The following is a 72089-nucleotide window of genomic DNA, read 5'->3' on the forward strand; positions in this document are numbered from 1 at the left end:
GAAAATTGATTTGCGGAACGGATTAACTGGATTTCCATTATTTTCAATGGGGAAGTTTGTTCTAGATACGAGAAATTCGCTGTGCAAGCTCAGTGCTGGAACGAATTAAACTCGTATCTCGAGGTTCCACTGTATATCTATACTAATAAAAGGCAAAGCCCTCACTGATTCACTCACTCACTCATCACGAATTCTTTAACTTCCCGTGTAGGTAGAAGACTGAAATTTGACAGGCTTATTCCTTACAGTTTACTTACAAAATTTAGGCAGGTTTCATTTCGAAATTCTACACATAACGGTCAAAATGGTCGATAACGGTCGACAATGTCCGCCATGTTGAACTTTCTAATTTATGGCCCCATCTTCACGAAATTTGGTAGGCGGCTTCCCTGCGCTAACCGAAACCAATGTACGTACTTATTTCGATGGTATGACATCACTGTCGGCCGCCATATTGAATATTCCAACGTCACAAATTTTCCAACTTCCCGTGTAGGTCGAAAGCTGACCCCATCTTTACGAAATTTGGTAGGTGGCTTCCCTGCGCTAACCAAAATCGATGTATGTACTTATTTCGGTGGTGTGATGCCACTGTCGGCCGCCATATTGAACTTTCCAACGTCACTAATTCTCTAACTTCCCGTGTAGGTAAAAGGCTGAAATTTGGCAGGCTCATTCATTACAGCTTCCTTACAAAAGTTAAGCAGGTTTCATTTCGAAATTCTACGCGTAACGATCATAACCGTCAACAACGTCCGCCATGTTGAACTTTCTTATTCATGGCCCCATCTTCACGAAATTTGGTAGGCGGCTTCCCTGCGCTAACCGAAACCGATGTACTTACTTATTTTGATGGTATTACTCCACTGTCAGCCGCCATATTGAACTTTCCAACTTCACTAATTCTACAACTTCCCGTGTAGGTAAAAGGCTGAATTCGGTGGTATGACACCACTGTCGGCCGCCATATTGAACTTTCCAACGGTCTTTGTTACTTATGGGCCCATCTTCAAGAAATTTGGTACGCGGGTTCCCAACGCTAACTGAATCCTACTTACGTACATATATACGTCCACAGCCTGCAGCTCGGTCACCGTGTGAGGTGGCGTTGGGTCCCCCATCCCAGCGCCTCCCACATTGTTGGCTGCCTGCCTATATAAGGCCGTCCGTCGCTCCGGTCTCTACATTCCCTTCCTTGCTTTTCCACGAGATTCACGTCTCCCTGCTGATAACTACAGCCTTCTTATTTAATCCATGGCTTCTCCGCTGTTTTATTGTTTATTACGATTATAGTTATTGTGTAGGTATTTTAGACTTACTCTACATTGTTCAGGTACCCTTTTCCTTTATCGTTCCAGCCATACCCCCATTAACATGTATATCGAGGTGATCACCATCGATCAAAGAACTGTCACTTACTGAGTGGTTTCCATGCCCGGAGGTGGCACCTGCCTTTTCCATTCTCTGTGTTACATATTGCACGGCCATATCAGGCTCACTCTTGATATCCGGAGGAACATTGTGTCTTATGTATTGAATGACTGGCACAGGTTCAAGGTGTGGACTGATGACGGTACAGGAGATAATTATACTACACAGGAGCACTAGAAGAGTGAAATGCTGAAGCCCTTCACCTATGGATCTGCATGTGAGTTGATGGCTGCCGTTGAATTGTTCGGTTGTCGCTTTCAAGTGTACTGAAATGGCCAAATATTTTACACCTTTCGACAACCGCCAATGCCTCTTAAATATCTTAGACTCACAGGTGACGATTTCAGTAGTGGACACTTTGATGTTTATGAATGTTTAAACTCTCAAAAGCTGGATGTGAAGTTATCGATGAAACCGGTTGTATGCTTACAACGCTTGACAGATGCCGAATGTCTCTTCAACACAACAAGTCCTACAAATACAGTCGTCATTGAAACAAACCATGAAACTCAAACCGATTATGACAGCAGCAATCCAAGCTGTGAGATTTGAGACAAGATTACTGTTCACATGGCCAACTGTACGTTACATGCTCAAGAGTAAGCTCAGCGCACAGCTTGGTCATATTACAACCGGAGGGCCGAACTCACAATGTGGTACACAAAGAGATCCTTAACAAATAATTATTGGTATATTTTCCCTCAGTTTAAAAAGGTTTAATTTTCTTCTTAATAAAAATTTTAATGCAGTAGTTCACCGCTGCGAAGCGCGGGTATTTTGCTAGTATATATATTTATATATAGCCTACGTAAGCACACCTAACCTACCTCTCTTCAACTCCTAATGAAAAGTCATTTTAAAAGTTAGTATTTGTCTTTTTTCTTATAGATGTCTAGTGTATTTTAACAACAAACAACTGAATTTTATTTTTTACACTTGGGCTATTTGTAGTTCCTGGTACTTTACATAAAGTTTTGCGGGTCAGGCGAGTTATTGTGCTGATTGGAGACCACAAGCTCTGGTGCCATCTTCCACATCTGACTGTGGAGAGTTGTCAGTGAAGATGGACCGGCGCACGACTCTTCATAGCCACCTCCCTGATGGTGCGCTGAGCCATGAACGGCATCAAAGCAATAGCCACCCCCCATAAAGTCACAATTACAGTGGTACCTTGAGATACGAGTGCCCCAACGTACAGGTTTTTTGAGATACGAGCCGTCACTAAGTCGATTTTTTGCCTTGAGTTACGAACCATAGTTCAAAATAAGAGAAATCAAAGAGCTCGTCACCGCACATTCTGAGGAACTGTTGACGGAACTACAGACGCAGCAACATACGGAGGTTCTGCAGGAGATCGGTATCGCGGAGGAGGTTATCTCTTAAAGTGAGATAAAGGAAGTGTTTGCAACGTGGGAAAAAGTTTTGAACTTTAAAGAAAAGAAACGTCCTGAAAAAGTTACAGCTGATCGTGCAGCGGCGCTATTTAATGAGACTTGTGAACTCATTTCAGAAACATTCTAAAGGGGAGGACTAAACAAAGCTAATTGGACAGGTTTCTATTGAAAGTGACGAAAGCGTGGCAAAAAACGAGTGAAGAAGAAAACTAAGTTAAGCAAAGGTGAAGTGAAAGGAAATAAAAGTTACAATACGCTAATCGGCTTCGCCAACATCTGTTTATTACTTTAGATTCTCTTTTATGTATTAGATTTTATTTTGTTTGTACACAATATTTGTTCATTATAAATACAATTTTCTTATGTTGAAAACGTTTTAACAAAAAATTGGGGTGGCTTTTTGGGGGCTGGCATGAATTAATCTCATTTCAATTAAATCAATTTTCCAATTTGAAATTTGAGATACGAGCATTTTGACTTACGAGCTCGGTCACAGAACGAATTAAACTCGTATCTCAAGGTATCACTGTACCCATGAACACCTGATTGTGCGTCGCACCACATCGAAGTCGTGATCTCTTCAAACAGGTTCGGCTCCTACCCGTGAATGCCCAACCGCGCCACACATCACACAGCATAACCACCTCCCTAGTGCGACACGCCAGGCACCACACTGAAGCCATGATACCCCTTGTGAAGTCCCAGTCGCTTCAGAGCAGAAAGGCTCTGAACGGTCCTCATTTCGCACCTCCTCACCCTTCTCTGCACGTCCCACATTTTGCTGTTGTGCGGTGGGAGCACAACACTTGAAAGTGGTCCGGACCTTTCATTGTACAGGAACTCATTGGTTTTGAAAACAAAACGTCTAGCATTGGGAAAGCTTCTTTTGGAAACGAGTTAAGGAGGTTGCGTTCAAGGGTTCTTTAAACTCCCTTGTGAACTCATCGGGTCTTTTATTGCTCCTCGTAGTTCGTTTGAGTAAAATTTTAAAACTTCATAAAAATGTCGTTTTTTATCCCCCTCTGATTTAACGCATAACAGGACCTCCAGTGCCATTGTGCACTCCACCGCCGCTCCTCCTCCTCCTCCAAGACTGGCCGTGACCCCAAAGGCTATCATTTCTCCAGGTATGGCTTCAGATATTTGCCATTTCTGTTAAACTTCACGACAAGCTGGCGGTGGCCACCAACTAAAGCCGTTCAGGTCCACAGCATTGGGCCTCCTGAGCTGTGTGGGGGGCTTCTCGGCCCACCATCTCTCCTTGCGGGGTGTGGGTTTTTGAAGTTCTCACAGTCACATTTCAGATTTGTTTGGGAGAGGCATGAAGTTTATTTGCTGATTGGTCCACACAACGCAAAGGCTCTAATTTTGCGAAAACAGAACGAATACGTTAAAAGGTGAACACTCTGGCCACGACTTATTTTTGAAAAATGTGAAGTTATCGTAAAGAACGGGATGTGTGTTGCACTTGTGGGTGGGAGCCAAGTCGCGTGGCGTGCAGGACAGAGGGTGTTACTTAAGGCCAAGTCACATTAGAGGACTTCCTCCAGCGATTTTCATCATCTTCACTCACATAATCTTAATGAATCGGAGACAGTCTCGGAGACAGTCAGGTAGGCAGATATTCCCAGCAACTCCCCATGCAACAAACAGTCATGGAGTGATTTTTAACCCTTTTTTTTCCCCGGGGGTGTTGTGCGTTTGTGTACGTGAGTGTGGACAACTGACGAGTGCCCTGGACAAACAGGCATGTAGTGCAATGACAAGGAGTGCAGGTGTTTCGGACTAAAACAGAAGAGAAGTTCGTCTGTCTGATGTCTCGTGTTTTACATACAACAGCAGCCACACCACATGGGCTTCAGAAGAGGTCATCCACCTGACGCCAAGCCATGTCTGGGCCCGGCCAGTAGTTGGATGGGAGGCCATCTAGGAAAAGATTGGGTTGCTGCTGCCCCCAGGAAGTGGTCTGAATGTGGGAACCCCCCCCCAGTGCAGTGACAGGGACACTGTGCTGTAAAACTGAGATCTCGCACCCCTTCACCACCTAACAGCTAATGGGTGGTGAGTGTACTGGAGCAAAAATGGCTGACGGCGCATCATGTGGAGGGTGCTGCACATTGGTGGTGTCTGAAGTGGCTCCCCACTCACTAAAGTGCTTTGTGTGGTGAGAAAAACTCCATTTAAATGTAAAGAATTATTAAAAGATGAAGGTGTCAGAACCGCATACACCAGGCAGCATATTGTTGGCTGTCAGGAAAAGTGGTGGAAAGATGGCACGCAGTTGTAGAATTTGACATGCCCAATGATTTTTTTTTTCAGTCACGTACAATGATGTGGTGGCAAGATCAGCAGCAGCTATCGGCAAGTATGGCCTAGCCATCGACTAGAAGCTGCGTAATGTGACAGTGGTGCTACAGACTTTAGGTTTGGATCCGCACCAACATTGATGCTGCTTCAGCGTGTGTTGCGAGTATAAATACTGTTCTGTTAGCACGAGAGTATTTCTTTGAAGGTGTGGTTCAGAAACACTGGCATAATCATCTGTCCCAAACACAATGATAATTTAGGAAAAATAGCATTAAATCACTCAAAGTGCACCGACACGAGCGAGCTTGGAGATTGAGCATTACACGCCACTGGGCCACCTCAGGATTATTTAGCGTCACTCTGTGAAGTGACGTCCTCCTTGTTGAAGTATCTCCGCTATGCTCAAGTCCGAGGCGTGCTTGCTGTATTCCTTTCTGAGGTTTCTTTTAACTTTTAATCTTTAGTTGTGTTCATCTCCCAGAATGCTTTGCAGTGCTAGCCAATGAACAAGCAGCTACTGGGCTGACTAACCAATGGGGTGTTGATACTTTAGTCACTCTGGTCCTCCCTCAGCACATTCCACTTTAGTTTTCTGGAACAGGCTGTTTAACAGTATTTTAAAATCAATGTATTTAGGACATCGTGTGCACACTACTGGATGACTTGTCAAAAAATAAATAAATTAGGGTTTTAATACTAATTAAAATATTCAAATATATTTGAAAGTTGTTTAACTTTTTAATGGCTGAATATTTTTTTGTTTTTTGAAAAGCACACAATGCACTGGTTTCACACATAAATCAACCCGTTGCTATGGGAGATCTGCATAGGGGCGGCTTAATGGCCAGCAGGAATGCATGGTGCGCCGGCTACGTCTCTGTCTTCGCACAACAGGTGGGCAACGGTGGCAGTCGCAGTGTGACACAATCTGGTTTGTACCTCCCGTCATCACAAGTGGTGGTCCTCCTAGACGAACGCTGCTGTAAGCGTATCATCTACGTGTTCAGCACGATCAGCTAGGGACCAATAGGCTGAATCTGGTACCGCACTTTCATTTTCGATATACGTCTCCAGATCACTTGCATCAGACTCAGAAAAGTCAGAGTGCGATTTAGCGATAATTTATGCAAAACGTCCATGGAGCATTTTGCTTTGCACGTATGCTTTAGTATCTCCAGATGTTTGCTCTTCATTTCTCAGGCACGCGCAGGGAGTCGAGGTCAAATCAACAAAGCTACATAACTTTTCTTCAAGCAAAGACGAGTTCTGTCGCAATTACCAGCTGATTACCAGCCTCTACCCCTGAATCTCGACAAAAGTCTACGTCAGCCTTAAGAGTTAAAGGTCCTTTCTGCTACTAGGTAGACAGTTGTACTTGCCAGGCTGTGCATCGACGCAACCTCCACTTGAAAACACGACTCATCACAAAAATGAGATTTTTTGTGTGTATGGAAAGTGACCTGACCGATAAGAAAAATTGGAATTGGGACACTTCACACATTCGTACAAAAATGGCTTAAAACCCGGTAAACTGCCCCTGTGCCAGTGCAAAACGCGCCAAGTCCGTTATCGTCGCAGTTTATACAAGTCGTGCCACGGCGAGTCGACTCGCGCTTCACAAAAGGAGTTACTCAATGTAAATCGTTTTTGCAGATTCCCTCATTTTTATTTGGAAAACACTTTCATCAACAGCAACTTAAAAATTCTGCTACTTTAAACTAAAGTAATACAAAGCTACATTTTTAAACAAAATTCAAAAGAAGTGTAGGCCACGGCCTGTGGAAGATGCAGCAGATCCTGTGTGAGTGGAGCGGGGCGCCACAAGATTAAACCAACAGGGAATTCTTATCCCCCTTTACAAAAATATAAAAACGCACGTAATCTTAATGCTCGATTCTGAAAAAAAACAAGAAAAGTGTCAAGCCAGCAGCCTCCCAAGGACACCTGGTAGATGAGGTGGCTTTCACGACACGGAAGATGATGCTCTTTAAAAATTGTCGATTTTAAAGCTGGTTCAAGAGTGACAAGAAAGAGGCCCAGGAGTAAAGTGGTACGTCTAGGGCACTCGGCAAGTTGGCACAGCTGGTAAGCAGAAAACGGAGCAGTGCTACAAACTTGATTAAAAACGAGCAAAACGCCGACTGGCAAACTGCCGTGCAGAAGACGCGTAACCAGAGCGGAGAGTGAGAGGTGGAGGTTAATGAGGACCGATGGCAGCGCTCACTGTGTGGATTCCACGAGACGAGTAACGACGTTTTTGATGTCTGCGGCTGTTCAGCGTTCGTCACCAATGAGCTTTGCGGTTTATGTTGCCCATAAAACAGATTAACATTTTCTTCTGCCGTTGCCAAAGTACAAGGGGTCAGTAACACTGGAGTGTGAATTGCTGTAATGGCTCGTACTTGTTATGAAAGAAAAGGCTGAAGCAATTAAAAGCATAAAGAGGCAAAATAAATTTATTATATGGAACTTGGGTATTAAATTTTGGCCTTACACAATCATTCTAATATCATCAAAAAATAGATTCATTTATACAATAAAAATGCACTGCACTGTACGTTAAACCAGAGGCAGGCCATAGTGCACGTGAGGAGTTTCATTTTGAATTAGCTTACTTTTTTTATTTTACTACATGAATAGTAAAGATTTGAGTAAATTGCACGGGTTAAATGCCAAGGTGCTGTACAGGAAACAGGAGTTCATAGACAAGAACGAGCAGCAGGTGGCACTCAACACGGCGAGCTCTTCTTGTAGAAGAGCAGATACGGTGTGGACGTCGAGTTGGAGATGGGGGAGCACGAACTTAAAAACTCCCCCTCCTCAACAAGTCTCACCTCAGAGTCGTCAAACAGCAGCCATTTGCCCTCGTAATCCGTAAGACTGCAGTGAGATGGCCGCTCGGCGCAGTCGGCAGGACTGCTGCTTGTGTGTGCCGTGACGTTTTCTTTATTAGACTCTGCTGCGTCGTCCACAAGTCCATTAGTAACGTTCTGTCCCACGTGTTCAGCTTCGGTCGTTACTCCCATTTGCTTCTCGGGGTTGACCACTTTGGTGCCACCCATTTCGAAGCTGGAGATGCTTCTCTGGCCACCCAGCAGTCCAATGCTATCAGACGACTTCTTAGCATTGCCTTTGTTCGAGGGGTTGTGGGAGTTGCTGTTCATGCTGAACGAGACCTCTCCATCATCGTAGTCCTGAGGGTCAAATGATCTCGCCTCCCTCTCGTCCAGCGGCTCCAGCCTGACGGAGCCTTCGGTATCCTTGTTAAGGTTCTGTAGGTCCATCATTTTGACGTACGTTGTGTAGTGACCGCTGCTGATGGTGACTCCGCTGTGCATCACAACAGCAAACAGTTCATAGGGCTGTTTCGACGGCTTTGTGCACCACTCGTCCAGGGACAGGAGCAGCGGGGTCTGCAATGGAGTGTTCACTTTGGACAGGCCAGCGTAAGGATCAAACCTGCAGGAGACAGAAGGCAGAGTGAGCGTCAAGTTTACATGAAGAACTGGGCGTCAGCATAGCGGAAAAGTCACCAAGTGGAATCGAGCCTTAATGGGGTTACAGCACCAAAACCTGTTTAAATGACCGTGGTCTCCATCTCCCCTCTACGTGAAACCCTAAATGACACAAACTCTCTGCCACTCCACAGTGAAGAGCGTCTTACAATGATCTACGGCAGGCACGTCAAACTCGCTACCATTGGTGGGCCGCTTCGACCGCCATACGCGAGTAACAAATAAGTTACTGTAGCTTTCTTTCCAATACTCAAAACTTTAAAAAATGTAACCCTTGAAGTTTAAAGAAAAGCAATTTATTTCCATGCAATCTCCGTACAACAGTGTACATTTAGAGTGTTAGCCGCTTAGCTAATTCTTATATAGGAGTCTTACAGTCTGAGATCTATTTCTTCTATCCTGACACTTGGCATCTCTTGTTAGTAACCAGTTCGTCAATATCAGGCTTGAAATCTTGTGCAGCTGCCACTTTTATGACGGATGAAAGGTGCTCGACAGTAAGTCTTGAGCAATGTGGGGTTTTGGTAGCTTTCATTAACGAAAACAATTGCTCACAAAGGTAAGTGCTTCCGAACATAGACCGTACTCTCGATGCCAACTTACGGATCTGCACATACGAGGGTGGCAGGTAAGCATACAAGCCTGGCACACCAACTTCATTGTATTTTGCCTTCAGAATAGAATCTGACTGCAGTTCAGTTAACTCCATTTGGATAATCTCAGGCGCATTCTCAGCGTTGTAAGAGTATGGTGACGTAAACAGCGCAAAGTCCTGTTCGTGTGGACTGAAATCATCAAAACGCTCACTGAATTCATTGCTCAGTAATTCAAATTGGGAAACACATCCTCCAAAAATCTAATTTTACTTTACTAAGTTTACTTCAAAGTTTATATTGTAAAATAAGCCGATCTGCACTAATTTTACAAACTCAAAATCAGAAAAAATTGTTAATAAACAACTCACCAACTTCTCACGTCCACTTCAGATCTTCAGCTGTAGTCTGCACTGACTGCTCGTTACAATACTAGCACAAAATTACATAAAAATAGCGCAAAAAAAAACATGAAAATATCCATCCATCCTCTTCCGCTTATCAGAGGTCGGGTCGAGGGGGCAGCAGCTTGAGCAGAGAGGCCCAGACTTCCCTCTCCCCGGCCACTTCTTCTAGCTCTTCCGGAGGAATCCCAGGCCAGCCGGGGGACAGTCCCTCCAGCGTGTCCTGGGTCTTCCCCTGGGCCTCCTCACCAGGGAGGCGTCCAGGAGGCATCCTGATCAGATGCCCGAGCCACCTCATCTGACTCCTCTCGATGCGGAGGAGCAGCGGCTCTACTCTGAGCATCTCACCCTATCTTTAAGGGAAAGCCCAGACACCCTGCAGAGGAAACTCATTTCAGCCACTTGTATTCGCGATCTCGTTCTTTCGGTCACTACCCATAGCTCATGACCATAGATGAGGGTAGGAGCGTAGATCGACTGGTAAATTGAGAGCTTCACCTTATAGCTCAGCTCCTTTTTCACCACAACAGACCGATGCAGAGCCCGCATCTCTGTGGACGCCACACCGTTCCGCCTGTTGATCTCACGCTCCATTACGTGAAAATACGAGAGATGTTACTACTCGTGAGGGTCAGTTCTGCCCAGTGGCCAGTTTCAGCAGCCCAGCCAGTAGTGTAGTGTAGCCTGTCAGGCTGCTGCAGCCTAGTACTTGAGTTGCAACATCACGGCTCATTAACTTTGGTCAAGGCTTGTCGGTGGTAGTGTCATGCTAGAGTATCAAGGAGCCGACACCGCAGATGACATTTCCGGTATCATAATATGGGAAAACGTGCTTTTGTCAGAAGGTGGAAGTAAGAAAAGTCAATAAGTAACGCCAAAGATGCAGAACGATTCAATCACAAACGATAGTAATCATTTTGTACAAGTTTAGTGCCAACTAGGATCCGTCATGCAGGCCACACAGATTTCTGTTGCAGGCCACGTGTTTGACATGCCTGATATACGGAATTAAAAATTCTAATCATTTTATTGGCTGCAACCCAATGACAGTAAATGATACAAGGCTCGTAAGCTAAAAGACGTGCGGTTTGTGGACGTACTCTGAAGTGTTGGCAGCAAAGCACTTGAGATGAATGGTTACGACTTCGGGCGTCTTGTCAAACAGAAGACTTCGTTCGGCTTCTGTGTAGTGGTGGCAGGTCTCACAAAAATACTTGTCTTCCCCAACGATCCTTTCCACAGATGCAAATTGTGAAATGGCCCACTTGAGGGTCTTTAATTCCATCTTGGGATCAGGAGAAACTAAGATAAAACGAGAGAGACCCCATCAACCAACGAAGACCAATAAAACGGCAATACTGCATAAAATGGGGCCACGTTCAACTACCCACTTTCAGAAATATCCTGGACTGTGTGCGACTCGTTCTCCTGCACTGGGACGCTGATGTCTTGGAAGTCCTCTCTGCGTTCAGTGTAGCACTCGCACTCCAAGCACCGCGTCCGGAGGACCAGCTGGCCTTGAAATAACCTCTGCAGCAGATTAAAATGGAGCTCCTCTACAAAAGAGACAAGAAAACAAACCATCAATTCATTGTCTGACCTCGGGGAAGATCTGCCAACTTCTAGGGTCCGGTATGAAGCTGCAAGTTTAGTCCACCTCAGAGACATGGTGTTTAGCATTCCTGGAGGCATCTGGACAGGGTGCCCGTCATTCGTTAGCAGCCTCATTTATAAATGTACAGGCTTGGGATCCTGGCCTTGAACGATCCGAGTGCCTCCAACTAGTGATTTGTAATTGTAACAAGAACAGACCATTCAGCCCAAAAACTTGATCATCTTATTTACTGAGATAATATCAAGACAAGTTTTAAAGACCCCCTAAAGCCCTGCTGTGCACCTACCTGGTCTCTTATTCCCAGTGGCTATGGATCTCTGTGTAAAAAAAAAAATACTAATATTTGTGCAAAACTTACCCTCAAGTTTCCAATGATGTCTGCACGTTCCTGATGAACTCACTTTAAAGTCACCGACTCGATCCACTGGACTAATTCCCTTCACCATGTTAAACTCTTCACTCAGGTCTCCTCTTAATCTCCTGTAAAAGCTCAGCTCTTTTAATCTTTCCTCATAACTCACCCTCTGTAGCCCCCGAATCAGCCTAGTTGCTCCTCTCTCTGGACCTCCTCTAGTGCTGCTCTGTCCCTTTTTGTAGCCTGTAAACCAAAACTGCACACAGGACTCCAGATGAGGCCTCACCAGTGTGTTATAAAACTTGAGCAGAACCTCCTGTGACTTGTACTCCACATGTCAAGGCGCTATATAACCTGACAGTCTGTTAGCCTTCATAATGACGTCTGAACACTGGAAGTTGATAGCTTAGAGTCCACTGTGACTCCTAACTCTTCTCATAAACGTTTGATTTTTAGATCTCCCATTGTGTGTTCAAACCACATTTTTACTTCCTCCATGTAATTTACCGACATTTCATTGTTCATAAATCTGCCCACTCCTGTCTGCTGTCCAAGTTCCTCTGTAACAGCTCATCATATTCTCAGTTATCTGCACTTCCACCTGCTTTACTATCGTCATCAAACTTCATGAGCTCATTGATTATACTCTTGTGCAGAACACTTATGTGCATTAAAAACAACAGCGGTGAGCCCCGATTCTCATGCAGTTCCTCTCACCCTAACCCCTTTGGTTTCCTGTTGATTTCCCACTTACTTTAGTCTGATTCCCAACATTTCAGGTGGGACCTTAACAAAAGCATTTTTAAAATCAAGATACATAATCTCATATGAACCATTCTGGTCATGGCCACTTGTTGCTTCCTCATCGATGTTCAGTGTATTGGTGAAACATGGTCCCCCACGACTTAACACTGCTCCCGTTTTAGACACGTGCTGCTTGAGCTTTCCTCTAATTTCTCGCACGTTAAGCCTACTGGCCTGCAATTACTTGGATCACCATTTTATAGAGCGGGTTAACATTTCTGTTGTGTGACGTCTGTGGGCCATCTCATCAGCGTCACGTACAGCACAAAGCGGGTCTCCTGCTAAAACAACTACCTCCTTCTTCTATAGGTCAAAAAAAATTAAAAATCATACAAGGAATGTCTCAATAAGCTTTACCAGGCCCCATTTTTTGACAGACACTCAGCCTCCACTCTAAAGGAGACAAGGGGGGAAAAAAAAAAACCTCCCGATAAAGCATTGTGGGGGGAAAAAAAAAAGAAATCTTGGGAAAGGCAGACAGCAGCCCCAAAATCAAGTCTCATATCAAGGGGGACAGAATGGCTATTTTCATTATCAACGATCTGCTTAACAGGAACAGGAGCGGCTGCCTGATTAGGTTTGTTCCCCCATGCCACTCTTCTCCTGAACTGTGCCAGCTGCAGGGTATTATTGAATCACCTTGGCACAACAGATAGGTTTTTACAAAGATTTTTCAAAATGTGTCAAAAATGACTACTGTTGGGGCGGAGTGGTGGCTCTGAGGCGAAGGATCTGCACTGGTATCCTGAAGGTTGCCGGTTCAAATCCAAGTCACTGCCAAGAGAGATTCTACTCTGCCCTTAACCTTCAATTGTTCCAGGGGCGCTGTACAATGGCTGACCCTGCGCTCTGACCCCAAGGGGTATGCAAAAAAACCAAGTAATTTCCTAGAATAAAAAAAAAATAAAATAAATAAAAATGGTTATGACCAAATAGAATAGGAGTATCCATCAAAGGCTCAGCCTTCACAAGTAAAAGATGGACCACAAACTTTGTGAAACAGTCGCCAGTCAGTTCATTTCTCAAGGCAAGATTGAAAAAAATTTACAGCTTTCACCATCTACTGAACATTAAATTGTGAAAGGGATTCAGGGAGCCTTGAGAAATCTCGTGTGTGAGGGGCAAAGTCAGAACCCACTGCTGAAGGTGGGTGACCTTTGAGTCCTCAGGCAGCACTACATGACAGTGTGCTGCATGGAGCCATTTGGCCTCGTGAGCACTTTAGAAAACCGTTGGCACTTGACACGGTCCGCTCCTGCATCCAGAAATGCAACCTCAAACTCTTACACAAGGAGGAAGCCATACTTCTGTTCTATGCAGAAATACCAGCTTTGCCAACAAAGAGTGCGTGTGCTCGACTTGACACGTCTGCTACTGAGAACGTGTGGCGCACCATGAAGAGGAGAATCAGACAACGCCAGCCAAGGACTGCTGAGCAGCTCAAGTCTTGTGTCGAGCAAGAATGGGCAAAATTAACAACTGGTATCCTCAGTTCCCAAATGATTAAGAAGTGCGCTTGGGAAGGCAACATAAGCCAGCGGTAGACAAGCCACTGTCCCAACTGTGACTGAAGGTGTTAACAGGCATCAAAATTCAAATCATGTTTACAGTCGCATCAGTGAAAACATTGAAAATCCTTTTCTTTGTACTTCTGTCACTTAAATAAAATGGTTCAAGTACAGTAAGTTTTTTTTTATTTTTTTATTGCATTTTGGAAAATGTGTCTGTAATTTTAAACACTTGAACAAACTGATACTGAGTCGAAGTGGCCTCACAATATTTACCATTGTTCTTATTACTCTGCAATGACTCATACTGTGGCATGGTGGTAGCACTACTGTCCCACAATATGGAGGTCAGGGTTGTTGTCCCGGAAGTTTCCTTGTACAGCGTCTACATGATCTCCCATTTACACATGCAGATCAAATTGGCAAGTATAAGATTCAAGACTTTTTTGTGAGGAGAATGGACATTATCTGGGTTAAAAGCAATGTAAAGATGATAAAGTATTTTCACTTTTATATAAAAAAAAAATATTTTGAAAGGGCCTTAAAGTGTTGTCTGTATAGTAAAATCCCAAGGACTTGATGATTCTGGACTGCAGTGAGGCCTCAATGCCCACAAATGCACCTGAACACACCACGTCTCTCACATAATGACACATTACAGTTAAACCCGAATGAGACTCGGGTGCGATTTCCAATATAAAGCCTGAAGAACTCTCAGGATGGTGTTCTGTTGCCATCTAGTGGATGAAACAACAAAATGTCGAAAAGCACAAGTGTGACTGTCTGTCTGGTTGCTGTGCCTCAGTCATTCCAAAAGATGGCACATCACAAATATTTTTAGTAATAAAATGCATTTGTCATTTCAGTTGAGGGTCACTGCTCTTAACTACAGCACCGCACAGCACAGCACTCTGTAAACGTTAATGCGGAGGTCTGCGTTGATTTCTAATATTTTGACCTCACCTTGAGCACTGTAGCACAGCAAGTCATCACTCGTCCATGCATTTTGCAACTCTAACTCCTCGATATTCAAACAAAACACAATGGTGTGTAAATGAGAAGGTGTATAGTCCGTTTGAAACTGAACCATTAACGATAGTGATGACAATAGCGATGTCTGATGACAAATTCACACAGATAGTGAAACTTGACACATACAATGGCACTGTATGACCAAACTGCCGTGATATGCCAGGTGAATTCGACAACCTTGTGGCAAAACTATTAAGATCAAGTAAAAGAACAACAAGGCGTTAGCCAGCGCCCCCCGTCAATGTCGGTGTCAGGGTAAATGTGAAGGTTGCCTAGCATTGTGCTGTTGTAGCCTACATCCATCGTGTGGACTGAGCACTGACATTCTACCCTACCACGCTCAAGCGTAAGAAAAAAATAAAATCAAACTGCACACAGAAACGCTTGTACTGCGATGATGACAATGCTAGGCTGTGTGTTGGCGACGGTTTCCAAACATGTCACACGAAGGACGTGTACGAATTGTGCATCAGTACAGCAGTGGAAACTCAAACCTTTCTCCCTGATGGCATTTCAGTTTTTATGCATTTCTGTTACATAACATCTTTTCTTGTTAAAATAAATTCAACATTTTTGTAGGTTTTTCCAGGAGAAAACAAAACTAAGGAGGTTGAAGAATTCAAAATAGAACCAAGTTTAATATAAAGGGCCGCTGTTAATTGTACAGAAATAAGGATTTTAAAACACAGTATAAGGTATGCAGATGATGCAGAGCTAATCTCTGATTGGATGTCTTCCTGGCATCACAGAATGGACCGACAGTAACTTCCTTAAACTAAAAAAGTAAAAACAAACTCTAATCTCAAGTCTTAATTTTCCGTTTCTACCACACTTGTAACCTTAATTTTTCGTTCATGATTTGTAAAGTATATTTCAGCTACAGTAAATACTCTTCAGCATTAAAATGTGCAATAAATATTAATTCATACATGTTGTTGATATGGCTGCAGGATTTCAAGCATACATCACGTAGGTTGCTTTTGCTAATTACAATTTTAAGTCTGGGTATTGGGAGTTTGTGCAGCCGACACAGCATGACAAGCTGCAAAGTCGGGCACCGCGTCCTAAATGTCAGCTGTACATCTTGGAAAGGAGAATGCGAGGTGCATTTCCTGCATTTCTCAAAATACTTGCAAGAGGCAATGAGAAACAAAAAAGAAACTGCATTCCCAAAATGCCTTGATGTTGCTCACCTTCACTTGCAGGTTTTTTTTCTTCCAATTTAGCAGCTGCTTCATGTAAAGAGCTCAGTTTCTTGCCATTTTCTGTGGCTGCCATTTCTGGCGAAGCCTCTTTCTGCGCGACTTCCTTCTCTTGTGGTTTATTCCCATTAGTCGTTAACTTTCCCACACTACGGAACCTGGAGAAAATAGTGGGCTGCTTGCTGGAGGACATTAGCCATCCCAATTTAGGCCGTTTGGTTTTCTTGCCAGGCTTCGCTGATGCATTTTCACCATTTCCGTCAGATTCACTTTCATTCCCCTCCATATTGTCATTGAGGGATTTCCTTTTTGATCTCGTGAAGTGCTTATTGTCTACTGGCAACTTTTGCATTTTAAGAGATTTTGATTTCTTTTTAGGATTTCCAATATCTGAATCGTTTTTTCGCTTTCCGTTCCCTTTTCCTTTGGCAGGGGATTCCCCACCACAGCTATTGCCATTTTCTTGTACATCATCTTCCTCAGTTTTGATGCTTTTTGGTAACACGCTGCATTCGCCTGCTTCATTAACTACACCGGATGCCACTGGAGAGTCACAGTTATCTGTAGATTTTTCAGTAACCTTGTATTCGGCTTTTAAAGCATCACAGGCTTCCTGGATATATCCCAGCATGCACTGAAGCACCTCTTGTGCATCATGTTGCAGATATCCTTCATACATTGGATTGAGCTGCCTAAAAATAATAAAAGATTTAAATATAATTGAAAATTCAACATGGAAGAAACATTAGAAGGGTAACAATTAGACCACATGTATAGTAAAAGACGCTTCAAATTTGTCTCATCTTTAGGATCATTTCTTTTTATCATATTCTGTAATTTGATGGACACAAAGATATTAGCAAGTACCCTTTTAGCAGCTTCCATTTCAGTTACACCAGTAATACTGGGAGGGAATATATGTGGCATCCTTTCTTTTGAACAATTTTCCCTTGAAAATGTTGCTTTATTGTATTTTATTGTGATATGGCAGCCTTGATTATTCCAGTATTAAAAAAAAAAAACCCGAGGTTGTGGGCTCAAATCCAGCTATTTACACTGCCATGGACTGTGTAACTGTGAGCAAGTCCAAATGGGAAAAGAGAAAATGAAACAAATTGTATCTCAAATATTATAAGACGCCTTGGACAAAGGCATCAGCCAAAGGATAAGGAATAGAAATTACAAAACACCACCATCAAAAGTGAAGGACTTAACAGATTAGATTTACCGAAGTGTGTGCACCAGTCTCCTGGGTGGAATTGCAAGTTCTCCATCAGTATATTTTTCTGGATTAACCAAGAAACTGGATTGAAGTTGATCTAAAGATACCAACAGGTTATGAAAATTGACAAGCAACTCGAGACTTGCTGGGGTGTCCTCTGATACAGTTTCCTATTGGATGAGATAGGGTGGGGGTATAAAAAATAAAAATTTAAGTATTGGTTCATGAATAGAAACACAAAAAACAAACTAGTTTAAATATTTATGTTCTGGGCGTTTTCAATGTATTTACTTACCTTTTCTTTATCCTCATCTTTTTGCCGCTCTCTTTTCCTTGTACACAGTTTATGTAAGTGAGCAATCCCCGCTTTGAACCCAGGACAGTAGTATAAAACCTAGGAGAACAACATAACAGATTATTGATCAAATGTTTAACGCATTATCAAGAGTGAATACTGATAAAAACTATTTTTTCTGCTGAGCAGCTTTTTCCCCCTTTTTAAAGGGAAAACCAAAGACAAAACGTTAATTCTATAATATCCACTCATTGAGCAAATTCAAAGGTACACTGTGCTAATACTGGGTAGGGACCCCCTTGTGCTCTCAGAACAGCTTCCTCTCTTCGTGGCATGGGTTCTACAAGATGCTGGAATCACTCCTTTAAGATTGTGGCCCATGTTGACAGGATTAAATCATTTTCGGTAGGTATGTCAGTTGCATATTCATGCTGTAAATCTCCTGTTCTACTGGATTCAGACCTGTGTCTAGAAAGGCCACGTTTGTGAAACCAGTTTGAGGCAACTGTTGCTTTATGAAATGGTGCACTATCATGCTGGAAGTAGCCATTAGAAGATGGCCAAAATTGAGGCCAAGGAAGAATACACATGGTCGGCAGCAATACACAAACGGGTTGTGACACTGAAGTAGTGATTAATTGGTATTAATGGACACACCATTCCTCCACCATCATCAGCCTGGACTGTTGACTCAAGGCAGATTGGGTCCATGGATTCATACTGTTGGTGTTAAATTCTTACCCTACCATGTGTGTGCCTCAAAAAGCCGAGTTTCATCAGATCAGGCTGCATTGTTTCAGTCTCTAGCTGTCCACTTTGGTGAGCCTGTGCCCACTGCAGCCTCAGCTTTCCATTCCTGTGTGACAGGAGCCGACAGACCCAAAGTGGTCTTCTGCTATTGTGGCCCATCCACCTCGATCTATAATGTGTTGTGATTATTTGAGTTACTGTTGCCACTTTGTCAGATCAAAACCAGCCTGGTTGTTCTCCTCTGTCCACTCTCATTGGCAAAGTGTTTCCCATCTGTGAAACTGCTGCTTACTGGACTTTGTGTATTTTGCACCATTTGAGGCTGTTGTGTGTAAAAAATCCCAGGAGTTCAGCAGTCACAGAAATTCTCAAACCAGCCTGTGTGACACCAACAGTCATGCCACAGTCAAAAGCACTGTGATCACATATTTTCCCCATTCTGGTCTTTGATGTTAACATTAATTGAAGCTCCTGGCCTGTATCTGCACGATTTTAGGCACGGAATTGCTGCCGCATGATTAGCTGTTTAGATAACTGCATGCTAAGCAGGCGTAAGTAACAGTTTGCTCAGTAAGCATAAATACTCATGAAAACACAAAAGGGAAATACGGGAACCCAAATGGGCACTGGGTCAACTTCCTCAAGGCCTACTTTATAAGCCTTTAAAATCAATTCAAAAAGAAATTCAATACTAAAATGTATGTTTGTTTGCATTAAAGATAAATGGCATTAGTTACCCAAAGGCTGTGGGGAACTTAACAGCAGAGCACTGCACATCACATATTGTACACTAGGACCTACATACCTGTAAAATACTATTAAGATAGCAAGTATTTCCAAGGTTATTTAGTCCAACAAAAGGAACAAGATTTTCTCTCTTTTCGTAAGTATGAGGAGATGCTGGGGGAGGCGGTGCAGGCACAACCTGGTCAGAGCTGCAGAGAGGAAAATCAAATGGGGAAAAATGGTAAGAGATCGGCATAAAATATCATTCCTTTTACATTTACCAACATTCATTAGGAATTCCAAGGTAATCATTCCAAAATTAGGGGAGCACTGGGTTTCCGGACTTAGCATGGCCACCTCACAGCAACAAATACGTGAGCTCAGCTCTCAGCGCAGTCATCTCCTGGTGCAGTTTTACAGGAGCTGTATGCATGGCTTTTCAACTGTTAACAAGTTTCTACTTCCATCACAAAAACATGCATGTTAAGCAGCAAATGCACACTGGCACTTGGTATGAGCAAGCAAAGGTGCATTTATATTATGTAAGTGATGGAACTCATTTCAGTATTTCTTAACATGCTGCTGGTACAGGCTCCAGCCAGCAGCAAACCTAGAATTGAAAAACACAGCTTGGGGTACACAAAAAAAAAAAAAGGGTTGTTCAAGTTGTCTTGTAAGCTTTGTGGTTAGAGTACCAAAATATTTTTAGACTATTGTTAATGTGAACGTAATACTACATTGTAAAAGTTTATATTGTATTCTGTGCTCAGTCTGTACTCAACATTTGAGGTTTGAATTCTGTTACTTTCAGTTGTCAGTCTGGGCATTTACATGCACACACAACCTGATTAAGGCAGAAACCTTTTTTTGAAAAATCTACATTTACAGGCACAAGTTAATTCTCTGGTGTTTTCCTTTGTCAAAATGCACCAATGTCCTTGTGTGCTTTAAATGTCAAATTACTGCTTTATTTATAGCTTTCTGTTACCACGCTGCATGTATCGCCTTCTTTTCTGCTTAGCTCTGCAACGGAGCCCCTGCACAGGACACGGGATGTGCGTTTCTAGCCTTACACCCTGTGCCACGGAGATGATGACAATGCAGATAGTTTTTACTTCAATAAGAGGAGTATTGCTTTAGGTTACTAGATACTTTAAAAAGTAAGCTAAGAAATGCACATTACTGTTCAAGATCATGCTGCCGAGTTTAGCACTGTACATTCAACTCCTTAACATAAACAGCCATTTCTGCAATATATGGACAGATTATTTCAGCCAGGAGAGGGAATAATACAATTGCCTCAGCATTTTCCTTTGGAAATGTTGTGAATGATTTTACTCCTGGCAGCTGAAAGCACATGTGAAGCAACTAATTGCATGGGATAACACGAGTGCAGCCGACATGAGCAGAGACTGCAAAACCCTTAACTGTAACCTGGTAAAGGGTTTACATGGCCGCATAATCTGGTTATTTGTTGACCAGGTTTCCCAGGAGCCAATAACCCATTTCTAGAATTGGATACAAGTTTACATGGCATTTTAGAAATCAGGTTTCCATGAATAACCGATTTATTGAAGTACAGTGATCCCTCGCTATATCGAGCTTCGACTTATGCAGCTTCACTCCATTGCGGATTTTAAAATGTAAGCATATCTAAATATATATCACAGATTTGTCGCTGGTTCGCGGATAATGGGTCTTTTAATTTAGGTTACATGCTTCCTCAGTTTGATTGCCCAGTTGATTTCATACAAGGGACGCTATTGGCGGAGGGCTTAGAAGCTACCCAATCAGAGCATGTATTACATATTAAATAAAACTCCTCAATGATATACAATATGCTTCCCGCGCGGTGCTTCGCACACTTCAAAGCTCTAACAGCCCATATTGATTTTTGATGGGTTGCTTTTCTCTGTCTCTCTCACTCTCTCTGACATTCTCTCTGCCTGACGGAGGGGGTGTGAGCAGAGGGGCTGTTTGTTTAGAAGATACGGACGCTCCTCTAAAAAATGCCGCTTTATCGCGGTGCTTCAGCATACTTAAAAGCCCAACAGCACGTATTGATTTTTTGATTGTTTGCTTTTCTCTCTCTTTGACATTCTCTGCTCCTGATGCGCGCACTCCTTTGAAGAGAAGTTTGCATTCTTGTAATTGTGAGAAAGAACTGTCATCTCTGTCTTGTCATGGAGCACAGTTTAAACTTCTGACTAAAGGGTGTTATTTCATGTCTAGAGGGCTCTAATAGTGTTAACAGTGTGGGAGAGTTTATAAGGGCTTAAAATATATACAAATAACCACACAAACATATGGTTTCTACTTCGCAGATTTTCATCTATCGTGGGGAGTTCTGGAATGCAACCCCCGCGATCGAGGAGGGATTACTGTACATGTAAACACACTGCTTGTCATTGTTGGTGGAAAAAACACACAGAAAGCAGTTATTTTGGACCAGAAGTAATCAGACCTCATAGTTTCATATGAGATAGGAGAAAATATTAGTAAAGAAAGGAGAAGAGTAATAAATTAAGGTGGTTACTTTAAATCTAAATGCAGTTACTAACCTTTCAGCAAGAACGGATTCTGAAGGTTTGTGTTCCTCCTCTTGAGAGTCTGAGAGATCAAGAGTCCTTTTAGTTTCTTTTTTCTGAAAAAACTTCAGGGACAATCTGTTCTTGACAGGCTTGGCCTTTGTGGCTCCATTGGCGTCACTCTGCATAAGGCCAGGCATTCTGCACTTTTTTTCTGTTCAGTTTCTGCTTCACAGAGTTGCAAGCATCTTACACAGCCTAATTTAAAACAGGACATTAAAATAAATTAAGACTCATTTCAACAATGTATTAACCAATATCTGTGTTTGAGAGACAAATAACATGAAAAAGTAAAAATGTTTTAAATGAACAGTCTACTTGAAGTAAACAATTTCCAGTTCTTCAATCAAATATCTAATACTAGATAAAGCGCACCTTACTGAACACATGCCTTATTAAAACAGCTAATAGCTAATGAACGAAGTGATCCAACAGTTTGGAAAACGTCAGTGCTCCCTAATTAAAGCAACCCAACTGAAGGGATATTTTGACTTCCCTCAGTTTGGAAAGGACTACAAAGTCATTTCTATGGTTATGGGACTCCACCAAACCAGTGAGAGTCCTCATCTCCACAGGAAACACTTCAGGTAAGGTTCACTACTGTTTCAATTGGCAGGCCTACCAAAACTACTGCATGGGCACTGTGGAAGACCTTTATCCAGAAAATCTCCAAGGATCACAAAAAAGTATCCAAAGATCTGCAACTTGTCTTTCATTAGGAAAGGTCAGAACTCTCAAATCAGATCAGCACAGAGCAAATGTGCTTCAATATAAAGTATCAAGAACAAGTTGCTGTTAGCCAAGAATGCAAAGCTCGTCTCTTCATTTGCCAGGACAAATCTGCATAATCCCCCAAGCCATTAGGGCAGGGGTTCTCAAAGTCGGTCCTGGGGACTCACTGTGGCTTCAGGTTTTTGTTCCAACCAGATTTATAATCAGTGACAACTGAACTCAATTAATTAGCTGGTATTTTTTTTCCTCTTCTCTTATTCTACATTAACAAAGCAAAGAGGCATGATTTTTACATTTAGAAATATTTCTGCTTTTGCTATAGATTTAAATGCTTAACTCCTTTTTGTTGCTTTCATTATATTTCACCCTCTCTCTGTGCAGTTTGCTTCCTTCATTGTATCTTATTAATGACAATTAAAAACAAGCAGAGCAGACACCCAGGTAAATGACACTGAATCATGAAAGGCTGCAACTACTTTAGCGTCAGACTAACTAATTAGTAAATAATGTATTAAACAATTAGAACACCTGAAAAAGTAGAATAAAAAATCAAGATGGATATATTGCTAAAAAGAAAAAAAATACATTATTCCTATATAACTGTCTCTCTCTCTCTCTATATATATATATATATATATCTATATCTATCTATCTATATCTATATCTATATATCTATATATCTATATATCTATATATATATATATATATATATATAAACCAAACTTAGTTTTCTCATTTTTATAGTGTTCTCAAAACACAATCTGGGAAATAACAGTTCACTTAATTAGCCCAGGATTCCAATTAAAAACAGAAACTGGTTGGAACAAAAACCAGCAGCCACAGGGGGTCCCCAGGACCGACGTTGAGAACCCCTGCATTAAGGAGAATTTGCAGATATAAAAAAAGTCAAAAATATGTACTGTAGTTAGGAGCCAATGGACTTCATACACGATCAAGTTAGAGAACATAGCAAAGAGTGATGAAAACGTGTCCACTGAATGTCAATCAGTCAATCATTCTCCATCCCGCTATATCCTAACACAGGGTCACGGGGGTCTGCTGGAGCCAATCCCAGCCAGCACAAGGCAGGAACAAACCCATGGGCAGGGCACCAGCCCACCACAGGGTGCACACACACACTCCCCAAGTACACACTGGGGACAATTTAGGACTGCAAATGCACCTAACCTGCATGTCTTTGGACTGTGGGAGGAAATGATCACTGCTGTTCTCTGCCTTAATTTATGTCCAATTCTAGCAGATCTTCTTTTAAGAATGGAGGTTTGACTTAAAGTGTAATCACTTTGAAACCGGTCTTGCACAACTTACTGGAAATGAAACCACACTTTACCAAATATAGTAATGGCATTTCTTCCACTGTTTATAATACTGATCATTTTTCTAACCATATCGTAAAGAAATAACAGAAATTCAACACGAATAAAGCAACTTTCTAAACTACTGGCCTAGAGATATGAGCAACATTTTACAACTGTAGTGACTTTTATAGCTTTCTCCATTATATTAACACCAATACATGCTGCACATTATCTATTTTCCAGTCACTGTTAATTCAGATTAATCCCATTTACAAGACTCGCTTTTTCATGCATTTTCTTTTTAAAAAAAAGTGACATGCTCACAGTTGCACAGACAGTCAAAATTTAGAACCTTCATTCAAATGGGAATGGATGATGCACCTAATTTTAGAGAGTACAATGCACGCTAAGGTTTTTGGATAAACAGATCAATATTCATCTCAGGGAGGAATGTAGCTTTTTTTGGAAGCACAATAGATAAACAAACATAATAAAACAACTGCAAGTGTTATTATTCAAAAGTTATTGTCTGTTTTTAACTGCATTTTATTACTCTTTACTATTGTTTTATATCAGTATGCTGCTGCTGGATTATGTGAATTTCCCCTTGGGATTAATAAAGTATCTATCTATCTATCTATCTATCTAGGCCTATTGCTTTAGGTATGAATTAGCCTCTACAGCATTTCTTGACACACTTCTACAAATAAATCCGATGGCTTTTTTTATTTCATAAAAATTTAAATATTTTTCCTACATATCTAAGTCAGCCGTAATAGTACCTGGATTAGACTACTGCACCATATGAAAGCTGCTCCATGGCGGATATATACTTTTTACAGTCTTTGGAAATAATAAAATAAATATAATATAAATAATAATATAATAATACAATACAGTATGCAAGCAAGAACTTATCTGTACTCTGTATGTGTGACAATAGTACTCCTCCTCACAGACAGTCCCTTGTTTAATAAGAAACCATACATTTTGTACTTACATTACTTATTTTACACTTAAGACTTCATTTATAACAAACAAAATGTATTTTATACAGTGCGTCTCTATAGTGAACGCAACCACAAGTCACTCAAAGTGGAAATAGTACTACTGTTTATTTTTTTAACAAAAGCACAAAGTTTAGGGGACTTGCTCAGGATCACACTGCAAGTCAGAGACACGGACCAAACCTTGGGGCAGAGCCTCGAACACAAAACACAACTGCAAAAGAAATGCAATAAAGGCAGTTTTAGGACAAACTAAAAAGTAACCCATTGCTCAGATTGAGCAATAATGAGGATGGCGTCAATTGGTTGTCAGACACCGACACTGAAACTGATGTGTGATGCAGCACTGTACAACCAAACTTCTCTGATATGCCAGGTAAATTCTGTCACATGAAGCTCCACTGTGGTGCAAAAGTAGCTGGGTGACAAAAAGGCAACATTATTGCAATCAGGTGGAAGAGCAAGCAAGATGTTAGCCCCTTAAACACTGCTCACAATGCAGCAATTGTCAATGTTTATGTCACGGGAAACGTGCAAGTCTTTTGGCCTTGTGCTATGGTAGCCAGCAATAACACAAAGGGTGCATCGATTGTGCAGGTCTGGCAGTGACACTCATGTGCAAGCAACACAAGAAAAAGAGTGTAATGAATGATAGCAAAATTAAAGGCCATCTTCACTCTAGCCAACTTATACAACATAGTACTGCAAGTTCTGAGTCTAACACTTACTTGGCATTGAAAGTTTCACTTTTGTCTTTTTATACTATTTTGTATTATGTTTTATGCTATTGCATGGAGCAACTGAAATTTCTTTGGGGAGCAGTAAAGTACTACCAACCTGTCAGCAAAAATGTTGGTCACTTCCTAAAAAGCACAATCATAATTTCATTTTGAAGATTCACTGGGCGGTAGCAGAGAATGAATAATGCTGAATAGACAGGCAAGCTTGGCTGTAACGCATGTAACATTAAATCTAGTTAAAAACATTCAGAAAAGAACTGTTGGATTTCTTCACATTAATGACTGGAAAACAGTTTATATCACATGTAAAACTGTGGAGATAAGTACATAGGAAATATTACAATTAGAAGAAATGTACATTCAATTCTGTTTTAGTTAGCAGCTCTTGCAATTCTGGACATGTGCCACTATAGAGAAGCATCAGGAACATAGCTGTAACTTTAAAAGAAAAGAAAAAAAAGGGATTATTCAAGTAATACTTGGACATCCTTTGAATAAATTTGCAAATTAAAACTACAATGGACTAAAAATTGTGCGGTGAAAAAGTGACTGGTGGAATAATAAAAGAGCTGTGTTAAACTATATGTGACAGGCTCCAAATATATCTAATTAATCTATCTCCTACTTGTCAAAGCAGTTGATGGTTAGGTCATTAAAATACCATGGATGGCAAAATGTTGGCCTCATTGTTTTTTTTCTGTCCTCCCTGGCCATCTGACCTTACTTTTATTCTATGTTAGTGTTCCCTAATTCTACTTTTTTTTTATATATAATTTATTTTGTCTTTTTTTCTCTTTCTTCATAATGTAAAGCACTTTGAGCTCCATCATTTGTATGAAAATGTGCTCTACAAATAAATGTTGTTGTAAGAAGTTGCATATAAACACTAAGTGGTAGCTCTAACTGGGATCATTCAGAGAAATGTCAATATTCCTTTTACTTACAATGTCAACACAAATACACAAAGAAGAAAAAACACATCCTCATAAGACACAAAAGTAAAGCAATACAAAATTGCCAGAAGCATTTACAAAGGAACTCTTCAGGTTAAACAATTTACAAATATTAATTGTAAATTTATATTCTGCTTTACTATTTTTCATGTACAGAATTAAAAGAAAACCTGACTTAGTCTTTAAAAACTCAAACATGGAATATTTGACAATATGGCTTTGTGAATATGGTATCTATCCATTATTAATATATTTAAAAAAAAAACCACACACACACCACACAACATACTGTGACTCACTCACATAATTGAAAGACAGGAATGAAAACAGAGTGCCAGTCCAGTGCTGAACACACACACACACACACACACAATTAAAAATATCTTCTAGCATATGAAAATTGTGCAGGTAAAATTTGAGTTAGCGATTCTTCAGATTAGGTGGATCAGCATGTTAAACTGGCCCTTGCATGTGTTTACTCTATGATGGGCCAGTATCCTGTCCAGGGAATGTCCCTGCCTTGTGCCCGATATAAAGCGGGTTTAAAGAAATGGTTGGATGTTTACTATAAAAATATCGCAATTCAAAGCAAGTCAAATCCAAACAAAAGCCCTTATTCAGGGGAAATTTTAAGTTTAATTTTTGAAAATGATGAAATATCTATTAAAGTTTGTCCAAAATACTTTCTACGTTAAACTCAACATTTGCACTCCTATAAATATATTAAGAAATACATAAAGGACTACATATATTTCTTATATGTTTAGATGCCAAATTTACTGTCTTTTAAGTTAATGCCATCCACAAAAACATGACAGGTGACAAACGAAGAAGCAACCAAACTAACCTCATTCAATTACTGTTGATCTGATAGACAGACTTTATTAATCCTCAAAGGGAAAATTTAAATACTCTAGCAGCAGCATACTCCAGTGAAAATAAAAAATAAAAAAAAATAGCAGCTCAGACATAAATTACATTTGACTATTGGATTATATGATGCTCTTAATACCTCTTATTTTTTTATCTTTACAAATGAACAGAATTTTTTTGGTGCAGCAACATTGAATTCGTTTCTCTCCTAGACATCTGACCAAGCACGAAAGTGAACAAAACGAAAAGGTATGACAACACAATGAGAACAATGAAAATTCCATTAGCACACAAACGCAGCACAATCATCTCACCTGCAAAACCTGCTCAGACGGCCGCAGCACTTTACAATGAGGCAAATACTCCACTGCCGCAGAGACTGTTGGATGCCACTCTCGATTTTAATACGACCAAGCCCGGCTTTCAGGTAGATAGCATGGCCACCCCTTTAGCGGCATAAAGCCACGCCCACACGTTCCTCGCAAAAATTGTGCAAATTAGCATATAGGAACGCCCACTTTTCGAAGACCAACACTTCTGTAAAACGCCGTCACAAACTCTTAGTCTCTTGACGCAGACTCTACACGATCCAAGTGCGGTGGATCATGTGGCTCAGTATAAATTAGGAGACGTAAACTTCCAAATGTATATTCTGAAAGAACGTGAAGACATGGCATTTCGTTACTGTTTTAAAAGTAACCAAATAGTGTACCTTGAAAAATTCATCCATTTTCTTACCCCTTTTACCCTAGGAAGGGTCGCCTATCCAAACAAGCATAAGGCGCAAGGCAGGAACAGCAGCTGAACAGGGCGCTAGTCCATCTTCATCACATACCAAGTTGAAATCGCCATTCTACCTGAACTCGGGTCGCTGGACTATGGGAGGAAACCCACGTGAATACAAGTAGCGCATGCAAGCTGGACGCAGGGTGCACCCAAACCATGAACACCGGTCTCCTTGCTGCAGGGCAGCAGCGCTACTACTGCGCCACTCTGCAGTCCACAACCTGAGCATGGCAGTATGCAGGTTAAATAGTTCCCAGGTTAATTCACATTTTGATCCCGATTACAGGGCTGTCTTTTTCCTTTCTCTTTATGACCCCTCCATACATCACTGAAGATGACTGTGCTCCAGTTGAAACAAAAATAATTCGTCCATCTTGAATAAACTTTTCTGACAAGCACTGATAAACTATCACGCAGCTACATTAACTAACTTTACATAGTACCTTTCAGAGTAATGTATAAGAGAGAAGCGTAAACGAATCTCAGTAGTGCGCAACAGTGTTTCTTTAATAAGGAAAGTGCAAAAGTTAATTTTCTGACTCGACATATTCAGGTTTCTATCCGAACTAAAGCAAACGCGACAGCATTTAATTACCGATTTACTGGTTAATACAGGCATATACCATAAAGCGCCACATTCAATTCTTTCTGGTGCTGCCAGTTATTATATGTACTTTTCAAACCCCGTCTCTTTACTCAACACCATTGACACTTTATTAAATCAATATGTGCATACATGTAGCGAAGCCCACAACAAACACCTCGAACAGCGGACATACTGAGCGGGCAAGTCAGCAATCGGAAGACCCGCCTCCGGCCACTGGGAACTCGAGCGGGGAGTCCCTGGAATTAACCTACAAAGCTGCTAAAAGCCTATAGGTTACACATGTATCCGGTACCACAACGAAATAAACAGCACAGCAATAAATCGCAGCAACTTCTCGTTGTTTCAGTTTGTTTAATGCGGTCATACCAACAATATAACTCCTGCTAGTGATTCCTCCCATCACAATAAAAGCACGCAGCATTACCGGCCCGTCAAATTCACATGCAACTTCTCAATAAAACATTACTCACACCTCGTACACAAAATTCCACTCACCATTTTTATGCGGTAATCCATTGCATTCCTGTTCGTTTGTAAAGTTAAACACTCCGGCTTCCACCAAACAATAATATCACAAGCCTTTCCTCTCCTTAGTAACTGGTAGACTTGGCGCTTTTTCCACCGACAGGACCCCTTTGCTTAGGTAGGTTTGCGCAATGCCTGTAGAGAAATTACAAAAAGAAACTAAAATATAATGAATAATTTGTATGTAACAAACAGATAAATGACGATACTGTGTTTCTTTTTCCGAGTTTTAATAATTAATTTAGTTAAGGCATTTTCAGGACACCCATTACTTATGCTTACGATGCAGGAAGTGTGGTGTTTAGAAAAGAGCGCGTAGATAGACGTGCGTTATATTAGGAGCAGTAAAACGAGTGGCCGAAAGCCGGTAATTACGTATTACAATGATAACAATTTTCAAGTAAACTAGTTTGTGTAATGTATAGAAAATAGGCATAGTTTTATGTTAATACGTTTTTAACTGAAGGGTTTTATCGCCAATTTCATTCTCTAATATGTTCATGCTGCGGCACGTCTTTCTTCAGTTTAATTTTTTTCTTCTTATAATTAGAATTTTAGCCCTATAAAATATTACATCATAATTGTAATAGTATAATTTTTGTTATTTGTAGCTAATGTCCGAAGAAAGCAATCCGGCACCCTGTTGACAGGTAAGGATTTGGGTTGAACAGTTCGTACATAGCCCTCTCTATACGGCAAGTGTCAGCCAGTGCGAGCGAGCGAGCGAGCAGGCTAATGAAATCATTCGGTGCAAGTATCATTAGTCTCGTGCGTTTTTATGTTTTACAAGTTAAAATGCCCTGTCCTCGTGAATCACTCATTACAGTAAAAGGGTGAAAATATTAAAAAGATGTCGTACTACGGCCATTTGCCAAAGCAGATATGTTTATTGCAAGGTCTGGAAGTTGTCCCTTATTACTGTGGAAGTAACGTGTGCTTTATAACAAGTCAGGTAGCAGTAATGTGTAATAATTCATTTATTCTTTTATCCATGCAAGCTGATTAGTGCTATTTTGAAGCCAATGTGTGTAGGCTTCCTGCCTTGCGCCCTGTGCTGGTTGGGATTGGCTCCAGCAGACCCCCATGACCCTGTGTTAGGCAATATCGGGTTGGAGAATGAATGACTGACTGACTGGCTGACTATGCAGGTTGTACCTTCCACAACTCTAAATGAAATTATGCAAGTTATTAGTACTAGGGTGTTGTACCATGTTAGCCATTATGAATGTAGTGAGAAGTCAAGCAAACTAAAAAAGACTACAGTCTGCAAGCTTTTGCGGCAACTCGGGCCCCTTTGTTGCCTTGAAAGCTTGCATATTGTAATCTTTTTAGTTAGCAAATAAAATGTGTTATTTTGCTTGACTTCACAGTATGTTATTAATAGATATGTATATGTCGATCTCCCACCCATCCACTATCAGACCCATTTAATTACATCCAAGCTCACAGGGGACCAAATATAAAACACATTTCTGAAATAAATAAAATCAGACATCTTTCTCCTTCACAGGTTCAGCCTGGTTCATTTTCCACAGTTATCAAGAATTATGCCCTTGCACATACAGCTCCTATAGCAAAAGTCTGGACCAACCCACACATTTTCATGTTTTTTATAGAAATTGATACCTTTTTTTTTTATCAGTATACCATTAAATTGTTTAAAAATACAGCCAAGACATTACTAGTGCTTCTAATGGCTATTGCTGCTTGAACTTTCTGGTTCTGTTATGCACATAGGACCGCAAAGTCCCATTTTCAGAAGCCATTCTTTCAGTGTCCTACTGGTGAACTCTCTCAGCATGTTCTTAATTAGTCATGCTTTACATTAGCATCACTGAAACCTGTTATTTGTTTAGCTTTTTTCATAATTTATTTTCAAAAACTTGTACAATAGCATTCTTCTAATCAAGCAAAGGATAACATACTGCTACAGCCATTTTTTTCAAATGAAATATAATAAAAGCAAATGAAAAATAGAAACAAAAATAAAATGAGATTCAACGCCAACTCAACAGAAACCTGTTATTCTGTTCACTTGGGTAGCAAGGTACTGGCTTCCATCTCATGGAATCACCTTCAGTTTTCAAAAACCAGGAATGCCAGTACCTTGTAATTCAAGTTAACAGGTTTCCGTGGTGGCAAAGCAGATACAAAGGCTTCTCTAATAACCAATTAGCATTTATACATGATTAATTCACGATAGGCTAAGAGAGTTAACCATTAGGACACTGAAGGAATGGCTGCTAAAAATGATAGAAGAATAAAGGAAGAATCAGTAATTTCAAGCAGTAGTAGCCATTGGAAACGCCAGGAATGTCTTGGCTGTATTTTTTCATCCGTTTATTGGTATTTTGACAAAAGAGGTGTCAATTTCTGTCAAAACTATGAACATTTCTGGGTGTGTCCAGACTTTTGCACATACAATTAATGTTTCCACTTTTATAGGTTGGCTTAGCATTGTACGTTCCTGTTTTCCAGTATGTCTAATAGGTTTGCAAAATCTCGCAGTGATAAGCGTTGCTACTTCGTGGCTTCAATATGCTGGTTTTAAAACCCAGGCTGGATGCTTTCTCAATAGTATTTTCATGTTCTCCTTGAGTCTGCCTTGAGTTTTTCTCCAAGTACTCCCACTTCTCAAAGATGCATGCTAGATAATTTGGTGACTTGAAGTTGGCCTGGTAAGTAGTTATGAGCATGTGCTTGGATGAGCTCCACAGGGGCGTCCCATTCAAGGCTGGAGCCGATGCTGCAACTATAGGGTACCGCCACCTTCACCAAGAACTAAATTAGGTGGATTTGGAAATGTAGGTAGGCAGTGGATTGCATTAAAGAAAGTAGGGTAACTCAGAAATTAATTAAATTGCTTCCATTTTAAGAAATTTGTGTGCTCATGCAATCATTTGGAGAGCATTGGGTTTTACAAATATCTACTGTGAAATGGTATCAATTGTCGTAATCAATAAGCTATGCCTGGACTAGCATCCCATTCAGGTTTGGTACTTGTGTTGTGCCCGGTGCTGCCACAGTGGGCTTTAGCTTCTTGTGACATGGAATTTACATGTAGCATGACCAGAGATTCCAAATTAGAAATTCAAATATTTAATATATCCATCCATTCATCCATTATCCAACCCGCTATATCCTAACTACAGGGTCACAGGGGTCTGCTGGAGCCAATCCCAGCCAACACAAGGCACAAGGCAGTATACAAACCCCAGGCAGGGCGCCAGCCCACCACAGGACACACACACACACCAAGCACACACTATTTAGGATCGCCAGTCCACCTAACCTGCATGTCTTTAGACTGTGGGAGGAAACCCACGCAGACACGGGGAGAACCTGCAAACTCCACGCAGGGAGGACCCGGAAAGCAAACCCAGGTCTCCTTACTGCGAGCGCTACCCACTGCGCCACCATGCCGCCAATATTTAATTTAAAAATCCTTTAATAATTCAGGCGTCTTCTGTGTATATTGTGCTATGTGTTATGTTAGAAGTATGCATTTTTTAATCAGTTTAAACATACAGTATTCATACTTGATGTGAGTGGCATTAGCAAAACAACTAAAATTGTACAAGTACTCCATCTTATTCAAATCCACCTCAACCATGTGCATCAGCAGAGGAGGCTAATGTTGTGCATTTTCATTAGTCTGCTGTACTAGGGTGTTGTACCGTGTTAGCCATTGTGAATGTAGTGAGAAGTCAAGCAAAATGACTAACTAAAAAGATTGCAATATGCCAGCTTTCGAGGCAAATCAAGCCCCTTCTTCGTGATTCCATCTCGCCTGAAGAAGGGGCCTGAGTTTCCTCGAAAGCTGGCATATTGTCGTCTTTTTAGTTAGTCATTTTGCTTGACTTCTCACTACATTAGTCTGCTTTAATACATCTCTACTGCGCTTCATTTCAGCTTATGAGAGAGTTAGAAAAAATGTCAATATTATTTATTCATGGTAGCCAACTTATGTCCGTGCATAATCAATTTTTGTTAATACTGCGTGTTTGTATTGTCGGAGTTATCATTTATTGTAAGTTCAATGCCGGTTAAAAAGAACACGTGTCAGTTGTATTAACCCTTCATATTCTTTTTGTTTTTTGTGCACATTCAGTCTATTGATGGAAACAGTTTTTCCCACCCGAATGGCTGATAATTCATTCTATTCTGACAGTTCAGCATTCAATAAACACACTTGGGGCTGCTAATCTGCTGCACACATTCTTCCTCTTTTGTTTTCCTCCATCATTCAGAGAGGTCTCATTGTCTGGCTCGGTCCAATCCTGTAATGGATGATTAAAGCTGCACACGGTAAGATAAAAATCAGTAAAGCGAGACTTGATGGCATTTTAACTTGATGAAAAGATGTGATGTTTAAATTTGCATTACTTTGGATTTATGAAAGTAGTAAACCTGTGAAAAGAGATCTTTACTTCACCATTGTGCAATTAAGAACGTGTACTGGCAGTCAGGGCAGCATACTGATCTTGCTTGTTCTCCTACTCTCTGCATTGCTTTGTGGGCTTGGCAGTGTAGCTGTATAATCATTTTTCAAGTGCCCGATCTTTACATTGATTGTCTTGCCTGTCCTGTCTTGGTTCTTCTGTACATCACTAAAATACTTCCCCGATAAGGCTGTAACTCCGTAACAGGACAAACTGGGTATGAGTCATGGCTAGTGTACGTAACGTGGGAGGTGCTGTTCATTGAACAGACATGACTGGCGTAGTTGTAGATGACCATTACAATAGTGGTGTTCCTACGTCTATGCCCAGGACGTTCTGTCATGTGTCATCTCTGTATCATACCATTAAAGTAAAATACTTAATAGCAATCGCAAAGTTAATTTCATATGATTTCATTTAGTGAAGCTTCTACAAATAACATACTGTGTTACAACTCATCTCCTGCAGGGCCGTAGTGGCTGCAGGTTTTCATTCTAACCCTTTTCTTAATTGATGACCAGCTTTTGCTGCTAATTAATTTCTTTTCCTTTCATTTTAATGGACTTGTTTTTTAAGATTTGTGTCCCCTGAATTTCTTCGTTGTTCCTCTGAATTGCTTCATTTCTTTCCTTAAATGGCACCCAAGCAAAAATGAAACGTGAAGAGAGTGAGCCAACTGAAAACCAGCTAAGTCAGGGCCTCCAACTCCAACCAGTTACTTAATTGTGCGCCGATTCTTGTTGTTAATTAAGCCCCTCGTTCTTTAATTCCATGGCTTGTCGCCGCTTTCATTGTGCAATGGCAGACATTTCCGATATTGCCAATTTTCTCTTTTCTAAGAGCTCTGTGAAAATGGTTTATGGACCTGAGCAGATCAACATTCCTGAGACCTTTGTCTTTCTTTATTTTCAGATATTGTGTCATGGTCACAGTTTGCTGGTCATGTTTTGGCTCATTTTATATCTCATTATTGTTTGGCTGCTAATTAAGGAAAAAGAAACAATTGAGCGGTCTGAGTCTTCAAGGGCCGGTCAAATAAAATGAATTCAAAGGAAGTGAATTAGCAGCACAAACAGGTCACTAATTAAGAAAAGGGTTAGAATGAAAACCTGCAGCCACTGCGGCCCTCCAGGACCAGAGTTTGAGACCACAGGTATATAGTATATCTACAAACATACAATATACAAACCACATTTGAAGTTTTGAGGTAGTCCGTGAAAATCCAATTTCAACAGAAACACACTTAGCTATATCATTAAATTATTGTGCAAGGTTCCTAAGATCAAGATGTTCATTTATGCACGCATAGGCATAAGTAAGCCTGGAAGCAGCACACATTACGCTCAAGTCATTGATGCCTGCCTACAGAGTAGTCAGTGGGTCAGCACCTGAGTATATGGAGATGCTGGTGAGGTGCTCTACGTCTTCATATCCACTCATGTCTGCCAGTGAACAATGTCTGGTGATGCCGCCTCTGCGTGGTATCAAGTCTCGGTCCTGACTCTCTTCCTGTGTAGTTTAGTTGGTGGTGTGAGCTGCCCACTGCTGACACCCTCATTGTATTTAAGAAGCAACTGAAAACCCATCTGTTCTATGAATATCCATTGTGAAATGATCAGACTCAACACACTTAAAAAAAAAAAAAAAGGTTTGAGGCAGCCACCAGTATAATTTCAATGGGCTGCAATGGGTTTTGAAAATCAAGGCAGATGTGTCCTTGATGGAGTCCTAAACAAGACAGAGGGTTCTGGGGGGCAAAAAGGCGGCTTTAAATGCCAAAAGAGGAAGTGATGTAGTGGACCCAGAGGTGACGTGTTTCTGGGGCTGGAACCAGAAGTGACACACTTCTGGGTGCAAGAACCGGAAGTGACATGTTTCCGGGTTAGGGTTGTTTGGGGAAAACTGGAAGTGACACACTTCTGGGTGCCGTAACCGGAAGTGACGTCTTCAGGGTTGAATCAGACAGGTTTTCCCAGTTTTGGTCTCCAGAGACAACAGAAGAAGGTTTAGCGCACCCCGCCACCCCCTGGCCTGGTGTGGAATTACCTTCACTTGGTCCATACAACGTCCTCCTACTCACATGTGCGTGACACTGTCTGATTGGGGGGAAAAAACGTTGCTCTGTCATCTTTCTTACTGCTGGTTGATTTGTTGTTACATTAACTTTAATTGCTTTATTGATTGTTAATCTATGATTAATAGATCTATGAAGTGTATTAGTTATTGCACGTTTTCACCTGTGGCAATCAGCTTTTGTTACCCATCCTACTACAGTTGCTGAACAAACAGGCCCTAGCCGAATGTTACTCCATTATGCTTGCCTCTTTTGTAAGTTGCTTTGAATAAAAGCGTCTGCCAGGCAAATAAATGTAAATGTTCTGAAATCTAGAAGTCCTGGCAGTGGATCTGTTAGTGCCGGGTGTTTGTTGTTTTTGGAATCACATCAGAGTTGTCATTTCAAAACCTTAAAATCAATCTCTTGTACCAGAATTGCCAGAATTGCACAAAAAAGCGTGTCAAATGCCCTCTTCCCTTCATCATTCTGTAAGAGGCATATCAAATCTTGGAGGAAGAAAATCTGGCATCATTTTAATTCCTAAGGTAAGCAGATTTTTTTTTTAAACTGTGATGAAAGGATTTGAAATGGTTTGTCCTTCAATTTCATTAAATTCATTTTTATTGGTCCAAGAGGGAAATTTGGTTTGTCAGCAGGTTCTACATTACAGAATAACATTAAAAACACGTTATGAAGAAGCCAGCCATCAAACAGAAACTTAATGCGTATAATGTAGAAGTGAGCATGATACTTAATGGTGAAACATTAGATCAAATTTATTACACATAAACGTTAACCGTCATTTCAATGGGACTAATGATTGATACAGAAGCTAACTGTTCACCCCATGGTTTATACCTGTGGACGTTCATTAAAGTTGAATTTATTTAGAAGGTTAATATCAGCTGGGATGAAAGAGTATTTGGACTACTTTGCTTTATATCCTTGAAAGCCATGACCTGATGGCAATAACTGGATTTGAGAATGTCGTGGGTTAGTCCAGACTGCCTGACAGAATGCACTTCACTGTCTGTAATGCCTGCCTATTAAACAGGTCTGTCAGATGGGACCGTTGAGGCCTTGTTATTTGTTTTTCCTCCATTTTGCAATTCGATTTTTTTCTGGTTTTGTTGCCGACATTAAGTTTTACAAACCAGGCCAGCAGAGTGGTGGCTTTGAGGCTAGGGATCTGCACTGACAATTGAAAGGTTGCCGGTTCAAATCTCGTAAATGCCAAAAGTGACTATGCTTCATTGGGCAAGGCCCCTAACCTGCAATTGGCCCATCCTGGATATGACGTTAATCTGCATCTAGCCCTGCAGGGTGTTGGTGGGAGAATTGGCACTCCAGCCACCATAAAAAAAAAACTCCCACTGTTCCAGTCCATCTGAACTAGTGTGGCGCTGAGGTGTCGCCCGTCGCATGGCTGCACTCTGGTCCTAATCTGGGATCCTGAGTTGATTTGTCATGTGGTGGGGGCAGCAATGCGCCGTATCAGTGCCTGCTCCTAACCAGCAGAACATAAGCAAAGACCGCCTCAATATAAAATTTATAAAAGATTGACATAAAGGTGGAACTAACACTAAAAAGACTCGGCTTCCTTAGACAGTTTTGACGCTGCTATCCCATTTTGCAGATGGTTTCAGTATTTTCATTAAAGGTCTGTCTATCGCCAGATATTTATAACTGTCAACAGTATCCAGTGTTTGATGATTGTTTTGTCTCAATAAGTAGAGATTCTTCTAAAATCAGTTATTGCTTCCTTAGTTTGTTGTTAACCTTTAGGTGTCAAAAAGACTCCTCACACAAAATCATCTGCCACTGGACCAGGACCGGCGTCATTCTTATTTAGTAGCTTACAGTCGCAGAGTCTTTTGCAAATTTTCAGATGAACCTGTTTTTAAATTTAGTGTGACAACCATTACTGTAGAAAACATACAAAAGAGGGGAAACAACAGACTTCTGAGGGGACCCCCTGAATAAGGGCAGCATGTCAGAAAGGCAAATCTTTGGGACTTGAGTGTTAAAAAGTCAGTCGGCCACTTTAACATCACCCAGCACCACCTTCTTGCGAAGAGGCTTATAAAGGATTTTAATTTAAAATGTAGTTTGGTAAAGGCTTATAAGAAGTCTACAAATAGGAGCAATGGACTCCATCCGGGTGGTTAAATAACAGATGAAGCAAAGTGACAATGGCGTCCTCTGTGTACCTCTGTTAGACTGGTGGGCAAATTGAAATGGGTTTAATAAACCCTGCATTGTTTTCTCTGTCAACCTCAACTTTTGTTTTGCAAGTTTCGCAAAATGATTTCGCAACCAGCGACGTCAGAGCTTCTGGTCTGATCTTAGTCATTTAAGGTTTCAGGGTTTTTGTTTTTAGCTTCTGTAATTATTGTAGCCTCTGTCCATAGCTTTGGAACCTTCTCATGTTCTAATGACGACCTAAAAATAAAATGGAGCTGAGCTGCTCAGCACAGGATTTCAAGAACGTTTCACTATGGTGGTCTAGTCCAGAACTTTAATTTGTTTTTAATTTTCCAAAAAGTTTCTCTACATCCTTTTAAACAAAAAATCATTGAAATGTTCAGTAATTTCAAACTTTTTAAATCTCAAGTAGTGTTCATTAAACCCATTAGCAGTTAAGATCTGAAACCCTTGCTTGATTATTATTATTTTTGACTGATGATGGCCAGCTTTGTGCATAAATAAATGAATAGTACTTATGTGCCTACGGGTATCAAGTCAACAATATTAAAGCAGGTTGCTGTTATATGAATTAAAATGAAAGTAAAGAAATAAAAAATGTTCTTATTACAATCAGACTTATTGCTTAGAAGAGAAATATTAGTTACTGGTATCTGGACTCAAAGGACTTGAATACAACATTGTTTTCAGGCCACAACAAGAAATCATTACAGATGCAAGTCTTTCACTTAACAGTGTCTATAGGGAAGAAAAACTGAGAGACAGAAGACTCGGGTACAAAACCTACACATTTTGAGGAAACCCCCTTCTTCAGGGTTTACACTGAGCCAAACAAAATTTGTTAAAACAGGTTGCCCAAAAAGAATAGTAAAACGACCATCTTGTATGTAAACATCTACGCGTGGAAGTGTGTGTGTGTGTCTCTGTCTGTCCGGATACACAAGCGAGGCGAGCACATCGGAAAAAACGAACCCAGAGTAATTCCTTTCAATTACCTGACATCTCTACACTTCAATTTTTTTTCTGACGATTTCAATAACTTCTAGGACCCCAGGCTTTTTACAGCACGGGCTTACACAGCTAGTGTTATATAAAATAAAGTGTTAGATATCAAACAAAGTACACATATAAATTTAAAAGCTACCTATATAGGAAAGTTATTTATGTCTAACTGTTCTAGTGTACTGTGGTGGGCTGGCGCCCTGCCTGGGGTTTGTTTCCTGCCTTGCACCCTGTGTTGGCTGGGATTGACTCCAGCAGAACCCTGTGACCCTGCAGTTGGGATATAGCGGGTTGGATAATAGATGGATGGATGTTCTAGTGTGGACTTCAGGATTCTCAAATATTGTCTGTAACGGTTACTCTTGTATTAGCTGTAAAGACAAAGCGTCTCTGGTAATTCAAGACAGTATCGTGCAAAGGCAGCAGGTTCTCATGTGTGTTATGATTAACTTTAAAGACTAGAAAGCCCCCCCCAACACCATTCACAGAGCAGGTGCGTACAACACTAGATTGCATTAGCACTGAAGAAATTGAACAAGGGGCTCATATAATAATCAAGAGACAGAGTATTGAGATAAAACAGTCTTTACCTGTATGGTATACCGACTGACATCCACTACCTGGTAACGCAGATATGTGTGCGAACAACAATGAAAGTGTGTACACTCGGGGTGTTTATTGGTAACAGCTTAAATCGCAGACAGAAATCATGAGTTTAAAAATCTAATGTGATTCAAGCTGTAATAACTGACTGTTGAACTCCCATTCTGTTACAAAAGGGTGCACAATTTCTAAAACTGCATACTTTAATAAGTCGGTTAGTGTGTGCTGTTTACCTGGGAAATGCTGTGAATGTTGGGTGTTGCAGGACTGTATGTACATTTCATGTCCTGTGATACGTGTTTTCACTTTCCAGAACATTTTTCCTTCATAGAGGGGTGGTTTTGAATTTAAATGCATTCTTGCTTGATATCTGACACTTTATTTATTTTATATATAAGGTTATTTTTCTGTTCCTTTTTTGACAGCCTGTTCTGATAAACATTGTTCGGCTCAATTTAAACCCTGTGGAAAGGGGCTTCCCTTAAAACGTGTTGGTCTTCTCTCTTCAGTTTTTCATTTTTTCCCAGTGGACACTGTTAAGTACAAAGACTAGCATCTGTAGTGACTTCATGCTGGCGTCATGAACCAAATGTTGTTTTTAGTTAACACCCTCTTTCTTCGTTCATTTGTTTTTGGGTTGTATTTATTATCCCTTTTCTTGTTAAACACATTTTTGTCCCCTTATTTAGCTATTGGTTCCTTTGTGTGGATAATTTTGTTTGTGATTTATTTGCATTTATCTGTATAACCCCAATTTATTGTATTGTGCCTCATCATCTCTATTTTATTTAATTTGAAGTATTCTATATTGTCTGTTACAAAATAAATGTATATACTTGTTCTATCATCTTTAGTCATTTTTTTTTTTGGACTTTGGCATTATAAAAATGTATTTTTTTAGCCTCATGTATATCATTTCTATTTCATGATGTCAGACACAACTTCATAGTTGATTAGATAAAGGTGAATATGTGGAGGAAATAAATTGGAAATAAATTAAAGGCAGAATTTTTGTTCAACCCGATGAACGAGGCAGGAGGAAGCTTGTTGGTGCGTCTTTTAATTTCTCTTGATGAGGAAAGCACACCCCATCACCGATGTCTGCTAAGGGATATGGGCCTTGAGCAGAGCTTGACAAAGACAGAGGCTCATCCATATTGACAACTGAAGTTTCATAACAGTGCTGAATTAATCCTGACATTTACTGTGATTGGTTAAAAGACATGAGGTGTTTTCAGCAGAGTATAACCAGCTTATGTACCCCAAAATAAAAGTCTCATTCCGCTATGTTCTTTTTCTTCTGCATATTTCTTAAGTTCCGCTCATACCCTTCTTTTATGAAATTTGTCTGTGTCAAGTCTTACTGGGTACATGAAAGAACATGACATCAGCCTATTTCTTCGACTTATCCCCTGGAACATTCTATCTCCTTGTTACTCATATACCCTGGCTTCCTTAACCCCTTCAAGCTACTTTTAAAGTAAACGCTAGATATTAATATGGACAATAACTACAATCCCAAATCAGAAAAAGTTGGGATACTATGGAAAATGCAAATGAAAAAAAAAGGAGTGGTTCTTAAATTTCCTTTTACTTTTATTTCATTGCAGACAGCATGAACCCAAGATATTTCATGTTGTGTCTGGTCAACTTCATTTCATTTGGTAATACACAGTCATTCCTGCATTTTAGGCCTGCAATGCATTAAAAAAAAAAAAAATTGGAGGGATGGCAAATTAAGGCCAGTAATGAAGTGAAATGATTCAATAATGAAGGGATTTCAAAAAGCTGATCCTCTTGCTAGGACTTTGCATATCTCTAGTTCCATGGTTCTTGAGGTCGATCCTCCAATTAGCTGTGAACCACCCAGTCTCACTGAGATTGCACAGGCGGTGAACCAGCTGAGGGTAGGAAAGGCCGCAGGGATCTGTGCTATCCGGGGTGAACTTCTCCAGGCTGGTGGTAAGGCTGCCCTTCTGGCATTGCAAGGCATCTTTGCTTCCATTTGGGTGATGGGTGTCATCATAACTGACTGGAAAAACTGGACTTGTCATCCCTATCTGGAAAGGGAAGGGTGAGCACTTGGATTGCGGTACCTGCAGGGGGATCATAACACTGCTCTCAGTGGCAGGTAAGGCCTTGCTAGGGTCGTCCTCAATAGGATCACTTTGCTCACCTACCAGCGAACAGAGCAGTCTGGTTTTACACCTAAGAAGTCTACCACACCCTGGCACTGGGGGTTCTCATGGAGCGCAAATGCGAACATCGGCAGAGTTTTTTTTTTTTATAGCCTTTGTCGATTTTCGTAGAGGGTTCAACTTAGTTGATTGAGCTGCTCCATGGGACATCCTGAGACTTTGCGAGATCCCCTCGAGGTTGCTGGATATCATGGCTGACCTGTACACTGGTACCTTGAGTGCTCTGCAGAGTGGAGGCAGAACCTGTTTTTTTCCCCCAGATGATTCTGGGGTTCGTCATCAGTGTGTTTTTGCTCCTACTCTGTTCAATTTTTATATTGACTGGGTGTTGGGCAAAGTTGTGGGGTCCAGCGGCTGTGGGGCATCTTTTGGTGAAGAGAGATTCACTGATCTTGACTTTGATGATGATTCTATGATCTTCGCGGAGTCAATGGAGACTCTGATGGGGGCTCTCGAGAGACTGAGCGAGGAGTCTGAGTGTCCTGATAAAAAAAGAAGATTCAGGCCTTTAATGACCTCTTGGGCACAGCCATCAGCAGTGTGTCTGTCTGCAGAGAGAGTGTCGGCCTCATCGAGAGGTTCACTTACCTTGGCAGTGACGTTCATGTCTCTGATGACTCTTCCAATGAAGTCAGTAGACTGATTGGGAGAGCATGGGAGGCCATGAGATCGCTGTAAAGGGGTGTGTGGCGCACCTGATATTTTTGCAAAATGTGAAGGTCCAAGTCTTTAGAGTCCTGGTGCTTCCCATCTTGCTCTATGTTTGTGAGACATTGGATGCTATCTGATGACCTGCGATGAAGACTGGACTCCTTCAGTGCTGTGTCTCTTCATTGAATCCTTGAGTGCCGCTGGTTTGACTTTGTGTTTCTCACAGAGTCCTGAATGAGACACATTACCTGCTTTGTGAGGGAGCATCAGTTATGGCACTACGGCCGCCTTGTGGTGTGATTCCCTGAGGGTGATCTGGCTCGAGTGGCTGGACCAGGCCAAGGGGACACCCATGTGACACTTGGCTGCGGTAAATAAAGGGTCATTTCCAGAGGGGTATAACAGTGCAGGCTCCCCGACCAGACCTGATGTCAAGAGGTGATTGTAATCATGATTTGGTTTCAACAACAGATAAGAGTCTTTGAGGGGCAAAGATGGGCAAAGGATCTCCAGTTTGTCAACAAATGCATGAGAAAATTATGGAACTGTTTAAAAGCTACATTCCTCAAAAAAGATTGGAAGAGATTTGCATGTTTCTCCCTCTGCAGTGCATAATATCTCTGTATTATAATAAAAAAAATCTTGGGAAGAGAAACGAGACTTTGTGTCCAGAGATTTAACCAGACCCGGGGCCGGAAATAAAAGGCAAAGAGTAGATGACAAAGTTGAACATCGTGAAGAATTCAAAAACTTTGGCACGGTACACATGCAGAGCAGGTGAGAGATAATGGAAGTAAGAAAATTCGAAAGTCTCCAAAAAAATGATAGTAAAGATCACAATAGCACAAACAAATTTTTATTTGGTGAAATAATGGAACAGCAAAGAGAGATCAAATATATTGTTTGAATTTAAACTTTAAGTCAGAGACTTGTAGATCGTCTAATTTGTGTTGCCATCAGGAAAAAAAAAAGTAGTTTTTCTTCCAAATGAAGAGGTGTATTCACGAGAATTAAAAGATTTGTTGTTTGGTGAAAGTGAAATCCACATACGCTGTCACGCTTGGATCACAGAGTTGTGCAGATACACAGGAGATTTTAGAGACAGAAACGTTATTCAAACACTTCAAACAAACTTAAGTCTCTTTCAGGAATGAATCGAGCTCTGTGTGTAGCTGGAGGGGACAGTTCCGTCTCTCAGTTAAAAGAATAGATAATCTACCTCTTCATAGGGGTGCGCCTTGGGAGCGGACCCCCAACAGGAGCAGAGGATGTCTGGGGGAGAAGAGAGACAAGGCAGTGAGACAAAAGGACAGCTGCTCTACAGGCTTTTAAATGTTCGAAGCACTGCACAAGATGCAGATCACATGGCACAGCAGCTGATTGAGCAAAGAGGAGGTAAAAAATAAAACTATTTGATTCCTATTGTATTACAGTTTAAGAGGGGGTTTCGGAGGAGCAAATGCATTTCCTTGGGGTGCGTTGACACCCGCTCTTCACATCGCAAGTGGCAAAGACACAACGTGGCTGGCGCTTAGCTCAGGCCGTTTGTGGTAAGTGAAACGAGCAGGGGGCAAAGCCTCCTAGTCATTAAACAGTTAAAGAAATCTGCAGGAATTTTAGTGCGTAAAGCCTAAGCTGAACACTAGTGATCTCTGATTCCTCAGATGGCCCTGCATCAAGAACTGTCACTCATCAATAGGCAATAAAATCAAATGGGTGAGGAATTGCTTTGGCATACCTCTGTCAAGCACTACAATGCCACTTCAGACTTTTAATGTGCAAAAAAAGAAACCTTATGTTAAGCATGTCCAGAAGTGATGTCAATTTCTCTGGACTCTGAGGCATCTAGGATGGACCATCACACAGTGGAAACAAATGTGTATCATGCTCAAACTGCTCAGTATTCCAGAACTTTTTTGGAAGAAATGGATGCTGTGTGCTCTGGACCAAAGACGAACAGGACCATTTAGTCTGTTATCAACAACCGGTCCAAAAGCCAGGGTCTGTCATGGTATGGGGTTGTGTCAGTCATTTATACCTGTGATGGCAGCATTAATGCAGAAAAGTACACTGAGATTTTAGAGCAACAAACGCTGCCTTCAAGACGACATCTCTTCTAGGGAGGTCCATGCATTTTTCAACAAGACCTTGCAATCCACATTCTGCACACATTACAAAGGCATGACTGTGGAAGAAGAGTGCATCACTGCTTCTCACCTGTCCCCAGTAGAGACTGTGCGGAGAATTTGGAAATGAAAAATGTGACAATGTCGACCACATACTGTTTCACACCTTAAGATGAGTTTGCAGGAGGAATGGGACACAGTAACACCTGACATGCGCCCATCTCTTGGTATCCTCAGTGCCAAAATGTCTTTTAAATTTTGTGAGAAGGAATTGCGACACTACAACGTCAGGCATGCTTTACCATCCCAAATGTTTTTGAAATGTGTTACAGAAATGCGAACCTTCCTGAAATGCAGGAATGGATGTATATTAGTAAATGAAATGAAGTTGGCCAGAGAAAACGTGAATATCTTGGGTTCATGCTGTCTGCAATGAAATGAAAATCAAAGTACATTTAAGAATCATTGTGGCTGATTTTTTTTAATTTGCATTTTCCATACTGGTTGTACATTTCCCCTAAATGTCTGTGTGACCCCCTTAGATAACTATATTATTCTTTTAAAAAATGACTGCTGTGAAACGCCGGAAACAACAGAAGCCCAGTGGCATCATATTGACCAAGGCATGGTGGGTATGATGGATAGAGAAAGAAGCAATTTGACTGTCATTTCAGTTTTAAAAACCAGAGTGAATCACAGTGGGAAGGTGGCATTAAGGAATAGTGTTCTAAAACATTGCATTCACTTTACCTTACTGTATTCTCTGTTACTTAGTATTGCCTGATCTTATTTTGATATTTTGTCTTTTTTCTCTTTCTTCATCTTGTAAATCACTTTGAGCTACATCATTTGTATGAAAACGTGCTACAGAAATAAATGTTGTTGTTGTTAATGTGTTTATGGACAACATAAGGGTCTCAGTTGAGAAAGTATTTTATATAAATCAGGTAAATCTATCCTACTGAAAGAATTTAATTTGTTTATAATGGTGTTCAGGGGTTTAAATGGTTCAGTATTGGGGAGATGTACTATATTGTTTCTAATATCATGAATTTTGTGATTAAAAAATACAGCAAAAGCCTCACAAGTTTCATTGGAAGGTTTTTGGAGACATTCCTTTGAGTGACATGGGTTTAGCAGACAAATCAATTGTAGAGAATATGACTCTGGGATTACTAGCATTGTTATTTATACAGTAATTCTAGAGAAATTGCAGCGCCTCTCAAGACGGACTGTGTTGTTGTATTCTGTTATTTTAGCCATCAATATCTCATAGTGGATCGTCAGTTAAGTTTTTCTCCATTTACGCTCAGCTCTCCGGCATGTTCTCTTTAAATCAGATACTCTGAGTCTTCCATGGTAATTAACCTTAACAATGTTTCTTCTAGTGTTAAGATGAGTTAAAACATTAGATACTTGATAACTGCTTATCTTTAAACTTAGAGAAAAAAAGCTAATTCTCCTGGTATATGAAAATTCTGCAAACTGAAATAAGATAAATCGGCTAGCGATTAGCATGTGGAACACCAACAGAGCTGAGAGAAGGCCAGTAAAAGAGAACTTCAGATGCCTCAGGTCCTGTCCTTTTCTCATCATGTGAAGAAATCAGTAGACCAGGAGCTGAAACAGACCCATAAAGGGAAGCTGGAAGAAGAATGAAGAAATCCCAGCCAGTAAGTTCAGAACACAGAGGACACTTCCAGTCATGTCCCCTCTTCAGGCATATAAAATGAGATGGCCGACATCATCGGTTTCCTAGAATCAAGTACTTTACTTAGGACAACCATGGTGAGGAGGTGACATAGAAAACAGAAATAAAAGACATCAGAATGGCTGAGCGAACATAATCTGTTGTGGAGGTCCATGCTTTATTATGCTGAACACCCATTATGGTCACTTAGTGCTCATCTCAGACTTACTTTTCCTAGCAAAGAAACCAAAGTATGTACACTGAGAAGGTTTCTCCATGTAGTACCCAGAAAAGCTAACATGTCTTTGTTTTACCACGTTGACTACTACAAACCTTTTATCACAGTTTGCAGTCAGCAACTCATTGAAAATGCCACATCAGCAATCAGACTGTGACACAGGACCTCCATAAGTCCTGTGCTTGAGTCTCCTAATCGGCGTTTAGTTGTGTTTATAGTCATCACCTAAATTCTACTTTGAGCATGTGAAGTATGCTTGACCCCTTTTAACTAACAGGACCTTTTCAATTTCAGCCTTAAACTTCATTGCCCCCTAAATGTGATTGTTCTGCAGATGTTTAAAATGCCACAGTGTGAAGTGCCCTTAATTTAGTGTAGGATACTCTTGTCAGAGCTGCTCTAATGTCTGTTCATACTGTAACACTTTCTGTTGGCTTATCTAAAGACATCCGTGCCAACAATGGGGTGCCAGCCTGGCCCATTATCTCCTTCTCAAACAACACTGATGACAAAAGAGTTTCATAGCAGACATCATGATAATCTGTTACTGAACATTTGCCATTCTCTTGTTTCTTCTCTTTATCCATCGGTGCAACGTGATGCCATCTTTAACTTGACCATGCTGTGCCTTTTAGCCATGGACTTTGATATCAGAGGAAGCCAAAAACCTTTGGCCTCCATCACCATTGCATTTATGGACACAATAACTTCCATTTATAAACCAGTTCTCCAATATACTAATGTAGGGTCACAAAAAACCAGTGTCTCCACATCCTCGACATCACCTACAAGGCAGGGATCATCCCGATGCCCTTTCATCACAGGATATTTGAGTGTACTTGGCCACATTTCATTATATTTCCAATTGACGTTTTTAGGGTGTGAGAGGAAAACTAAAGCATATGGAGAAAAATACAGAGAAGGTGCAGACTCGAGCACAGGACTTGGCAGCTGTTAGGCAGCAATGTTAGCTGCTGCTTTACCCTGTCACCTCTTTTTAGTTGTAGCTGTTTTTAAATTAAAACACCTACCTGTATTTTTTTTTTCCAAAATATGTTTTCTCATTTATAAATCCCATTTGAGGTCTAATAAATTGTTGAATATAGATATTAACAAAAACAATGTTTAAATGTAAACATCCTGGTAGACCACTAGATGGCAGTAGTTGGTTTCTGTTTGCTAGTTCAGATCATTACGATGCTCGCCTCTTTCTGAATCCATTAAGGCATTTTAATTATTCATTTGTGTGTGAGAGATGAAAGACTACTTTTGCCTAAGCATACAGTGACTTAAAAAGTATTCGGCCAACCCTTTTTTTAACATGGGATTTTGGTCAATTTGAATTGATTTTTTTTCTTTGTAAATCAAAAGCTCTTTTTCACAGCGCTGCCCAAATAAACACAGAAAGATTTTAAACGATTAAAGCTAAATTGTCAATGATTTGTACATATTCATACATCCATCCCCTCCTCCTACCACAATTCAATGCTTTTTTTTTTTTTTTCTTTTTTAATTTTGCAAAAGGCAATGGGGCAAGATTTGTCTCTTCCTTCTCTCAAAATTCGTCACGGTATCCTGCGTTAGTTGGGGAGCTGCGATGGACATCACTTTTTAGCACAGATGCTGTTCAATGCTGTTAAGCTCTGGGCCACTCATTTTCTTCATTTTAGATGGTAGTGTGTTTTGGCTCCTTGATCTGTTGAAAGACAAACCCCCAGGTGAAGCCCCCTAGCAGAGAGGAATAGGTCTGTACCCTGCAGCAGTCATCTTCCTCTCAATCCTGACCGTTAACCGTATTTTTATTATGACAGGCCTATCTTCAGGGTAATATACTGGCTACTACAGTACTGTTTGCACCCATGATCACCTGGGTGATGATACTGTGATATCGTTTGTGATTCACATATATGAGTCCATTCACACCTGAGGCAGTCATCTTTATGTGCATACCAGTTTGAATGAATGCAAATTCCTTTAATATTAACTCATATGGAGTGGTGGGGAAATGTTTGAAGGTTCGTATGATCTCACCCATTTTAACAGCATTTAAAGTTTGGTGCAAAAATAGGAAAAAGAATTGGTTATGCCATAACAAATCATCACAATTGCAAAGATGCATTTAACACGTAATGTTGCCAGCACTTTAATTTCTGCTGACAGCGAATGGCTTCTCCGCGTAAATGTTGTCATTATACAGAGAAACTGACCACTCTGTCATATTGTTGTTCACTTTGTTCCTAAAAAGAGCCCATCAATTCATTTTATTCCAGGTTGATACCGGCAGCCTTGGGTAGAGGAGGCAATGTCAATCAATCATGGAGCTCACTTGCATGGTGAATGCGTAAAACGTGAGTCGAGTGTGAATACCTTACACAAACATTATTAGACCAAACTTTAATCTCAGGTCACTGAGCTGTAGTATTGATACCTGCTGATTTTTCTCAATACATTTATTGTTTTTTTTTTCAGTTTTATAATAATGTAATGGTTTGCAAAAATGCCCTTTCGGTCTAATTTATTTTTAGAGTTTTCAGTCACATCTCAATGTCAGGTAAACCTGATAAATTCTATTCTTAAAAAAAAATGGTGTTGATGCTTAAATTTAAATCAGTTTTATAGTTTTATACCTGAATTGGATTAAGACGGCTTGAGAATGTTGTGTTACATTTTGTAGATTTTATAATGTGATATTATGTAAGAAGATATTAACAGACTCCTCCTTGAACCGTCACCTTATCGTGGTGGAGGGGTTTGCATGTCCCAATGATCCTAGGAGCTATGTTGTCTGGGGCTTTATGCCCCTGGTAGGGCCACCCAAGGCAAACTGGTCCTAGGTGAGGGATGAGACAAAGAGCGGTTCAACAAACCTCCGATGAAGAGCAAAAACTTTGGACAACGTTTTCCCTTGCCCAGACGCGGGTCACGGGGGCCCCCCTCTGGAGCCAGGCCTGGAGGTGGGGCTCGATGGCGAGCGCCTGGTGGCCGGGCCTGCACAGCCCGAAGAGGTAACGTGGGTCCTCCTCCCCATGGGCTCACCATCTATGGGAGTGGCCAAGGAGGTTGGGTGCAGTGTGAGTTGGGTGGTGGCGGGCGGGACCTTGGCGGTCTGATCCTCGGCTACAGAAACTGGCTCTTGGGACGTGGAATGTCACCTCTCTGAAGGGGAAGGAGCCTGAGCTAGTGCGCGAGGTGAGAGGTTCCGGCTAGATATAGTCGGACTCACCTCGACGCACAGCTTGGACTCTGGAACCAATCTCCTTGAGAGGGGCTGGACTCTCTACCACTCTGGAGTTGCCCCCGGTGAGAGGCCGAGCAGGTGTGGGCATACTTATTGCCCCCACTTGGAGCCTGTGCATTGGGGTTTACCCCGGTGGACGAGAGGGTGGCCTCCCTCCGCCTTCGGGTGGGGGGAAGGGTCCTGACTGTTGTTTGTGCATATGCGCGAACAGCAGTTTGGAGTATCCACCCTTTTGGAGTCTCTGGAGGGTTGCTAGAGGGCATACCTTCTGGGATTCCCTCGTTTTGCTGGGAGACTTCAATGCTCACGTGGGCAATGACAGTGAGACCTGGAAGGGCGTGATTGGGAGGAATGGCCCCGATCTGAACCCGAGCGGTGTTTTGTTATTGGACTTCTGTGCTCACATGGATTGTCCATAACGAACACCATGTTCAAGCATAAGGGTGTTCATATGTGCACTTGGCACCAGGACACCCTAGGCCTCAGGTCGATGATCGACTTTGTGGTGTGTCGTGGACTTGCGCCATATGTCTTGGACACTCGGGTGAAGAGAGGGGCGGAGCTGTCAACTGATCACCACCTGGTGGTGAGTTGGCTTCGATGGTGGGGAAGATGCCGTCAGACCTGGTAGGCCCAAACGTGTTGTGAGGGTCTGCTGGGAACGGCTGGCAGAGTCCCCTGTCAGAAGTAGCTTCAACTCCCACCTCCGCAGAACTTCAACCACGCCCCGAGGGAGGTGGGGACATTGAGTCCAATGGGCCATGTTCCGTGCCTCTATTGTTGAGGCGGCTGACCGGAGCTGTGGCCGCAAGGTGGTCGGTGCCTGTCGTGGCGGCAATCCCCAACCCGTTGGTGGACACCGCGGTGAGGGATGCCGTCAAGCTGAAGAAGGAGTCCTATAGGACTTTTTGTCCTGTGGGTCTCTGGAGGCAGCTGATAGGTACCGCAGGCCAAGCGAACGCGGCTTCGTTGTTGCTGAGGCAAAACTCGGGCATGGGAGGAGTTTGGAGAGGCCATGGAGAACACTTTCGACGGCTTCGAGGAGATTCTGGTCCACCGTCCGCGCCTCAGGAGGGGAAGCAGTGCAGTGTCAACACCGTATATGGTGGGATGGTGCGCTGCTGACCTCACTTCGACGTTAGGGTCGGTGGGAGGAGTACTTCAAGACCTCCTCAATCCCACTAACATGCCTTCCACGAGGAAGCAGAGCCTGGGGACTCTGAGGTGGGCTCTCCCATCTCTGGGACTGAAGTCACCGAGGTGGTCAAAAACTCCTTGGTGGCAGGGCCCCGGGTGGATGAGATACTGAGTTCCTTAAGGCTCTGGATGTTGTAGGACTGTCTTGGTTGACACGCCTCTGCAACATCGCATGGACATCGGGACAGTGCCTCTGGATTGGCAGACCGGGGTGGTGGTCCCCTCTTTAAAAGGGGACCGGAGGGTGTGTTCCAACTATAGAGGGATCACACTCTCAGCCTCCCTGGAAAAGTCTATTCGGGGTTCTGGAGAGGAGGGTCCGTCGGATAGTCGAACCTCGGATTCAGGAGGAACAGTGTGGTTTTCGCCCTGGTCGCGAACAGTGGACCAGCTCTTCACCCTTAGCAGAGTCCTGGAGGGTGCATGGGAGTTTGCCCGACCGGTCTACATGTGTTTTGTGGACTTGGAAAAGGCATTCGACCGTGTCCCTCGGGAATCCTGTGGGGGTGCTCGGGAGTATGGGGTACCGGACCCCTGATAAGAGCTGTTCGGTCCTGTACAACCGTGTCAGAGCTTGGTCCGCATTGCCGCAGTAAGTCGAGCCCGCTTCCAGTGAGAGTTGGACTCCGCCAGGGCTGCCCTTTGTCACCGATTCTGTTCATAACTTTTATGGACAGAATTTCTAGGCGCAGCCAGGGTGTTGAAGGGGTCCGTTTGGTGGACTCAGGATTGGGTCACTGCTTTTGCAGATGATGTTGTCCTGTTTGCTTCATCAGGCCGTGATCTTAGCTCTCTGGATCGGTTCGCAGCTGAGTGTGAAGCGGCTGGGGTGAGAATCAGCACCTCCAAATCCGAGAGCATGGTCCTCAGCCGGAAAAGGGTGGAGTGCCCTCTCAGGGTTGGGGGAGAGATCCTGCCCCAAGTGGAGGAGTTCAAGTATCTCGGGGTCTTGTTCACGAGTGAGGGAAGAATGGAGTGTGAGATCGACAGGCGGATTGGTGCAGCATCCTCAGTGATGCGGGCTCTGCATCGGTCTGTCGTGGTGAAAAAGGAGCTGAGCCGTAAGGCAAAGCTCTCAATTTACCAGTCGATCTACGCTCCTACCCTCACCTATGGTCATGAGCTATGGGTAGTGACCGAAAGAACGAGATCGCGAATACAAGCGGCTGAAATGAGTTTCCTCCGCAGGGTGTCTGGACTTTCCCTTAAAGATAGGGTGAGAAGCTCAGTCATCCGGGAGGGGCTCAGAGTAGAGCCGCTGCTCCTCCGATCGAGAGGAGTCAGATGAGGTGGCTCGGGCATCTGATCAGGATGCCTCCTGGACTCCTCCCTGGTGAGGTGTTCCGGGCACGGCCAACCGGGAGGAGGCCCGGGAAGACCCAGGACACGCTGGAGGGACTATGTCTCCCGGCTGGCCTGGGAACGCCTTGGGATTCTCCCGAAGAGCTGGAAGAAGTGGCCGGGGAGAGGGAAGTCTGGGCCTCTCTGCTTAAGCTGCTGCCCCCGCGACCTGACCTCGGATAAGCGGAAGAGGATGGATGGATGGATGGATATTAACAGAGGTGTACGTGCACCAAAATCCTGGCCGCTAGATGGCAGTAACGTAATGTGAAATTTCTAATGGCTGCCTTTGCTTTTTCTTTTGCAAAAATGTTTAGCATTGATTCATCTGATATTTTCAAATTAATCTAATAACTGAGGCAGCTGAAGTGACAAAATGTAGTGTTTCTTCAAATTTTTTAACCCATCTCGCATGAGAAGTGCTTCAGCTCAGTAACATCGTTAGGTTCTCCAGCAAAAATTGCCATTCAGTTTGAGGTTTTGTTCTTTTGTTTTTTTATCTAGCATAGATAGTAGCTAACTGTGGTATTGCACTCTTTGTACTTAGCATTGAATTTTGCTCTCTATGACATTTTAACTTTGTACTTTACAATTACTAACATATTTGTTCGGATTTGCTTTTGAATGTCATCTTCAATATTGGCATCTATCTATCTATCTATCTATCTATCTATCTATCTATCTATCTATCTATCTATCTATCTATCTATCATAATGCCTGTACATTATGGGTGGAGTTAAATGTTTAAATCCACCCATTTGTAGGCAGGCCCCATTCTGCAATCTGCACCAAAGGGTGCTTGGACTTGAAGGCTCATAGGCATTTCAGACAATACCCAGGATGCAGAATGCAAGAATGAGAACAACAGAGAAATGCATGTTTATCAACTGCAATCCCATCTATCAATAATCCCAGAGGATACGCTGCATACATCTTCTGAATTCATAATCAAGTGTAACTATGGTGTTTATTGAACATCAACCATGGCGATGAACCCTGTGATAGAAAGAAGGAAAAAGCAGAAGAGCAGCATCTGCTGAGCATCTGGTGCATCACAGAAGGTGCTGAATGCATGGTACATAATGCAGGAACAAGACAGGAGTGCAGGCTGACAAATGAGTACCACCCTACTTTAGAAAGTCACATCACTAATGTGATAACTGTGACACTGCGTTTTTACATAATGAAAACAAAACCCTGAATGGCCAAAATGGAAAAGTCCAGCTTGCTGTAGATGAGCCGCCTTTATTTGAGGACCGAAGGTCCATCTGTTTTCTAATAAAGACTAATAATAATAGTAGTTGTAATAATTCAGTCCGTCTTCTCTTCCTCTTCTGAAATTCAAACAGGTGTTGACTTTCAACACCTTTATACGAAGGATGTTCAAAAAGTTTCCGCACCTTTTATATTTTTGTTGTAATTGGTGAAGGCGGGAGGAGTAGTAATTGGTCGTGTTTGAGAGGGTCACGTGACTGGGAAAATTGCATTGCAAAGGAAGGTGACTATGTAGAAAAGTGATGTCATTTGTTTTTGAAATTCTTAATACAGTATATAGAATTTAAAAAACTGCCTGAACTTTTTGAACGTCCCTCGTAGCTTGAAAAATTAAAGTCTTGGTAATCTATAAAATGACATTATGTTAAGAATAAGCACTGATTGTAAAGACAGTGTCCTTCATCAGTGCACTGTAAGCCAAAGCAGATTCGTAGGAAATTGTGCAGAATGTTGTTTCAGTTTTCAAAAATGTAGGAATGTCCTCTCCAGACATCTATATTTTGTGTTATATGATGAAAGGTTATAACATCACTGACAAACTCTAGTACGGCTTTAACTTTTAACTACTTTAGACAAAACAACCCATTCGAGATGGGCATGCTTGTGCGAAAACAGTAAGCTTGTGTGATTTGTTGAATTTTATTAAAATCAGATAAAGTTCTGGTATTAGCGTTTAGCTGTTTTTTCCAGACATGTTCCCAAATTCTTTTCAAAAGTCATTTTACTTTTGAAGTATAATCTTCTGTAATATCAAAAAATATTTAATGCCTGAAGATAAAAAAATTCTCATAAGCAAAGCCAGTACTGTAGGCTGTCACAAGTCACAAGGGCCAGGTGGAACGGCTTTATTCAAATCCTACAGGCGGAGTTCTGAACGTTCACTTTTCCTTTGTAAAACATTGACTTAGTTCTTCATCCACTATTTTGTGATAGACTTGCTGTATGCAAGTTTTGTCATCGTGCATAACTCAGAATCTCACTAACAGGCAGCAACACTGTCACTCCTCTCTCTCTGACACATAACACAATTCGTGCTTCTTACAATGGAGGAAAATCATACAAGCCCTTGTGCAACAAAGCCAGGCCTAGGCAAGACAGTGGCACCACCATACTTGACTGCTGGCACAGGACTTTTACCGTGTTAGCACTGACCAAAAAACAGGAGACAGAGCTGGAGGTGGCAGAGTTAAAGATGCTAAGATTTGCATTGGGTGTGATGAAGATGGACAGGATTACACATGAGTACATTAGAGGGTCAGGCTCGGGTGGGACGGTTGAGAGACAAAGTCAGAGAGGCGAGATTGTGTGGGTTTGGACTTGTGCAGAGGAGATATGCTAAGTATATTGGGAGAAGGATGCCGAGAATAGAGCTGCCAGGGAAGAGGAAAAGAGGAAGGCCTAAGAGAAGGTTTATGGATCTGGTGAGAGAGGACATGCAGGTGATAGGGGTGACAGAGCAAGATGGAGAGGACAGTAAGAAGATATGGAAAAAGATGATCCGCTGTGGTTACCCCTAATAAGAGCAGCTGAAAAAAGAAGAAGATCGGCTCTTTATAGGAACAAACTGAACAATAATGCGATAGAGTGGTCAGTATCTCTGTATAATGACAGCATCTACGTGGAGAAGTCATTCGCTGTCAGCAGAAATTAAAGTGCTGGTAATATTATGTGTTAAATGCACCTTTGCAATTGTGATGATTTGTTATGGCATAACCAATTATTTTTTTGAATTTTGCACCAAACACCTAACGGGAGCAGCCGAAAGAAGAAGAAGAAGAAGAAAAAAAAAAGCTTTTTTTCAGGCATAGTGCAGCACATGTTGAATAATAAGTTCCACTGTTGACATTTCCTCCAAAAGCTTAGCACTAATATTCTTTTTGGTCAGTTGTTATAAATTCTATTTTTGCACTGATTATTTTTTTTATTTTTGTGAAAGGAAGAACAGAAACAAAATAGGGAGTCTTGGGTCCGGTGAGGATGCCCTGATTAATTTTGTTGACCAAAGGAAGGGAAACTAGCACCAACATGTGGAATAAAAGGTTTAGGGAAACACCGGAAAATGAAAAAAGAAGGCTTGAGAGGTTCATAGCTCCATTCTCCTGAGGAGCTGGTCCTGTAGTGAATGGCAACTTCTTCCGAGGGCTTTGATTCAGTGGGGCTTAGACTGGAAGGGGCGCGGCTTTGTGTGTGATGGAAGGAACCTCAACGGTCTTTCGGTGTTTTCTTCTCCTCCTCCATCCTAAGGAAACAGACGGAACAAAAGTTAGTAGCAGTGTCACACTGTATTCCTTCCCAGTACTTGTCCAACACAAACCCGTAGAATGCTCCGTATGCTGACGTGTCTGACATGATCTTGTTTTGCACTTTGTTGTTTGGTTAATTTCAGTTTAAACTCCTTGATGTGACATGCCTGGCCAATGGAGTAACATAATGTAACGATTTGTGACCTGCTTAATCCAACTCAAGATATGGGGAACATACAGACCCGCCATGGAAGACATAAAGTTGAGTTCAAATACCGTGTGGTGGCAACAATGACTGCCACTCTTCAGTGCCAACAGTACTGAATGTGTGTGCATGCTTAAATTGTAGAACAGTTTTTAAATATTAAGCATAGGTGAATGTTTGAAATGTTTGATTTGAAAATTACTTCTGGCAAGCTGCACTTGAAAGGGAATTGGGTGATGAGCTTTAGACAAGCAGTCCAGATGAAAAGACAGCATACTAAATGGTTTCAATGTGAGTTCTTAAAAACTTCTGAAAACAACAGCCGACAGCATTTTTTATCTTGTAAAGAGCTTTTCTTATATAGACAATACTATCTTAATATATGTGACAAATGTTTGGATATATTTATCATTAACTGGCCACAGTATCTGTCAAAGACAGGTAACAGAATCATTTTAAAATATTGTTTATGTTTTGTCCTACGTGTTCCTTCAGCACTTTTCCTCCGCATTTGTGTGTTGTCTGAACGTCTCTTTACCGACGCTGCCTCTCTCAAGCGTGCGTGATGCTGTCCAGTTTTATAGTTTCCATCATTGAAGACGACGCTCTCAGTGTGCCTCCTAGGCTTTTACTAACATTCCTTCACTGACACACCCTCTCTTGAGTGCATTCCCATAAAACCTGTTTCTCATACTTTGTCATTATTTTTAAGGCATCCGTCTCACCTCCTGTCCGGCTGTATAGTTTCCATCTTTGATGGCGACTCTCAGTGTGTCTCCAACACCATTACCTCTTCTTGTGTGCCTCACACTTGCACTTCCTCTGTTGATTGCTTCACCAAAACCAAACCGACCAATCAGACAGCTCTGAGCGACTGGGCACACAGACCTTTGTGCTTTATTATATAGTGGATAGGATCAAAGGGAGGATGACTAAGTTGAGTTTGTGGTGAGATATGATTACTTTTCTTTCCGTATTGTATTCCATCCCAAAGTTCTTGACACAGTCACTTTTCTTATTTTTACATTAAGGTGTCTAACAGGTTTAGTGACTCAGTCAGGGTCACACAATGTGTGTATTATAGTGATTGATTGATTTATACACCATCTTTCCATATTGAACGTCATTCCTATGGCATTAAAAATGTTCAGGACAATGCACTGAATTGCCAGTTTATTAGTTACACTCCCACCGTCAAGTTTTCATTCCAACACGTCATGTATAATGTGGCAATGATGTGTGGTATGAATTAGGCAGACCAGCAACTCTATGATGTGTTAATGTTTAAATGAGCATTCGAAGAGGCAAATTGAATGATTTCAAACATGGTGTGATAGCTGATGCTGGGTGTGTTGGTTGTAGGATCATCTTTACAGCTGCCATTTCAAGCAAAATCATTTTAAGGCAGGCCTATTCAAATGGCGGCCCGTGGGCCACATGTGGTCCAGAAGCAGCCTCCCTGCCAATGGTCTTGGCAAGACCAGGGCTCCAGACTGCAACTAAAATGGTCTCAGATGCAACCAAAAATAGGCTTTGGCGATTATCATTTCTACTACTGAAATCATCGACACTTTAAACTGATTATATTGTAAAAAAAGCAAAAGGCCATTTTTTTATTGTTAAGCAGATGTGGCTTTAACATACATGTTGGTACAGGCTCTGCCTGAGCCGCATAAAAGTGGGTTTATATCCGTGCTGGGTGCGAGGGAGTTGTGGCGAAAATGATGTCAGACTTGGAGGTACACGCGGAAAAATATTTCAAAGTACAGTACACAGTGCTGTTAATGTGACGACTGTGAATTTCAACGAGAGGCTGGTGAACGCTTCTACCAGAATGATGAACGATGGGCTGAATATGATGCAACCGGTCATCAAAACAAAAGGTAAGGCATGCAAAACATTTGAAATTCATCTGCCCATCATGCAGGTCCCATGTTACTAATATATCTGTGCACGGTGGAATTCAGTTGTCCCTTCTGATTTGGCATGGCACACTAAGGTGCGATTGTCGCCGATCTCCTTATGTTCGCACACTTTTGCATACCATTTTCTCTTTTGACGTAATGCGTACTGCATGCAAAATGCTGGCCTGTCCATCAGTTAACATGTACGAGCATTTACCTGCCCACTGCGATGTGATGAAGTCTGCGTTTTAAGGTAGAAGTTGTATTACAGCCGTTTTACCGGGATGCTCTGTGATTGACGGCGGACAGTAAACTTTGCTAAAATGGTTTCAAAAATACTACTTTGTTATTTCAGTCGTTTTGCCGTGCGCACTATATGTTCTGTTACCAATTGTGATGGGTGGCCGGCAGCTCATCCCGGCCGACACATCCAGGACGCTAGATGGCGTCTTCCCTGCAGCCTAGAGGTGCCCCGAATTCCCGCAGTGCACCGTGGGGGCCATCGTGTGACGCTGCAGGGAGACAAAGGGATTTTTGTTTCCCATATAGCCTGGAAGTACTCCCAAGTCACGGGGATGGAAGAACAGAAGTACTTTCGGGCTGAAGCAAAATACAAGTCTCCATCTCGGAAGTGCTAATGAATCACATGGACAGAAGGACAGGAGCACTTCCGGGTCAAAGACTATATAAAGGATTGGTGGAGACCCAGCAAGGAGAGCTGGAGTTGGGAGGGAGTGTGACGGAGCTGCTGGGAGGAGAGGAGAATTATTGTGTTCAATAATGTGTATTTATTATTAGTGATTACTTGTTTATGGTGGTGGAGGTGCTTTGGGGCACTTTGAAGAAGAAAATAAAAATACTTCTGGGTGCTTTCACGTGTGTCCTGAACATTGGGTTTCACGGGACAACAGCGCCCTCAAGCATCCGTTTATTGACACAATACATTCTTCAATAAGAAACATGGAAAATAAGATTTAGTAAAAAAAAACATAATAGTAACAATTAGAATTAATTAATAATTCATTACTTGACACCCAAGAACTCTGTACAAAGACATTTTAAAAACAAATCATTAAAATAAATATACTAATATGTGGTGTCTGCGGTCTGCCCAGCGGTGAGGGATGCCGTCAAGCTGAAGAAGGAGTCCTATAGGACTTTTTTGTCCTGTGGGTCTCTGGAGGCAGCTGATAGGTACCGGCAGGCCAAGCGAACGCTGCTTCGTTGTTGCTGAGGCAAAACTCGGGCATGGGAGGAGTTTGAGAGTCCATGGAGAACAACTTTCGAACGGCTTCGAGGAGATTCTGGTCCACCGTCCGGCGTCTCAGGAGGGGGAAGCAGTGCAGTGTCAACACCGTATATGGTGGGGATGGTGCGCTGCTGACCTCACTTCGGGGCGTTGTGGGTCGGTGGGAGGAGTACTTCGAAGACCTCCTCAATCCCACTAACATGCCTTCCAATGAGGAAGCAGAGCCTGGGGACTCTGAGGTGGGCTCTCCCATCTCTGGGACTGAAGTCACTGAGGTGGTCAAAAAACTCCTTGGTGGCAGGGCCCCCGGGGTGGATGAGATACGCCCGGAGTTCCTTAAGGCTCTGGATGTTGTAGGACTGTCTTGGTTGACACGTCTCTGCAACATCGCATGGACATCGGGGACAGTGCCTCTGGATTGGCAGACCGGGGTGGTGGTCCCCCTCTTTAAAAAGGGGGACCGGAGGGTGTGTTCCAACTATAGAGGGATCACACTCCTCAGCCTCCCTGGAAAAGTCTATTCGGGGTTCTGGAGAGGAGGGTCCGTCGGATAGTCGAACCTCGGATTCAGGAGGAACAGTGTGGTTTTCGGCCCTGGTCGCGGAACAGTGGACCAGCTCTTCACCCTTAGCAGAGTCCTGGAGGGTGCATGGGAGTTTGCCCGACCGGTCTACATGTGTTTTGTGGACTTGGAAAGGCATTCGACCGTGTCCCTCGGGAATCCTGTGGGGGTGCTCGGGAGTATGGGGTACCGGACCCCTGATAAGAGCTGTTCGGTCCCTGTACAACCGTGTCAGAGCTTGGTCCGCATTGCCGCAGTAAGTCGAGCCCGTTTCCAGTGAGAGTTGGACTCCGCCAGGGCTGCCCTTTGTCACCGATTCTGTTCATAACTTTTATGGACAGAATTTCTAGGCGCAGCCAGGGTGTTGAAGGGGTCTGGTTTGGTGGACTCAGGATTGGGTCACTGCTTTTGCAGATGATGTTGTCCTGTTTGCTTCATCAGGCCGTGATCTTCAGCTCTCTCTGGATCGGTTCGCAGCTGAGTGTGAAGCGGCTGGGATGAGAATCAGCACCTCCAAATCCGAGAGCATGGTCCTCAGCCGGAAAAGGGTGGAGTGCCCTCTCAGGGTTGGAGGAGAGATCCTGCCCCAAGTGGAGGAGTTCAAGTATCTCGGGGTCTTGTTCACGAGTGAGGGAAGAATGGAGCGTGAGATCGACAGGCGGATCGGTGAGGCATCCGCAGTGATGCGGGCTCTGCATCGGTCTGTCGTGGTGAAAAAGGAGCTGAGCCGTAAGGCAAAGCTCTCAATTTACCAGTCGATCTATGCTCCTACCCTCACCTATGGTCATGAGCTATGGGTAGTGACCGAAAGAACGAGATTGCGAATACAAGCGGCTGAAATGAGTTTCCTCCGCAGGGTGTCTGGGCTCTCCCTTAAAGATAGGGTGAGAAGCTCAGTCATCCGGGAGGGGCTCAGAGTAGAGCCGCTGCTCCTCCGCATCGAGAGGAGTCAGATGAGGTGGCTCGGGCATCTGATCAGGATGCCTCCTGGACGCCTCCCTGGTGAGGTGTTCCGGCACGTCCAACCGGGAGGAGGCCCCGGGGAAGACCCAGGACACGCTGGAGGGACTATGTCTCCTGGCTGGCCTGGGAACGCCTTGGGATTCTCCCGAAGAGCTGGAAGAAGTGGCCGGGGAGAGGGAAGTCTGGGCTTCTCTGCTTAAGCTGCTACCCCCGCGACCCGACCTTGGATAAGCGGAAGAGGATGGATGGATGGATGGATGGATGGTGTCTTTCTCTTAAACATTTACACAGTTTTTTTTTTCAGAGGGGACGGGAAATAATTTCAACAGGAAAGGCTTTGTTGTGGAACTCAAATTTGACATCCGTCTTATGAGTACAATACAATACAATACAATACAATTTATTTTTGTATAGCCCAAAATCACACAAGAAGTGCTGCAGTGGGCTTTAACAGGCCCTGCCTCTTGATAGCCCCCCAGCCTTTACTCTCTATGAAGAGAAGAAAAGCTCCCAAAAAAAAAAAACCTTGTAGGGAAAAAAATGGAAGAAAACTTGGGAAAGTCAATTCAAAGAGAGATCCCTTTCTAGGTAGGTTGGGTGTGCAGTGGGTGTCAAAAAGAAGGGGGTCAATTCAATGCAATACACAGAACAGAACAAATCTTCAATACAGTATAAAATAAAAATTTTAGAAGTACGTAGCAGAATTTAACAGTAGATGATATCCCATAATATGATTTGGATATGTTTAGAGTCCTGGAGACCTCATCCATCAAGCTGCCTCCCCCATTTGGCCATTCTGTGGCTGAACAGCGCTGGGCCAGCCAGTCCGATGAAAGGACCCCTCTTTCCCACGATTCCTGCGATCCTCCATCAGGGATGACTTTACCTTAGGCAGGCAAAACAACTTGGCAGGTGGGTTGTGGCACCAAGTGCCACATTTGAGTACCGAGAAGAGAAACAGAACAGGTGAGGGTTAGTATCCAATTATAACTATCATGCTACTTATGTTTTAGTGCTAATGACTGACAACAGAGATGCAGTCTGTACAGTTAATCTGCAGCTCTAGTCAGGGTGTACTAAACTGAAGTAGTGAGTCTTCTGCCGGGATTTAAAAGCTGAGACCGAAGGGGTTAGCGACTAGCTGTCCCCCGCGGTTTCGCCCGTGTATTAGTGAAACAGGACAGTGAGGAGGGCCCCACCCAGCTCTCTACTCCTGATGTCACTCTTCCCCGTCCCCTCGGCCCGCAGCCTCTGTCTTGGATTAACGTGAGTATATCACTCCTGCAAGCGAACTATGATTCTTAGCGCAAGGAGAGAAGTTGCAAAATCAATCGAAATGTTCAAGCAAATTCTAGAAAAAAAAGTTCTAAATCTGTTAAGTAGTTCTCTCGTTCGCTAAGTAAGTGGAGTTATGGTTACACCCCAAAACGGACGCGTGAGTGAGGAGGGGCCTGCCCCCCTCCCTGCAGCCCAATGAGTCTCTCTCGGATTTGCGGTAATAAATCAGTACTGCAAGTGAACTATGATACTTAACATGATGAGAAATTTGCAAAGTCAACAGAATGTTCAAGCAAATCCATTAAGTACTATAGTTCTCTCGTGAAAATTGGACAGACATACAAATGGGTCTAAAAAAACTATAAGAAATTTCGTGCTTGGATCATGAAATTTTTAAATCCGTTTCTTAGCGAGCACTTATGGGCCAAGGGTAACCTACATTCCAAATTTCAAGTCCCAAGTCCTCATGGTTCGGAGATTTCATGATGAGTGAGTCAGTGGTATTTGGCTTTTATATATATCTAGATTAAAATCATGTGAACTGAATAGTTTAAGTTCTATGAAGAAAAAAAATCCCTTGCCTGTCATGACTATCCATTTCAATTGGGGGAGGATCTCATATTTCAAAAGGGAAGCTAAATGTTATTGCTAATACTGTGCACTTTTTTGATTTTATGAACTTTGAGATGTGCTTGAGTCAGATGTGAGGAAAATATTGTTTAATTTCAAAAGTGACAAAAAAAGTATTGCTACTCCTTCAGATTCTGTTCAGTTTGTTGTTTTTTCTTAATACATTTTTGATGTGTCTGTGTCTGATGTTACCGAATGTAATAGGGAAATAATGAATGAACAAGACCTGTTTTTAAATACATTCATTTGCTGCGGAAAATGTCTGACCCAGCTAAATTTCTTGGTTTGAAAATCTGGCCCAACTGAAATTCTAATTGAGTAGCCATGTTTTAAGGGTTTACCAAGAATGGATTGTGAAGCTAAAAATCAGCAGATAGAGAATCTAGTGAAAAAAAGGGAGACATCCAGTGGATCAGAGGGGTCAAAGGAGAAGGGTGAGAAGCAATCATATGGACCACAACCTGGCAAATCACATTCAGACTCAACATCGGTGTGCAGAATGTCTTCTCCGAGTGCACAGCTTAGCTGACTTTGCTTCAAATGGGCTGCAACACATTTCCAATTGTATGTCGGTGGCCTGCTGCAGAGAAGCCTCCTCACAGAATGATTCTGCCACCACCATGATTTGTGTTGGGGATGGTGTTATTTGTAATAATGTGCAGTGTAACAAGCTCTTTAACAACCTCAGTTTTGGTCTCATCTGACCACAGAACCTTCTTCCAACTGATTTTACCATCTCTCATGTGCCTTCTGCCAAGATTTTTTTTCTCTTTGCCACTGGTGAAGCACCCAGGCAAAAGTTGCTGTCTGTACAGTCTCTCCAATGTGTGCCAACTGTAGCTTGTGACTCCTTGGTTCCATCTGTGCCATAGTCGTTATATCTGGTCATGAATGATTTAACTGTATATTCGGTGACTTTAAAGTTCTCTTGACATGTCCTTTTCAATCCCCTTTTCACAGAGTCACTCTTTAGTCTTTTGCTACCATACTGACTCACCACAAGTTGGACCTTTCAAGACACAGGGTCATTTAAGGGGTGACTTCTGTTTAGCAAATTATTCTGTGACTTCCAAAGCCAGCGGGCTGCCCCACTGGTGATTTAGAGGTGTCATTTTAAAGGGAGTAAACTCTTATGGAATCAATTATTTGGTGTTTTATGTCTGTAATTATTTTAGACCACTGTGCAGAGATCTGTTTTCAGTTTGACATTAAAGAGTCTTTTTCTGTTGATCAGTGTCAGAAGGCCAAATTAAATCCACTTAGATTCGACATGATGAAAAATGAAATCTTTCCAAAGGGGGTGAGTATCTTTTACAGGCACCATACTGTACGTCAGAGTCACATAGTGGGGATTGAACTGGCAGCTGTTAGTATAAAGTGCACTGCAGATCTTATCTACTCGGGCACATTCTAAACTGCTCAAAAAAATTAAAGGAACACTTTGAGAACACATCAGATCTCAATGAAAAATTTGGCTTTATCTACTGATATGGACTGATATGGTACCGTGTTAGGAACAAAAGGATGGCAGCCACATCGTTTGATGGAAATGAAAATTATCAACCTACTGAGGGCTGAATTCAAAGACACTCTGAAAATCAAAGTGAAAAAATGATGCGGCAGGCAGGCAAGTTAAGTTTGCCGAAATTTCAGAATTGACTCAGGCGCCGCTGGGAGTGGGAGCCTTTTCAGCCACTCCATGTACGACTTTATTTTTCTACCTTTTTCTCTATTTCACTGATCACTCCTATCACTTTATTTTATGTGGACTCTTTCCCTCTACACTTTTTACTACTTGTAAATCTACTTGTGATAGATAGATAGTATCTATCTATCTATCTATCTATCTATCTATCTATCTATCTATCTATCTATCTATCTATCTATCTATCTATCTATCTATCTATTTCATTGCAGCAACTCAAAATCGTACTCAGTAGTTTGTATGCCCACCCCTCCATAACCCCCCTTTCATCCCCCCCGAAGTGCTCGTATGCATGCCTGACAACTCCTAATGAGACAATGGATGGTGTCCTTGGGGATCTCCTCCCGGATCTGGACCAGGGCATCACTGAGGTGTTGGATGGACTGAAACATAATGTCCCACCCAGCGGTGTTCTATTGTATTGAGGCCAGGCAAGTGAGCGTGGGGGCCAGTCAATGTTATCAATTCCTTCATCCTCCTGGAAGGGCCTACTACTCTACACACGTGAGGCCAGGCATTGTCGTGCACCAGGAGGAACCCAGGAGCCACTGCACCAGCATAGGGTCTGACAATGGGTCCAAGGATTTCATCTCAATACCTAATGGCAGTCAAGGTGCCGTTTTCTAGCCTGTAGAGGTCTGTGCATCCCTCCATGGATATGACTCCCCAGACCATCACTGACCCCCCACCAAACTGCTCATGCTGAATGATGTTACAGGCAGCATAACGTTCTCCACGGCTTCTCCAGACCCTTTCACGTCTTATCACATGTGCTCAGCGTGAACCTGTTGTCATCTGTGAAAATCACAGGGCGCCAGTGGTGGACCTGCCAATTCTGGTATTCTGTGGCAAATGCCAATCGAGCTCCATGGTGTCTGGCAGTGAGCACAGAGCCCACTAGAGGACGTCAAGCCCTTAGGCCATCCTAAAGGAGTCTGTTTCTGACAGAGACATTCACACCAGTGGCCTGCCTGCTGGAGGTCATTTTGTAGGCTCTGGCAGTGCTCATCCTGTTCCTCTTTGCCCAAAGGAGCAGATACCAGTCCTACTGATGGGTTAAGGACCTTCTACAAGGAGCCCTGTCCAGCTCTCCTAGCGCTCCATGCCCTTGAGACTATGCTGGGAGACACAGCAAACCTTCTGGCAATGGCACATATTGATGGAGAAGTTGGACTACCTGTGCCACCTCTGTAAGGTCCAGGTATGGCCTCATACTACCAGTAGTGACACTGACCGTAGCCAAATGCAAAACGAGTGACAAAACAAATGAGGAGGGAAAAATGTCAGTGGCCTCCACCTGTTAAAGCATTCTTTCTTGTTTTGGGGGTCGTCTCATTGTTGCCCCTCTAGTGCTCCTCTTGTTCATTTCATTAACACCAAAGCAGCTGAAACTGATGAACAAGCCCCTCTATACTTAACTGACCAGATCAATAGCCCAGAAATTTCATTTACTTGATGCTATACTGTACTCTCATTCAAAAGTGTTTCTTTAGTTTTTTTGAGCAGTATATGTCCATTAGCTCACATGTCTTGTTTCCTCCATGGTTACGTTTCTCAGACAAGATCTCAGGTCTGCAGCTTACTCTTCTAACAAGTAATCAGGGTAAAGGCCACAGCGTAGGAGTATGGAGTGCATCAGAGACCCACAGCAGCTAGGATGCATTAAGCATTTGGTACGTCTTGTATGCAAATTCTCCTTAGGTGGGCTCCCTGAGTACATTTAGTGTTTAAGACCCCTTGCCCCCCCCCCCATGCCTGGTGCTATAAATGAGCCCAATTATGACAGCTTAACTGTTAATAGGCCCAACAATCAAGTGGGTGGACAGCCATGTCCCATCCACATTGTAATTGTGTTTGGAGGATTACAAATCACCACATTAGTGCAATTTCAACAGATCACAATCCAGTCTGACTGCATTAGAGGCCTGTGGGATTATAGTTACTGAAACACCCGGGTCCTAAAGCGTTGGGCATGCTTGGCATGGAGAGGAAGGACTGACCCATTTTGATCAATTCTTTTACAGTTTTCTGTTTCTTTTTGATATTGTATACTTTTCCGACATTCAGCTCTTGGTTGTTTTCTCTCATAAGGATGAAGTTCTTCTTAGTGGCGCTCATGACTGCAGGTAAAAACATGATCATAGCAATTTCTTGTGCCGCACTGGAAAATCTGATCATTTATGCCTTGATTTTATGTGGGAACTTGCTGTGTCCTGTGAACAAATGGTCTTTGTCATCATCTGTTGTTAATTTAAATGGTTGCTACATGATTTCATGCGAATGGCTAACATGCCATTCACAAATTTGTATTGGGTTCCCTCTGCCTTGGGATAAGGATGCCAGCTGAAGAAATTTGAGGGAGAAGTACATGATTCTGGTAAAAGGCCCTTCCTGAGGATAGAAATGTCTTTCTTCTACTGCTGTTGTACTTTTTAAAGTATACAAGTTGAAAATGTCGTTGGCAGACTAAAAGGTGGGGTGCCAGCCAGGTCACCCACTTTAATCCCAACTGAAATACAGCTGTGTGGCGGTGAAACCTACTTAAACATCGTTACCACATGGGAGACACGTATCCGATGTTGTTTGCGTGGCTTTGGGAGTCGGATGATCTGTCGTCATCTTTCACCGGTCAGAGGTCTGTTGCCAGGCTCCCTTAGGTTCCTTGTATTTATAGTGCCGGAGACCGAAGGGGTGGTGTCTTCTCTAGGGGGGTACGTGACAGAGCGCTGCGCCTTTCTTCGGCAGCCCTTTGATGCTACTGGGGAATGAGATGCTACCTCAAGATGCCAATATTCTTGTCCATATGTACATCCTTACTCTCTCAACTCAGTGCTTAACTGCACTAAAGAACTGCACATATAACACACGTTTACACTACTTGCCTGCCGCTTGGTACTGTTTCTTATAGTCCTTAGTCTATAGGCTGCCTTTGTTTCAGCCTCCCTCCCCAAAGTCCTTTTTGCTAAATATATTTTCATATTTAGGTATAGGTATTTGTATATTTAGGATACACTATGGGGCTTTGCCCCCCTACGCACTAGCCTCTTCTCGGTTTTGCCACACGCGTATGGAGATGCGGCTGTACAATTTAAACAGATTTTAATTTTCATGTGAATTGTTACATTTGCACTGTTGCGACGTATAACTGGCCGTGGCTGAATTTCGTTTCTTTCTCTCTATTAAGTAAATCAACATTTACGAATGTTTGGCTCTGAGATTTGTTATTTGTCTTTGCAAAATTCTAATGCTATTCTAATGGGAAACTGTTAACGTTTTAATACGAATGGCATATCAAGATCTCCTTTGTTGAAGACGTACTACATTACCTTTCTTGGATACGTCCTTCTTTCTACAGTAATTCGGCCGGTGGATGACCAGACGGTTTTAACGGTTGTAGATATTCTTCATGATATTGTAAGTTGATGTTTTCATCTTCCGCCCCATCACCACCAACTGTTTCAGCAGAGTCTATTGATGCGCATTTAACCAATTTGCCGTGTTACCAATCAACATTTTTGGCTTAAATTTGTTTGAATTCATCGTTTCTCGATGCTAGGATTGTCCGTGTACTCATTTTTTCTGTTGATAACCTTTCGTGATGAAATTCTTCAATAAGATTTGGACATAATACGTCTTCTTTAATTGGGAACTTGAAGTGAGGAAAACTTTGTAATTTCTAACAGCTGAGAGCGCAGGAAGTGTGTCTGACAAAAGCATTCACAAAAATGAGAGGTGAGAGGACTATGGTCTTGTTTGAATATGGTTGATAGGAGGGTGTGACTTGAAAAAATCTCATGGCAATATTCTCGTCTTGCGGGACTTGAAAACATCTTTTCCAAAAAGTCTTGTCTCCTAAAAAGTCTTGTTACGGCGAAAGATTTTTTTTATATAATAGGGAGAATGGCCATCCACCGTGGCTCTGCCCGCATAGAAGTGAAACAGGACAAACTTTAAAAATCAATAAATAAAACAGGTATTGCTAGCTAAGTGGATGCATGTTCCGCTTCAAAAACATGGCGAGAGGTAGAATGACTCAAACGGAGGCTGGTGCGTGAGTGAAGAGGGCCCTGCCCAGCTCCCTACTCCTGACGTCACGCTTCCTCCTCCCTTCAGCCCGCAGCCTCTGTCAAGGATTATCGCGAATATATCGCTCCTGCAAGCGAATTATGATTCTTAGCGTAATGAGAGAAGTCGCCAAATCAACCGAAATGTTCAAGCAAATTCTAGAAAAAACCCGATCTAAATCCGTTAAGTAGTTCTCTCGTTCACTAGCTCAGCGGAGGTAAGGTACACCCTGAGACCCCCTCTCCTCGGCCAGCTGCGTGTCGCTCAGATTCGCACACATAAATCTGTACTGCAAGCGAACTATGATACTACAATGTGAGAAGTTGCAAAATCATCCAAAAAGTTCAAGCAATTTATAGGAAAAAAAAACAGATCTAAAAATATTCCAATGCTGGCATTATATATTCAGGAATGACTTTAAATATTCTGACGCTGACTTTATATAATCAGGCTTTGACTTTATATATTCGGGAAAGACTTTATATATTCCGAAAATCATTGTAATTGCCTGTTTGGCACCCCATGTACTTTATACATAAAATATATGTTGTCGTACCTTGCATAAACTTTATGGCACAATAACAATACAATACATTTATGGACACTACAGTATTTGGATTTAATAATCTTCATGTGGGAAAAGGCTGACTTACATAAATGAGTAGAGCCAAATAATGCAGTCAAGGAGCTTTTGGATTCAGCCGAGTGAAAAATGACGGCTGTCCGATTAACTGTGACTTTAGTTCCCTCTCCTTTCTCTTTCTCGGATCGCTTTTCGGAAGGAAGTTAGTTTCGTAGTTTTTATGAACAGTTTGAAAGTGCCTTTCCACATTTTCCTTCTTTGAAATAGCAATGATAGATTGACAGATCAGACAAACGCACTTCGATTGTGACATTGTGAGAGAAAAAAAATCCTCTTGTAATTCCACATCCGGTCCTTACCCTCCCCAAACAATTTTTTTAAAATTCCTTCTTTAGTCGATATAAATTGGAAGGCTAACTAGATCACAGCCAGGGTTTTGCAGTAGCTCGCATGTTTGATCATGCGTGCGGGATGACAAGTGTGTTAGAAGTGAAGAGATCTCAGACTGGCCGCCCTGTATGTCAATCAAGTGGCAAATGCCATAGGGAGGATATATGATAGACTAACGTTTAAAAACAATTTTTTTTTTTATGTAACACAATCTACCTGCACTACCTTTGCGATCTACCGGTCGATCGCGATCGAGGCATTGGGCACTCCTGATCTACAGATTGTTAAGGAGTAACATTTGACGTTTCTGAGAGAGAGTGTTTTAGAGGGTGGCTGCTGATTGCCAGAGATATCATAGCCATGTGCTTTCCTGTCAGAGCTGAACACAATCAGATATAGTGCCAACGTCTATTGATTTTTAAATTTGTCCTGTTTCATTACTATGTGGGCGAATCCACGCGGTACAGCTAGTGTCTTATAAATGTAAAAATCATGCTGCTCTGCTTTTCTGAATGAAGAATAAGAGAAAAAAAAATATCAGCTAATGAAATGAGCTCAGGGATTATCATGTGTTGTCACTGATTATGAAGCTGACCGGAACAAAAACCTGCATCCACAGAGTGTCCCTCAGGACTGAGTTTGGGAAGCACTGTTCTAATAAACTGCTTGTTGGTATCTTGAATGCTTTAATGGAGTAATTTGTTGTGAAAATGGAACAAATGTTGGGATCAATAATTTCATTTTTGGTTTAATATGTCACCGTGACTGCTAGGTTCTCAGCTGCCGTCCTCATGGTTTCCAGTATCTGCCTGCTTTTTATTCCAGATGTGCTGTTTTCCTTATGAATCAATCTGCTTAATATATTAACTAGGCGCCATTTCTCTGTGGCACAGATATTTTACCATGTTTAGTGTGGAGAGGAGTGATTGACTCCTTTCGATCAGTTTTCGACGATTCACCAGCCACCCCTTTCCCGGCCCACTTACTGTAATAGAAATCCAAGCTTATAGAGAGCTGAAGTCTAGAGGCGCTTTCCTATTGCAGAAGCTTTTTTCAGGATCCAGAGGTCTTTTTAAAGACTCAGGAACTTTTGTAACTTTTGTAACATTTCCACTGGCCATTTCCAGTTCCTGGTATTTTTTTTTTTAATTCCTACTTTAGGGTGTGTACTTTTTGTTCAACCAGGAACTATTATGGGTGGGGCTTAGGTGGTGAATTGATCTAATTGGTTGACCACAAGCACTGGCACCACCTCATTCTTCATAGCCGCCTCCCTTGCGTTGTGTGCCTCACCATGCACCAGATTGAACCAGTAATCTCTCCTGTGAAATCACAATCGCTTTGAAGCAATAAAGGGGCGGGGCTGGGGGTTTCCATGTGAATGCTGGATTGCGCCTGTCACATTTCAACCAGGACTCATTTTGAATGCGCTAAGGGGTTGGTGAGTGTTACTGTGGGTTTGCTGTTACTTGTGCTTTTTGTGACTTATTGGATTTTGACCCCATTTCATGACAACGCCTTGATATCTGTATTGGGACCTTGTTTACTTTGGACAGTCTTATTGTTTTAGGTCCTGGAAGGCCATAGCGGCTGCAGGTTTTCATTTTCACCCTTTTCTTAATTAGTGGCCTGTTTTTGCTACTAATTAACTTCTTTTGAAAGTTTTGCCAGTTATGCTTCACACATAACAGAGGAACAAGCAGAATGAAATATCAGAGAATGTCTTGCAGAAGCAAAGTGGGTCAAGTTATTTCACTACACAAGCCTGAACTTTCACATAAGGGGGGGACGGGTGGGGGGGATTTAGCATTTAGAAAGTTCATCTCATTAAAAAAAAACAATGGGAAACCTAATAGAAACTTCATCATCCATTGTAATGGAACGAAAAGGTCAGAATATCTAAAACACCGATCCTGCAAATGAAGAGAGGCCATGTCTAATCTGTATAATGAAATTGAGAGTCTGCATGTGGGATATTAGGATTCAGTTATGACCCCATGTTTGATGCGAATGGGGGCACAGAAAGAAGTAGTTTAGGGGGTTATATTGTAACCACGTCAGAAAATATGTCTTCACGCAGAGAACTTTAGACTCAAACTAACAGGCTGGGGCATTTGAAGCTTGACTTATTCTTATTTTGGAGGAGGTCAGGTATTGTTGAATTGAACGTTGTTTTCAGGCAGTGTGGCGAGATGATTAAAGCTGTGGATTTAAACGTTAAGGTTATAGGAGCAGATCCCATTACTGGCACCACTATGTGACCCTGAGTAAGTCACTTCACCTGCCTGTGCTCCGACTGGAAAAACAGAAGAAATGTAACAGATTGTATCTCAAGCGAGGTAAGTCACCTTGGCTAAAAGTGTTAGTCAAATAATCTGTACTAATCTATACTAATAAAAGGCAAAGCCCTCACTGACTCATCACTAATTCTCCAACTTCCCGTGTAGGTAGAAGGCTGAAACTTGGCAGGCTCATTCCTTACAGCTTACTTACAAAAGTTAAGCAGGTTTCGTTTCGAAATTCTACGTGTTAACGGTCATAACTGAATCCTACTTACGTACATATATACAGCCATAGCCTGCAGCTCAGTCGTCGTGTGAGGCGGAGTTGCGTCCCCCATCACCACGCCTCCCACGTAGTTGGCTGCCTGCCCATATAAGGCCGCCCATCAGCAGCAATCCAAGCTGTGAGGAAACAGTAAAAAGGAGGCATGTCGGACGTCGTGGTACATTTTCTGATGCAGCTAGACGGGAACAACTTTGTGTC

The 72089-nt window shown here is 42.1% G+C and overlaps 1 protein-coding gene across 1 annotated transcript; it reads right to left on the minus strand.

Moving 5' to 3' along the window:
• Nucleotides 1–7561: 7561 nt before the first annotated feature.
• usp1 (ubiquitin specific peptidase 1) lies at nt 7562–29558 on the minus strand. The gene is made up of 9 exons (XM_039734427.1): nt 29254–29558; nt 21715–21939; nt 19233–19362; nt 17678–17776; nt 17389–17552; nt 16152–16852; nt 11036–11200; nt 10745–10946; nt 7562–8591 (listed from the first exon to the last, which is right to left on the minus strand). Exons 2-9 carry the CDS (start codon nt 21879–21881, stop codon nt 7862–7864), a joined length of 2358 nt encoding a protein of 785 aa, XP_039590361.1. The 5' UTR covers nt 21882–21939; nt 29254–29558; the 3' UTR covers nt 7562–7861.
• Between the last annotated feature and the right edge of the window lie 42531 nt (nt 29559–72089).

Source organism: Polypterus senegalus, chromosome 14 (genome assembly GCF_016835505.1).
Source record: "Polypterus senegalus isolate Bchr_013 chromosome 14, ASM1683550v1, whole genome shotgun sequence".
NCBI classification, from domain to species: Eukaryota; Metazoa; Chordata; class Cladistia; order Polypteriformes; family Polypteridae; genus Polypterus; species Polypterus senegalus.

Bases quoted from the DNA above. Each gene is read 5' to 3' on its own strand.
- usp1 (XM_039734427.1), bottom strand. From the start codon at position 21,881: ATGCCTGGCCTTATGCAGAGTGACGCCAATGGAGCCACAAAGGCCAAG. The intron at 16,853-17,388 runs GTAAATCTAATC...TATTATTTTTAG, and splicing joins AGACTGGTGCACACACTTCG to GCAGCTCAATCCAATGTATG. The intron at 8,592-10,744 runs GTACGTCCACAA...TGTCTCCTGCAG, and splicing joins TTTGCTGCCAACACTTCAGA to GTTTGATCCTTACGCTGGCC.